At 41.7% G+C, this 57,622-nt stretch overlaps 6 protein-coding genes across 6 annotated transcripts; 2 read left to right on the top strand and 4 right to left on the bottom strand.

The window, feature by feature from the left end:
* Positions 1–3,511: 3,511 nt before the first annotated feature.
* On the bottom strand, positions 3,512–4,486 carry LOC144237880 (olfactory receptor-like protein OLF4). The gene has a single exon (XM_077771603.1). The coding sequence runs from the start codon at positions 4,484–4,486 to the stop codon at positions 3,512–3,514; it is 975 nt and encodes a 324-aa protein (XP_077627729.1).
* A 7,641-nt stretch (positions 4,487–12,127) lies between these two features.
* On the bottom strand, positions 12,128–13,066 carry LOC144237863 (olfactory receptor-like protein OLF4). The gene has a single exon (XM_077771590.1). The coding sequence runs from the start codon at positions 13,058–13,060 to the stop codon at positions 12,128–12,130; it is 933 nt and encodes a 310-aa protein (XP_077627716.1). The 5' UTR covers positions 13,061–13,066.
* A 7,383-nt stretch (positions 13,067–20,449) lies between these two features.
* Positions 20,450–23,586, top strand: LOC144237862 (olfactory receptor-like protein OLF4). Its single transcript, XM_077771589.1, has 2 exons — positions 20,450–20,478; positions 22,608–23,586. Exon 2 carries the CDS (start codon positions 22,618–22,620, stop codon positions 23,584–23,586), a length of 969 nt encoding a protein of 322 aa, XP_077627715.1. The 5' UTR covers positions 20,450–20,478; positions 22,608–22,617.
* Positions 23,587–24,080: 494 nt separating this feature from the next.
* Positions 24,081–32,008, bottom strand: LOC144237898 (olfactory receptor 7A17-like). Its single transcript, XM_077771618.1, has 4 exons — positions 32,005–32,008; positions 30,725–31,440; positions 26,309–26,373; positions 24,081–24,093 (listed from the first exon to the last, which is right to left on the bottom strand). The coding sequence occupies exons 1-4, from the start codon at positions 32,006–32,008 to the stop codon at positions 24,081–24,083; spliced, it is 798 nt and encodes a 265-aa protein (XP_077627744.1).
* A 287-nt stretch (positions 32,009–32,295) lies between these two features.
* Positions 32,296–33,288, bottom strand: LOC144237869 (olfactory receptor 7A17-like). Its single transcript, XM_077771596.1, has one exon. The coding sequence runs from the start codon at positions 33,286–33,288 to the stop codon at positions 32,296–32,298; it is 993 nt and encodes a 330-aa protein (XP_077627722.1).
* Positions 33,289–51,553: 18,265 nt separating this feature from the next.
* On the top strand, positions 51,554–52,570 carry LOC144237876 (olfactory receptor 7A17-like). Its single transcript, XM_077771601.1, has one exon. The coding sequence runs from the start codon at positions 51,554–51,556 to the stop codon at positions 52,568–52,570; it is 1,017 nt and encodes a 338-aa protein (XP_077627727.1).
* The last annotated feature ends 5,052 nt before the right edge of the window (positions 52,571–57,622 follow it).

Here is a 57,622-nt window from a genome sequence, read left to right as displayed (position 1 = left end):
TTTTCTTTTGTTGATGTGATGTATCACATTGATTGATTTATGAATATTGAACCAGCCTTGTAACCCAGGAATGAATCCCACTTGATCTTGGTGGATAATTCTTTTTATGTGCTGTTGGATTCATAAGAATATTTTTTAAGAAGTGGGTTTGCATGAGAGACTCTTGAATGCTGACAAAAACTGAGGACTGATGGACGTGGGGGGGAGGGGGGGATGGGCAGGGAGGAGGACACTTGTGGGGATGAGCACTGAGTGTTATGTGGAAACTAATTTGACAATAAACTATTTGTAAAAAAAAAAAAAGAAGTGGGTTTGTGTTTGTGTACATGTGTGTATGTGTATTTATTTGAAATTACAATGTGTACAAATAAGCAGCGGCAATATATATACATACAACTCTATGTTTGAACATTTTCTTTGGACACAACAAAACTAACTATAATTTAAATTTAAAAATAATAAAATAAAATATAACTTTCCTTCATCATGGTAAAGGGTATCTAGATTCTAAGGTCATATTATAAAGTCAGTCTACTTGTTATTTTCTTGTTCCATGAAGACTTCTTTGGAAGACACGTATTTGATGAAGACGTGAGTAAGGTAGTGAGTAAGATACACATTGTGGACAGCAAGGTGAAAGAGACCAGGGTTCTAATGAGGAGAATAAAACCCAGTGAATGGCTATAAGACACACTGATATATTAAAAGCCCACTATCCGGAAGGGCAGTTAAAATACTTATGTACAGGGGCGCCTGTGTGGCTCAGTCGGTTAAGTGTCTGACTTCAGCTCAGGTCATGATCTCGCGGTTCGTGGGTTCGAGCCCCCCATCGGCTCTGGGCTGACAGCCAGCTCAGAGCCTGGAGACTGTTTCAGATTCTGTGTCTCCCTCTTTGTCTCTGATCCTCCCCTGTTCACGCTGTCTCTCTCTCTCTCTCTCTCTCTCTCAGAAATAAATAAAACATTAAAAAATACAATGTAGAGACTCAAACCTGACCACAGACCCATGAGGAGCCCAGCAGAGGTCAGAAAAGTTTCCCAATATAATGCCATTTGATTGTAAAGGTATTATTGATGAAGAGAACAAAAAGCACGAGAAATGTTGCTAAAAGTCAATCTCCTAACAACTGCAGCTCACTGCTAAATATCTGAGAAATGCAGAGTATGACATTCCTCCAGGAACTCATGGCTGCCTTAATGCTCATGTTTTATTAGAGACTAAAAACAACATTATTCTTGACAAGAGCCAGACCTCCAAGGTTACTTTCAGCATACAGAAATTCTGTAGGCGTGTATGTTGTCTCTACCCTTCCCTTCCTCCACAAATTTAAAAATATATATAATCACTCACTTTTCACAATCCCAGTGGAGCACTCTCTGGCCATGAGTCCTGTCGCCATGCTATTAAAGCACATTTTTGCACAGTAAAACAACTCAAGAATTCTTTTGTGACCATTGTTCTCAGTGATCCCACATCATTTTAATATCCCATATGACAAGAAAAGCCTATTATACAGGAATAGCTGACTGACACAATCATCCAAGCAACCAACCAACCTGAACCAATTTGAACATGTTCTGCCTTTTACTAGTGGCATATGATTTGACAATTGAGAACAGTCATGACCATTCAGTGATTCAAGTTTATTTCCCATGACTTAATGAGCAAGTGACTATGTGAGGGCTCCCTTCTGGGTAATGGGGAGAGTTTGAAGGACATGTATGATTGTGCAGAAGAACTGGTGACCCAGAATGACACGCCTGCAGGACATGCAGCTCTCATGTGAAGCATCCTTTAGTCATGCAGATGGAAGAAATTTCAGAGCAGGACGGAAGCATGAAATATATGATGCTGATATTGTTCATTCACCATCCCTTAGCATTTGTGACAAATACTAAGAAAAGGAAGTTATTTCATGTAACAACGTAAAGAGTCATATTAGCAGCTAGCATTAGAAGTTTTCTAGCAGAAACAGGAAGAAAATAGTGATAAAACATAGAAGACACTGAGCAATCCTGCGCCTCAATGAATAAACCCTCTCAGTTGTGAACACCGTCTTCCAGGCTTCAATAAATAGATGGGTAACATTAACTGTGATGTTAAAAAAAAAAAAGAAAAAAGAAATACTTTGTGTGTAACAAAATGAGAGTTTTGAAAATTTGCTTCTTCATATTGATGGTTATGCTGATACTAAGAACATATCAGGTTGATTTATTTATTCAAATGTGTCTTTCTAAGTACACTCCATTGGGAGATATGTATTTGCCAATCAAGTGTTGCTAGTGGTTATGGTAGACTTTCTGGACCCTGAGCTGAATAGCAGAATAAAACCAGGAGACTGGTTATAAAGCACAATAGCATGTTTAGATTAAGTGCCTGAAATTAAGCTTTAGATTCCTGGGGCATCCATTTCAAAGACAACTGTGTTGAATAAACATATTGTCAGGTGTCTGACACAATTATAAAGGAAGTACTCGGCTACCCTCAGCCATAAAGCATCTCTTCACAAAGCTCTGGATCCCCTAGATACTGACACATAAGTGAATCAGCTTTTCCCCTTCAGCACATAAATTTTAGTCAATAAAATTCTCCAGGAATGTGTGAATCCACAAACACCTAGCCACTCTGGCCATGGATCCTAAAAAGCACAGATCCTTCAGTTGCACTCTCTCTGTCTCCCTTTCAATCTCTCTCTCCCCCCTCTGATACCTCTCTGAATTGACTTTGGGCATCCCATGTGCCCTCCAGCATATGTGAGTAATAAAACTTCTGTTTTTGAGTTCTCTGATAGGTGTTGCTGAGGTGTGTCTTGTGAGCACAATAATAACTCAAGGGCCTGTGCAGTCACAGCATCGGCTCTGGTCAGGGAAAGGTCTGTGGGCATGTCCAAAAGTACATGGATGCAGGTGAGTGCCTGGGCTTTCCTGACTAAGCATTGGTGTCATTAGCCTGAGACTTAAAAGGAACAATGTTAGAGTCCAATTCTCAGGAAGAGTAACTAAGGAAGTGATATAAAAAGGCTGACAGAATCAAGGTGGAAACTGTGATTTTGTATTCTCCTCAACAATAAAATTATGTGAAGGGCTTAGTGGCCATGTGTAGCTTTATTCCATATGAAGAAAATAACACGTGAGAATGCTCTTGGGAAACCTAGGGGAGTTTACTTGGATTGGTAGAAGTCATTTGAAATGAATTTAACTTTAAGAAATCCAACTAGTCCCACGTGAGATATAGACATTTCCAGACATTTGATTGCGATCGGGGAAAACACTGGGGACATGTGAAAATAGACAAAGGGGAAACTCTGTATATCAGACACAGCAGAAGCTTACTGAAGTGAGTTGTTTTTTAATGTAAAGAAAAGTTGATATCAAAAAGTGGAAATTTCAGGAAATAAACAGAAGGAGCAGATTCTACTTCCACAGTCTAATTAAAGAATAACTAATTCTTGGCTTTGAAGCTTTGAGCCTTGCAATCATGGGCAAGTCTTCAACTCTAGTATGATTGGCCCTCACATCAATAAAACTCCAATGATTCTTTTGAGAGCCAGGTTTAGGTCTTTGTTCCTTAAGCTGTAGATGAAGGGGTTCACCATGGGCGTGACCACTGTGTACATTGCTGAGGCTACAGCACTTGACTGTGAGCTTTGGGTAGCAGCAGAGCTAAGGTACACTCCTAGGCTTGTACAAAAAAATAAGGAGACAACTAAAAGGTGAGATGCACAGGTCGAAAATGCTTTATACTTGCCCTTTGCTGATGAGATCCGTATTATGGTGGAAACTATCTTAGAATAAGAGTAAAGGATCCCAGCAAGTGGACCTCCAGCCAGCAGCATAGCTGCAAAATACATCACCAAGTTATTGAGAAAGGTGTCAGAACAGGCAAGTTGGATCATCTGATTGAGTTCACAGAAAAAGTGGGGGATTTCCATGCCTGTACAGAAGGACAGCCGCAACACCATGGAGGTTTGTAACAAGGAATGCAAGACACTCGTGACCCAGGACACCAGAACCAGCCGCCCACAGAGCCGGGGATTCATGATGACCATGTAGTGCAGGGGGTGGCAGATGGCCACAAACCTGTCATAGGCCATCACGGCCAGGAGATAGATGTCCAACCCTGAAAAGATTATGAAGAAGTTCATCTGTGTGATGCAGTCCTCATAGGTTATGACTTTGCTCTGAGTCTGGATGTTCCACAGCATCTTGGGGACGGTGGTGGACGTGAAGCAGATGTCCACAAAGGACAGATTGGCGAGGAAGAAGTACATGGGCGTGTGGAGGTGGGAGGCAGAGCTGACAACCAGGATGATGAGCAGATTCCCAAGCACAGTGATCAGGTACATGGAGAGGAAAAGCCCAAATATGACGGGCTGCAGCTCTGGTCTCTCTGAAAATCCCAGAAGCAGAAATTCTGATATCTGTGTATCATTTCCTGGTCCCATGAGGTTGCCCTGACCACCAGGAAAGAGGACAGAAGACATCATTAATTTTCATATGAATGGTTTACATACAGAGGTGAAATGTTATTTTTTTTATATTGTGCAGTCAAGTAGTTAATTTCAGTATCTTGTCTCTTGTCCTAAAAAGTTTGTCCCTTTGAAGGGAGTCCCTTCTGTTTCATTTCAGGTTAGGTATTTTGGTTTCGTTCTCTGCATTACCCAACAGGGGTCATGCATTTTACTGTTTTACTAAGAATATCTTTTGCGCATTTGAGGAATATATACTGATTGTCAAACGTGTTCCAGGCATTGTGTAGACAATGAGCATGGGATACTGAAAACCAAACGCAACTCTAATCCAATGATGGAGAATGAATAGAAACAAATAAAAATAGTAATAAGACCTCAGAGGGTGTCAAAGTGCTATGAAGGGAACAAAAGTACATATAAAGAAGAATGTGGATATAAGTGTATATTGTAATCAGTATTTGGTCAAGACCAGTAACAGGTGACATTAGGTGAACATAGACCTTGGTGAAAGGAGGGCAGGAGCTGCAAGCATGTCTGGGGAAGTGTGTGCTGGCTGAGGGAATGGTCTCTGCTAAGACCCTGAGAATGATACTATTTTGAACTATTGGAGTCCAAAATAGGAAGCATTGTGTGAAGAGGAACAAGCAAGAGAGAGAACAGAGATGCTGTCAGTCAATTTCAAAGAAACAGGTGGCCTTCATTGCTGGCTCCTCTTCAAGAGAAAGTAGTCACTCACTCACACTATATACTGCTTATGTTTTAGAATTTGCTTGCAAAGTCTCCTGTAAATTGACATGGAGCCCTTCCTGAATACCATGTGTTGATTGAATGCTAGCTTCTGTATTATTAGAATCAACTTAGAATATATTAGATAAGGTACCGCTGCTCTGAAAATGGATCCTACTCCACAAGACTAACACACACACACACACACACACACACACACACACACACCATATCACCACTCCATGAACTGTGTTCTTACCATGAGTTCTCACCTCCAGCCCCAATAATTAAGCTCAGAGTGGCTATAAACCAATGTGGCCAGATCAGTTACCATTCCTCCCAAACGATGTAAAAACGGTACCTGAATTCCGATGATCAAGCTTCCCATGGACAAATAAAATGGACAAGTCAGACTGGCATGCTCATTTTCTGTCTTGTGTTTAAAGAAAAACCATGTGCTCATAGTCAGAGAAGGGTGGGGGGAGAAGCAAGAGAGTGAAATGAGATCAAAATGGTATAGAAGATCTGATGGTTCACATGGTCACTGAAACCTGAGGGCCTATGAAGAAGAAAGAGCCTCCCTGGTTCTGACAACATTCCAACTTTTGTTACCTCCTTGATGTCCATCAAAAATAATAAGGAGCAAAATTAAATTCTATCAGAAGACAAAATTAGTGGGATGCTAAGGGTGTTGATTGCCTTACAGAGTGAATGCTCCAAGAGAAAAGTGTGCTAAGGGAATAAACCAACACTTCAGCACAGGAAATATGCAAAGTACAGCAAAAGTTGAGTAGGTTATAATGAAGTAGTAGGAAACTTGTTTTTTTCTGTGCCTATTTCATATTTATGTGACCAGTTGAATATTCTGTGATCTTAGAGAACATGGGACGAGTCCCTTTCGCTTTTCAGCTGTGGCATCTTTTCTTTGTTTTTCTGGACTTTGTGTTGTGACCTCTATTTTGACAAGAGGAGTGAGCACACTCTGGTCATGTTTCTGGTCTGTTCAGACCTTGCTCTGCAAAATTCTGCAAACACTGTGACAGTCCTGGGCTCTAAATCACCATATTCATAAGATTTGTGCCTGAGGCCCTTACACCACACACTTATTTCACTCGTCTGTAACTACACCTTTATAAGGCAAGAACCAAAGGATCGAGGGCCTTCACTGACCTTGTTCACTGTAGGTTTTCAGAATGGCATGGTCAGGCAAGCAGATGACCACAGAAATCTCCAGGTTCTGGGCTAGGCTGGTGGCTTTCAGGTGATTTAGGTAAACACACCTGCTGTTGATTCTCTCTGACCCTTTCCTGAAGGACCTGCTGGGCTCTCGGAATCACATGGCTGGGCTCTCGGAGGGAGAGGTCTCCCTGTGGCTGTCTGAATTCCTCCTGGATGGTTATTGGTGGCAACTAAACTCTCTCCCCACAAAAGATGGCTGGAAGGAGGCTAGCATGAGTCATCCAGCTGAGCTTTGGACTCTAGAAGCAACAACAGGTCCCATCACCCCCAGTGACACAGGCAGAAGGACTGCACAGAGGAGATATTTATAGTTTCCTTTGTCTGTTCGTGAGACATGTTTCCCTCCTGCTTCTCCAGCCTACAGCACACAATTTCCCTGGGCAGCACTGGTGTGGACACAAAGAAAGATTTCCTGGAGATTCTGTGTTCCCAATAAACCAGGTTATAACCGCATGACCCCAGTGTTGAATACCCTACTTCATGACCTCTGTTGCTTCCAGAGTTCAAATATCCCAGCACCTAATCCCATCCCTGATTTCAACATTACCCTAAAGTCTAGGACTAAGCAATCAGTCTGGATTAGATCCTTTGGATCTCCAAAATGTTGGCTTATGGTGGAGACCTGAGCCAAAATCAAGAGTTGGATGCTTACAAGACTAAGCTACCCAGGTGCCCCACATATTCATTTAAATATGTTGTATATAGATATGGTTTCCTTTAGGGGATTCCTATGGCCGCTTTAGGGGATTCCTTCAGCCACATTGATGTAGTTTTTAAAGCTTCGTCTGTAAGAAATTATATACTTTATAATTTTCCTGAGATATTATAAATTGAGTGCTGACCATGTTTTGGGGACTATCTATGCAATGAGTATAGGGTGGTGAAGAACAAAAGTTCCTACAATCGTGGAGAAAAAAATATATAAGCAAATAAGAGAATTCTATAATTTTTCAGATGGTGAGGGGTGCTATGAAGGAAAACAAATAGGAATAAAAGAAGGAGCAAATAGGGCGTTCTATTTTAGTGGGTATTTAGGCAAATTCTGCAAACAAGGTGACATTGGAACACAGACCTTATAAAAAACAGATAGGTGGATGCAGGATTATGTGGAAAGCTTTTACCTGGGAAAGGGAATGGCCAGTACAAAGGCCCCAAGGGAAGTACTTGTTTCAAAAGTTCAAGTCAAAAAGCAAAGCCAGTGCTTCAAGGAGAATGAGCCTGAGGGAGACTGATGACAGATGCTGTCACACATGTGAGGAGCAAAGTGGCCTCTCTGGTACAACTGTGACCTCAAGGCACAAGGATGTCCTTGTCTACACTACCTCTCCCTCTGTATTCATCATGCTACCATGGCATCCCATGAGTTAACACAGATTGCTTCTTGGTGCTTTCTCTTGATTAAGTTCGGGCCCCTCTGTTGTGTCACCTTGGGATTTCAGAGTCCTGACCCCTTTTTTGAGGACTGTTCACCCTCTACAAATCACAGGATACCATGGCCTCCTGGCTTGTGTATTTCCCTGTCTTTATAGACTCCACCATCCCAGTTATGCTGGGAATGGATACAAGCCAAGTAGGCCAGATCAGCGATCTTTTCCCTGCCAAGTATATAAATGGTTCCCAGAAATGCCAATTCGTAAGCCTTCCGTGGACAAATGAATCTGAAGCTCCACACTGGAATGGCAACTTTCTGCTGTGATTTACACCAACATAAAAAAGTCTGTTCAGCAGACAGAGAGGGAGAGAGTGGGGGGAATGAAATGGATGAGGCAGAGCAATTATTTAATAAACTCGTGTGCTTCCTGAGAGACCATGAGGTAAAATAAACTGCCGTTGCTCTAATAGTAATTTAATGAAATGGAATATGAAAGATCAACGAAAGCGTGAGCATTCACTCTGTAAAATTGATACAGCCACTGAATAAATACATTACTTAATCAATCAAACAAATGAACATAGTGATGAGTTGTCCTGCACTAAGTTGAATTGGGTCTCAGGTGAAGACAAGTTAATGATCTTGGCTTCCATTCTCTCTGACTTATCATCCATGGGCTGTTGGACTCACCTGCCTGGGATGTCTGACAAGGTCTCTTTGTGAAGTTTGAATGCCTCTTTGGACTGCAGATGATAGGAATTAAAGCTCTGTTCTCAGCTGAGGCAGCAGGAAGGAGTAAAGCATGGGCCCCCAGCAAGAATTAGAACCTGGAAGAACAGAGAAAACCCATGTCCCTTCCTGTCCAAGGTCACACAGGTTGACAGACAGGAGACCAGTAGGAATTTTTAGCTCCCTGTATCTGCTCATTAGGCACATTTCCCTCTTGCCTCTAATCTCATATTCCCAAGTGGAAAACTGCTCTGGACATAAGTATTTTTTCCTAATGAATCTTGGTTCCCAAAAGACTAGGTCGGAGATCAAATGAATCCAGTTCTTCCTCCCCCCTCCCCTTTTCCCTGAACTTGTCCCCTTCCTGATGTGTAAATCTTCTACTACCTTATGTCGGCTCAGATATACTTTTCTTCAAGTCTAAGATGTAGAAACCCACCTGGCTTAGTTCTCTTTATCTTCCAAGCTTTGACTGTCTTAAGGACCCAGCTGTATCATTTCCAGTTGTCCAGGGACCCAGCTGTCTGTCTGTCTGTCTGTTTTTGAGAGATGGGAAGAGGAGGCATGATGGGGGAGAGGAGGGGAGGGAGAGAGGGACAAAGAGAATCTTTTTAAATGTGATTTATTTATTTTGAGAGAGTCAGAGAAAGAGGAGAGAGAGAATCCCAAGCAGAATCCACGCTCAGTGCAGAAGCAATCTGGGGATTCCATTCCGTAACCATGGGGTCCTGTCCTAAGCCTTAATCAAGAGACAGAAGATCAACTGACTGAGCCAATGAGGAGAACCAGTGTCTACTGCTCTTCTTAATAAAGCAGAGAAGTGACTTCTGATAATAAACCTTGGGTACTACCCAGATTGGCTTCAAGACACTTTCTGTCACTTGTTTCATAACAAGTTAAAAGCTGTCATTTGGTCATTTGTTAGAAAATGGCGGGTAAATATAACAGATGTTTTTAGATCTCTTTGTGTGAGCTTAACGTCTCATAGGGAGTTTTGATTTAATCTTTATAAACATCCCCGAGGAAGTATAGTTATGAACTCCATTCTACAATGTATAAACGGTGCTGGGCAGTGTCTGGTCTTCTGTCCAAATTTAGTATCTGAGTACGTGGTGTCCCTTGAGTTGCATTCTGTCAGGATGCTTCCAGCTCTCAAACTTGAGGCAGTGGTTCTCAGCCAGAAATGAATTCCCCCTGGGATGTCTGGCAAACTCTGAAGGGGGTGCTGCCAAACACTCACAACGGAAAGGAAAGCACCCCCAAAATACTGTTATCCTGCCACAAACATCAACCATATAAGGTGAGAAACCCAGCTAGACCAGTATCTCTCCAACTTCAATGTGCCTGTGAATCCACACAAATCCTACTACAAATGCAAAATTTTATCACACGCCCTAAGTGGCCCAGAGACTCTGCATTTTTGCGTGATATGGAAGTGCAGGTCTGGGTCTGTGGACCACTTTTTGTTTTGCAAGAAGATGATCCTGTGTTAGAGATGTGTGTAGGTAGTTTTAAGTCTCCTGCATCGAATATTGTCATCACGTGCATGTAATTTTGAAAGAATAGTTCCTTTAATAATTCGCTCATCCTTCAGGTGGTGTAAAATCTGTGTTTATTGCTTTGATAAGTGACCAAAATAATGCCTTTATGAAAAAGCCTTTACAGTAAATAGAATGAGACTGTCTCAAATATATCCACATCCTAATCTCCAGTACCTGTAATATGTTATTTCTTATAGCAAAGAAGGTTAATGTAGCCTACTGAACAGGGCTGCTAATCAGCCTGGGAGACTTTGAAGTTCATGCTCATTTGTGCAGAAGTACTGGGGACCCTGAACCACACGACTAGCAGGGCCTCCAGTTTCCTGTGTGAAGCATGCTCTGGTCATGCAGGTGGAAGAGATTTCAGAGCAGAAAAAAGGTATTATATAGATGGTGCTGATTCTGTTCATTCGCCATCCCGGAGGCTTTGTGACATATATTAGGAAGAGGACGTTATTTCACGTAACCGTGGAAAGAATCGTATGAACAGATCGCATTAGAAGTTTTCAAGCAGAAACTGGAAGATAATTCAGTGATAAAACATAGAAGACACTAAGCAACCCTGCACCTCAATGAATAAACTCCCTCAGTTGTGAACACCGTCTTCCTGCTTCAATAAATAGATGCATAGCATGAACTGTGGTTTAAAAAAAAAATGAGAGAAATATTTTGTGTGTAACAAAATGAGTGTTTTGAAATTTTGCCTTCTCATATTGATGGTAATGCTGACACTAAGAACATATCAGGTTTATCTATTTATTCAAATGTGTCTTTCTAAGTACATTCCACTGGGAGATACGTATTTGTTAATCAGGTTTTCCTGGTGGCTATTGTAGGCTTTCTGGACCCCGAGCTGAATAACAGAATAAAACCAAGAGACCACTTACAAAGCATAACGCATGTTTAGATCAAGTGACTGTAATGAAGCATTACTTTCTTAGGGATCTATTTCAAACACAACCATGTTGAATAAACATATTGTCAGATGTGTTACACAATTACCAGATAAGCTACCCCCAGTCGTGAAGTACCTCTTCAGAAAACCCTTTATATACTAGATACTGACACATCAGTGAATCAGCTTTTCCCCTTCAGCACACAAATTCTACTCAATAAAATTCTCCAGTAAAATGAATCCTCAAACACCTAGCCATCCTGGCCATGGGTCTTAATAAAGCCAGATCCCTCAGTGACTCTCTCTCTCTCTTCCTCTTGAACTCTCTCTCCCCTTCTGAGACCTCCCTGAATGGCTTTTGAACATCCCATATGCCCTCCTGCTTATATGAGTAATAAACCTTGTGTTTTTAAAGGTCTCTGACCAATGTTGCTGATATGTGTCTTGCAATCACAATGAGAACCCAAAGGCTGTTGCAGCCACAGCACAGGCTGAGGTCATGGAAAGATCTGTGGGAATGTCCGGAAGCACATGGGCGCAGATGAGGGCTTGGGATTTCTTAGCCAGAGCAAGGTGTCAATAGTCTGAGGCTTAAACGGAACAATGTTAGAGTCCACATCGTCAGGTAGAGTAGTAAAGGAAGTGAAGTAAAAGACTGACAGAATCAAGGTGGAAACTGTGGTTTTGTATTCTCCTATACAATAAAATTATGGAAATGGCTTACTGACCAAGTGTAGCTTTATTCCATATGAAGAATATAACACATGATAATGCTCTCAGGAAATCTAGGGGAAATTTACTTGGCATGGTATAAGTCATTTGGAATGAAATTAATTTTAAGAAATCCAACTAGTCCCCTGTAAGCTACAGAAGTTTTAGGCATTTTTTTGTCCAAGATTGGGGAAAACATTGCAGGCATGTGAAAATAGACAAAGGGGAAACTGTCTCTATTTCAGCCACAGCAGAAGCTTTAATGAAGCGAGTATTTAAATGTATAGAGAAGTTGATCAAACAAACTGAAATTCCAAGAAATAAATAGAAGGAGAAGGAGCAGATTCTGCTTCCACAGGCTGATTGAAGAATAGGAATTCCTGGCTCTGAGGATTTGAGCCCTGAAATCATAAGCATGTCTTCAGCCCTTGGATGGTTAGACCTCACATCACTGGCACCCCAATGATTCTTTTCAGAGCCCTCTTTATGTCTTTGTTCCTCAGGCTGTAGATGAAGGGGTTCAGCATGGGTGTGATCACCGTGTACATCACCGAGGCTGTTGCATCTGAGTGGGAGCTCTGGGTAGCAGCGGAGCTAAGGTACACTCCTAGGCTGGTACAATAAAATAAGGCGACAACCGAGAGGTGAGATGCACAGGTGGAAAATGCTTTATACTTGCCCTGAGCTGACGAGATCCTGATTATGGTGGAAACTATCTTAGAATACGAGTAAAGGATCCCAGCAAGCAGACCACACCCCAGCAGCATAGCTGCAAGATACATCACCAAGTTATTGAGAAAGGTGTCAGAACAGGCAAGTTGGATCATCTGATTGAGTTCACAGAAAAAGTGGGGGATTTCCACCTCTGTGCAGAAGGACAGACGCAACACCACTGAGGTTTGTAACAAGGAATGCAAGACACTCGTGACCCAGGACACCAGAACCAGCCGCCCACAGAGCCGGGGGTTCATGATGACCATGTAGTGTAGGGGGTGGCAGATGGCCACAAACCTGTCATAGGCCATCACAGCCAGGAGAAAGTTATCCATCCCTGAAAAGACTAAGAAAAAGTTCATCTGTGTGATGCAGTCCTCATAGGTTATGACTTTGCTCTGAGTCTGAATGTTTAGGAGCATCTTGGGGACGGTGGTGGAGGTGAAGCAGATGTCCACAAAGGACAGGTTGGAGAGGAAGAAGTACATGGGCGTGTGGAGGTGGGAGTCAGAGCCAACAGCCAGGATGATGAGCAGGTTCCCTAACACAGTGATCAGGAACATGGAGAGGAAGAGCCCAAATATGAGGGGCTGTAGTTCTGGTTCGTCTGAAAATCCCAGAAGAAGAAATTTTGGTACCTGTGTAATATTTCCTGGTTCCATGGAGTTGCACTGAACTCCAGAAGGAGGGAAAGGATACTATTAATTTTCACATGAACAGATTTCTCACATGGTTGAAATGCTACCATTTATATTGTCCAGTCGAGAAGTTCATTTCAGTATCTTGTCCTTTTGTGTCAAAAGGATTGTCCCTTTGCAGAGATTCCTTCCCGTTTCATCTCAGATTAGGTATTTTGGTCTCATTGTCACACTCCCCAGCAGAGGTCAAGAGTTTTCATGTTTTACCAGGACTATCTTTCCTGTATTGGAGGAATATGTACCGAGTGCCAAACATGTTCCAGGCATTGTCTAGGCAATGAGCACGGGATACTGAAAACCAAAAGCCACTATAGTCCAGTGATGGAGAATGGATGGAAACAAATAAAAATATTAATAAGACATCAGAGGGTGTCAAGTGCTATGAAGACAATAAAAGTAGATATAAAGGAGAGCGTGGATATGAGTGTAATTTTGTAATCGGTATTTGGTCAAGACCAGTAAACAAGGTGACATTTGAACAGAGACCTGCAGGGAGAAAGGGCAGGAGCCATGAGCATGTCTGGGGGGGTGTGTGCTGGCAGAGGAAATGGCCTCTGGAGAAGCCCTGGGGATGATACTACTTTGAGCTATTGGAGTCCAAAACAGGAAGCATGTGTGGGAAGGGGAATGGGCAGGAGAGAGATCAGGGATGGTGTCAGGCCATTTCAAAAGAATAAGTGACCTCGCTGCTGGTTCCCCTTCAAGAGAAAGGAGTCACTTAGCCACACTATGTACTGCTTGCATTTTAGCATCTACCTGCAGAGTCTCCTGTAAATTGACATGGGAGCCTCTTACAATATGTTGATTGAGTTCTGGCTTCTGTATTATAAGAATCACCTTGGAATATATTAGACTGCGTCCCCTGCTCTGAGGATGGATCTCATTCCACAAGGCACACACGCGTGCACGCGCGTGTATACACACACACACACACACACACTTCACATGAGTGCTCCCTGGGCTGTTTTTTTACTATGACTTCTCAGCCCCAGCCCCAACAATTAAGCTCGGAGTGGATGTAAGTAAACCTGCCCAGATCCATTATCATTCCAGCAAACAATGTTAAAATGGTACCTGAAATTCTGATGAGGAAGCTTCCCATGAACAAATAAGATTGACAAGTCAGATTGGCATGCTCATTTTCTTTCCTATATTTAAAGAAATACAAACAATCTGCTCAAAAACAGAGGGAGAGAGACAAAGACAGAGAGAGACAGACAGAGAGAGACACAGAGAGAGAGAGGAGTAAGAGAGTGAAATGAAATTGAAGGGGCACAGAAGATCTGATGTTTCACATGGTCTCTGAAACCTGAGGGCCTGTGAAGAAGAAAGAGCCTCCCTGGTTCTGACAACATTCCAACTCTTGTTACCTCCTTGATGTCCAGCACAAATAATAAGGAGCAAAATTAAATTCGATCAGGAGACAAAATTAGTGGGATCTTCAGGGTGTTGATCGCCTTACAGACTGAATGCTCCAAGAGAAAAGTGTGCTAAGGGAATAAATCAACACTTCAGCACAGGAAATATGCAAAGGCCAGCAAAAGTTGGGCAGGACATAATGGAGCAGTAAGAGACTTGCTTTTTCTGGCCCCATTTTGTATTTATGTAACCAATTGGATGTCCTGTGATCTTAGAGAAGGTGGACAAGTGCCCTTCACTTTTCAGATGAGGCATCTTTGTTTTTCCTGGAGTTTGTGTTGTCACCTCTTTTTCAACAAGAGTAGAGAGCACACTCTGGTCCTGTTTCTGGTTTGCACAACACCCAAAGGTCTGTTCAGACCTTGCTCTATGAAATTCTGCACACACCCTGGCAACCATCTGGCTCTAAGTCACCATCTTCATAAGATTTCTCCGTGAGGCTCTACACCACACACGCTTATTTCATTCTACCACGACTCCACCAGATAAGGCAAGTACCAATGGAGCAAGGCCTTCCCTGACCTTGTTCCCTGTAGGTTTTCAGAATGGCACGGTCAGGCAAGCAAGTGACCATAGAGATCTCTAGGTTCTGGGCTCGGCTGAGGGCTGGGTGGTGACCTCAGGTAAATACACCTGGTGTTGATTCTCTCTGAGCCTTTCCTGAAGGTTATGCGTGGCTCTCAGACTCACCTGGCTGGGAGCTCTGAAGGAGAGGTCTCCGTGTGGCAGTCTGAATTCCTTCCAGATGGTTATTGGTGGTGACTAAACTCTGTCCCCACACAAAATGACAGGAAGGAGGCTAACATGAGTCTCCCAGCCAAGCTTTGGACTCCGAATAAACAACCAGTTCCCATCAGCCCAAGGTGGCACAAGCAGAGGGACTGTGCACAGGACATATTTATATAGTTTCCTCTGTCTATTCATGAGCCACGCTTCCCTCCTGATCCTCTTTGGAGCACCATGATTTCCCTGGGGACACCGGTCTGGAGACTAAGGAAAGTTTTCTTGGAGATTCTGTGTTCCCGATAGACCAGGTTACAACCGAGTGATTCAGTGTCGATTACTCCCTTCCTCGTGAACTCTGCTGCTCTCAGGGTTCAGACTTCCCAGCACCTAATCCCAACCCTAATGTCAACGTTTCTCCAAAGTCTTGGACTGAGCAGTCTGTCTGGATTAGTCCCCTTGGATCTCCAAACTGTTGGCTGTGGTGGAGACACTACCCTGTTGTATACAGAATATTCCTGTTTTCTTTTTCAACAGGGAGGATAATGAAGTTCCTTTATATCAACCCTGAGCATTATATACCTTGACTTCATGACACATTTGCAAACACAGGAATTTCATACTACATCACAATTAAGAGCTGCCATTTATCCCTTCTTTGTAAAGAATTTTTAGGGGCGCTTGGGTGGCTTAGTCAGTTAAGCGTCCGACTTTCACTTAGGTCATGATCTCACGGTTCGTGGGTTCGAGCCCCGCGTCGGGCTCTGTGCTGACTGCCAGCTCAGAGCCTGGAGCCTGTTTCAGAGTCTGTGACTCCCTCTCTCTCTGACCCTCCCCTGCTCACGCTGTCTCTCTCTCTCTCTCTCCTAGAAATAAAAAAAAAAAAATTAAAAAAAAAGAATTTTCAAATTATATGAAATATATTGAGATTTTTTTTGCAGTATAATATGAGCTTGGAATAGAAAAGTAAACAGATTCTTCCATGTAGCTTTGAGAAGAAATCAAGTCTTGCAATCATTTTCATTTTAGACCAATGAGAACCACAGGATGTAAGAACATAAATGCATTTTAAAACATTAATGTAGTTATTTTACATTAGCATTAGGACTTGAATACAAATATTGTTCCAATGAAATTTTGTTAAGTATCTGAGATTAAGCTTCTCCCTTCATTCACTTAGTTTCCCCTGGGTAAAGGCGTTTTGCATTGTAATCGCATCTTTAAGTAGAAGTGGAAATAAAATCAATTTACAGATTTTCATCCTCTTTAGCTGGTAGAGAATTTCTCTGGGCATAAATGTAAACATGTTTCAGATTTTGACATCTATGAGGCATGATGACAGGAAAAGCAACTCATCATTTAAACATATGTCTATCATTTACTTTAAATCTTTGTGTCTACACATCTATATTCTTTTAAGTGCCTGTTAATTCAAACATTTATTCTTTTAATAGCTATACTCTTCAACTTTCTCTTAAGTTTGCTTTCAAGATAAAATAGGAGATTATACACGAGCTTGCATTTAATATGAATCAATATCGGGTGCCTGGATGGCTCAGTCGGTTAAGGATCTGACTCTTGATTTTGACTCAGGTCATGATCTGACGTTTTGTGAGTTCAATCCCCCATATCAGGCCCTGTGGTGACAGGAAGTTCTTGGTATTCTCTGTCTTTCCATCTCTCTCAGCCTCTCCCCACACTTCTCTCTCAAAAATAAATAAAATTTAGAAAAAATTTTAAATGAATAAGCAAATACACACACGAAAACAGAATGAGATCTATAAATACAGAGAAAAAAGTCATGGTTTGCCTGATGGGACGTGGGGGGATGGGCAGAATGGGTGAAGGGCAATGGGAGATATAGGTTTCCAGTTATGGAATGAGTGAGTCTTGGGGGAAAAAGGCACAGGGTATGGAAAATAGTCAGTGATATTGTTACGGGTTTGTATGATGACAGACGGCAGCTACATTTGTGGTGTGCACCACATAATGAAGAGAGAAATTGAATCACTATGGTGTTCACCTGAAACTACTCTAACCTTGTCACCAACTATACTCAGATAAGATTTTTTAAAAAGTGAGTTTGTGTTTATGTTCATAGGCATTTGTGTGTTTATTTGAAATAAACACACGCACTATATACATACAGCTTTGCCTCTGTACATATTCTTTGGACTCAACAAAACTAACTCTGATTGAAATTTAAAACATTTTTAAATAAAATAAAATTTTGCTTATCATATTAAAGGGCACCTAGATTCTAAGATCATATTCTAAAGTCAATCTATTTAATAAAGTTTGTTGTTCCATGAAGAATTCTCTGGGAGACACGTATTTTTTTTTTATATATTTTTATTTATTTCTAGGAGAGAAAGAGAGAGACAGCGTGAGCAGGGGAGGGTCAGAGAGAGAGGGAGTCACAGACTGAAACAGGCTCCAGGCTCTGAGCTGGCAGTCAGCACAGAGCCCGACGCGGGGCTCGAACCCACGAACCGCAAGATCATGACCTAAGCGAAAGTCGGACGCTTAACCGACTAAGCCACCCAGGCGCCCCTGGGAGACACGTATTTGGTGGACACTTGAATAAGATAGTGACTATGTACATTATGGACACAAGGTACTAAGAGACCAGGATCCTAATGAGGAGAATAAAACACAGTGAACAACTGTGAGACACATTAATATGTTAAGCGTCCACTATCAAGAAGGATACTGATATACAAAGGAACCTCAGACATATACATGTAAAAACATAGTCTTGGATTTTGGTCTACTTTAAAATCACACAAATTTGTCATAAAGTGTAGTTGTTTCCACAGGTGGAGTGTCAATCATGACGATTCATTTTGTTTGTTTCAAGTTTTTATTTAAACTGTAGTTCGTTAACATATAGTGAAATATTGGTATGGTTCTGCACTGACAGTGAGGAGCTTGCTTACGATTCTCTCTCTCCCTCTCTCTCTGTGCCTCACTGGTGCTCTCTCTCTCTCTCTATTTCAGAAGAAGGAGGAGGAGGAGGAGGAGGAGGAGACGAAGACGACGACACTGGAGATTGCAGGGCTGGGTCCCCAGGGCAAGTAAATGTTTTGAAGTTAAAGAGACCTAATCCAAGTGTGTTCATCCTTCTTAGACTGGAGAAATGTGTAACTCTGAGCTGAGAGGACATGCTAGAAGATTTACACAATAGGAAAGGGCCAAGTTCAGGGAAAAGGAGAAAAAAAAAAAAAAAGAACTGGATTCACTTGATCTCTAACCTAGTCTTTTGAGAACCGAGATTCATTAGGAAAAAAAAAAAATCCTTTATGTCCAGAGCAGTTTTCCACTTGGGAATCATGTGCCTAGAGGCTGGAGTAAGATGAGGGAAATGTGCCTAATGAGCAGATACAGGGAGCTGTAAATATCTCCTGGCTCCTGTCTGTCAGTCTGTGCGAACTTGAACAGGAAGGGGAGGGGTTTTTGTCTGTTCTGAGTCCTAATTCTGGCTGGGGGCTGATGCTTCACTCCTTCCTGCTGTCTCGGGTGAGGGCAGAACCTTAGTCCCTATTATCTACTGTCCTGGGAGGAATTCGGACTTCCATATGGAGACCGTCTGTCAGACACCCCAGCCAGGTGAGTCCAACAGCCCAGTGCACCATGGATGAGAGGGTCAGAGAGAATGGAAGCCAAGAACATTAATCCATCATCTCCTGAGAGCCAATTCAACTGAGCCCACAGCAAATGGTCACTGTGTTGATTTGTTTGCTTGATTAAGTAATTAATGTATCTATTCAGTGACTGTGCCAGTTTCACAGAATGCCTGCTACTAACACTTTCATTCATCTTTCATATTCTTTATCATTAAAGGGATGCTCTAAACACCTTAAAATACACAGGACATACTCCATCACTGGGCAGGTTCTGGTCAGGATGCCCATATGCAGAGACTTAGAAACCCTGCATTAAAAATATGAATATTTGTAATATAGCTGCTTTCAGGTTCTGTCTTCCACCTGTAGAACCCACTTTTCCACCAGCAAATTCAGAGTAACCCCAAGACTACCTGCTTAAAAGTTTCAACTACAGGGGCACCCAGGTGGCTCAGTCCGTTAAATGCATGACTTTGGCTGACAGCTCAGAGTCTGGATCCTGCTTCGGATTCTGCGTCTTCCTCTCTTTCTACCTTTACCCATTCGCACTCTGTCTCTCTCTCTCAAAAATAAATAAACTTAAAAAAATTTGTTTTTAAATATTTATTTATTTTTGAGAGGGAGACAGAGACAGACAGAGTGTGAGCAGAGGAGAGGCAGACACAGTATCTGAAACAGGCTCCAGGCTCTGAGCTGTCAGCACAGAGCCCGACGTGGGTCTTGAACCCACGAACCATGAGATCATGAGCTGAGCCGAAGTCGGACGCTTAACTGACTGAGCCACCCGGGCGCCCCCTAAATAAACATTTTTTAAAAAAGTTCCAACCACCCACAATATAACACTGCTCTAAGTTTTTCCTCCAGATTCCTGGGTGAAAAAGACATTTCCCCGTTGGTTTCTTAATCTATCTCTCAGTTTCAGCAAGCATCATGTATTTGATGATCATTTTGATTATATGGCCATATGTTATTCCCCCTCCTCTGCTTTTTTTTTTTTTTAGCATTTCAAAAGATTTCCTCAGATCATTGCTTCTCAGTTGACTTTTAAAATATTTTTTGACCATAATAACATTTAAAAATTTGATTTAAATATACCTATCTTCTTACTTCTGAGTTTCTTGCTTTATTTTAGTGTTTTTTTCCCACCTATAAGTGTTAGATGCAGTTTTCTTGATGTTCCTACTATATTGTATGGTTACACTTGCACTGAAGTCATTATCCCTCTGGTGTCGGTTATGTGTCTGAGGGAGGGGACCAATTTAATGTTCATCCAGATAGGTATCCATTTGTTCTAGCTGTTATTTAGCAATTCAACTTTTTCTAACTAAACTGAAATACGACCTTGCCATATAGTAAATGTCCTTATACATTGAGACCTAATTCCTAATTCATTCAACAAAAATAACCAAGCATCTGCCATGATCCAGAGTGTTGGTATTACTAAGGATTGCTATCTTTTTCTGTTCCAGTCTGCTTTATTTTTCATACAACTTTGCTTATGATGGTTGTTTTCAAGCTACTACTTTAACCTGGTTTCCTAATCCTTTCATTCTTTGCATTCTGTAATGTTTCGTATTCTTATATCTTTTTATTTATTTATTTTTTTATTTCTAGGAGAGAGAGAGAGAGATAGTGTGAGCAGGGGAGGGTCAGAGAGAGAGGGAGTCACAGACTGAAACAGGCTCCGAGCTGGCAGTCAGCACAGAGCCCGACTCAGGGCTCGAACCCACAAACCGCGAGATCATGACCTAAGCGGAAGTCGGATGCTTAAAGAGTAAGCCACCCAGGCGCCCCTTCTTATATCTTTTTATAGTAAACATATATTCAAATAAATTGGTTAAAAACAGAAATGAACAAAAAGGATAAAGTCCCTGCTCTTCTGGATGTTACAGTACGGCATTGAGGACAGAGAACAATAATATAAATACATGGACGGCATAATGTCCTCAGGCATAATCATAGGAAGCACGTTATTTGTTATAAAAATAATAGACTGTCATGATGTTGGCAGGATTTACAGAGCATTGTCTGGGGAATCTTTTGGACGCTGGATGAAATCCAGAATGAAGATTAGAAGGTGCCCATCAGGTTTGAGAAAGATCTTTACTCAAAGCCCAGGAATATCAGTGGAAAGATGTCACATAAGAAGAGAGAGAAAGGAGTTAACTCATCCCCTATCAGATCACATAGAAATAAGTCAGTCAAATATTGATGCAGGAGGTACAGAAAAATCTCTCCTATGCTTGATATAAAAATGCCCAACTTTTATTGCATTGTGTTTACTTCCTTTTGTGAAGTGTTGGTTTATCCCTTTTCGCATTTTTCTTGATGTATAATATAAATAATATATGTTAATATTTATATCTACTTATATTTTTAGCTAAAAATATAATAGTTTTGTTTAAATACACCATAAATGTATCACTATCTGTCTTTTAAGCAAGTTTATTTCACTCTCTGATTATTTTTGCTGGGCATCAGGGGATGTAATCAGGGGAGAAACAAGGGAGATTGTCCTTCCTCACAGTCTCTCAGGGACCACCTTGGCTTATGAGATCATTGCTCTCCCTATCTATTCCATTCCCTCTGTATCTCACTCTCTGTCACTTTGATTTATTGAACAGACTTTGTTATGTTTGTGTAAATCACAGCAGAAAATTGCCATTCCAATATGGAGCTCCAAGTTTATTTGTCCATGGGAGGCTTAAGAATGAGCATTTTGGGGAACCGTGTCTATGTTTTGCAGGGGAAAGATCGCTGATCTGGCCTATTTGGGTTGTATCCCTTCCCAGCATAACCAAGAGTGTGGCGGCTGTAAAGACAAGGAAATAAATACACAAGCCAGGAGGCCACAGTGTCCTGCATGTGTGTGACCTGTAGAGGGCGCCCTGTCTTCACAACAGGGGCCAGGACTCCTAAACGCCAAGGTGACACAATACTAGAACTCAGTCAAGAGAAGGCACCAAGAAGGGGATCTGTGTCAATTCATGGGGTGGCTTTGCAGCACGACGAATACAGAGGGGGAGATAGTGTGGATAAGGACGTCCCTATGCCCTGAGGTCACAGTTTTATCAGAAAGGCCACATCCCTCCTCACATGTGTGACAGAGTCGATTATCAGTCTCCCTCAGGCTCATTCCCTTGCAGCCCTTGCTTTACTTTTTGACTTCAACATTTGAAGCAAGTACCTTCCTCGAGGGCTTTGCTCTGGCCATTCCCTCTGCCAGACACACACTTCTCCTTTCATCCTGCATCTCTCTCTGTCTTAAATGACATCTGTGTTCCAATGCCACCTTGTGTACAGAATTTCCCTAAATACCCATGAAAATAGAACGCCCTATTTGCTCTCTGCTTTATCTCTGTTTCCCTTTTCTTCACAGCACCCCTCACCATCAAAAAATTGCATAATTATCTTATTTGCTTATATATTTTTTCTCCATCATTGAGGGACTTTTTTTTCATCAGCACCCTACACTCATTGCCTAGGTAGTGCCTGAAACTTGGTCAGCACTCAATTCATATTCCTGAATATTTGAAGCATTTCTCAATAAAACTATAAAATATGTGATTTCTTAGGAAAGAAGCTGATTGACCATTAAAAAAATCTATCAGATGAAAGGGGGCCATATCCATACACAACTTATTAAAAAGAATTTCTGGATGGCAAAATACAAAAAAGTAACATTTCAATTTTGTGAGTAATACAAATTTGTGTTATTTGATTTCCCTTTTTCCCGGAAGTCACCTCCACCACATGGAAGCACGCAATGAAACACAAATTTCAAATTTTCTTCTTCTGGGATTTTCAGAGGAGCCAGGACTGCAGCCCATCATATTTGGGCTTTTCCTCTCCATGTGCCTGATCACTGTGTTTGGAAACCTGCTCATCATCTTGGCCATCAGCACAGACCCCAGCCTCCACACGCCCATGTACTTCTTCCTCGCCAACCTGTCCTTTGTGGACATCTGCTTCACCTCCACCACCGTCCCGAAGATGCTGTGGAACATCCAGACTCAGAGCAAAGCCATAACCTACGCAGGCTGCATCACACAGATTTATTTTCTCATACTCTTTGCTGTCTTGGACATCTTTCTCCTGAGCGTGATGGCCTATGACCGCTTCGTGGCCATCTGTCACCCCCTGCACTACACAGTCATCATGAACCCCCGGCTCTGTGGGCTGCTGGTTCTCGTGTCCTGGATCATGAGTATCCTGAATTCCCTGTTACACAGTTTAATGATGTTGCGGCTTTCCTTCTGCACACACTTGCACATCCCCCACTTCTTTTGTGAACTTAATCAGATGCTCCAACTTGCCTGTTCTGACACCTTTCTTAATAACTTGGTGATGTATCTTGCAGCTGTCTTGCTGGCTGGTGGTTCCTTCATTGGGATCCTTTACTCTTATTCTAAGATAGTTTCCTCCATATGTGGGATTTCATCAGCTCAGGGCAAATATAAAGCATTTTCCACCTGTGCATCTCATCTGTCCATTGTCTCCTTATTTTATTGTACAATGCTTGGTGTGTATCTTAGCTCTGCTGCCACCCACAGCTCACAGTCAAGTGCAACAGCCTCGGTGATGTACACGGTGGTCACACCCATGCTGAACCCCTTCATCTACAGCCTGAGGAACAAAGACATGCAAGGGGCTCTGAAAGCATTCCTCGGGAAGGAGACCCTTCCATGGTCAATTGTCATAAGGTTGAAGAAGCGGCTATGACTGCAGAGGTCAAAGCTTCTGGGTCAGAAATTGTGATCTTTATTCAGACTTTAGAACTAGTATTCTTCTTTCTGTTTATTTCCTTGTCCTCAGTGTCTTTATGCCACGTATGTAACTCACTCTGTTAACTCTGCCCTCTCTGATATCCTACAAATTTCTCCTTTGTACTTCCCACTTTCTGAATTTTATTTCCAACCATGAGATCTGAAATATTTGGAAATGTTCATTTACCTTGAGGCAACATAGATTTTTTTTTAAAGAATAATCTTTCTCAAACAACTATGTCATACCAAATAATTTTTCTTTCATACATTTTTACTGCAAGAATTGACATGAGTTAGCCATCTGTATGTCTTAGGATTGATGAGTGGATTTGGGCAGGTGATGGGCGAAATGGGTGATGGGCATTAAGGAGGACACTTGTTGGGATGAGCACTGTGTATTGTATGTAAGTGATGAATCACTAAATTCCACTCCTGATACAATATTGCACTCTATGTTACCAAACTACAATTTAAATAAAAACTTGAAACAAACAAAAAGAATTGTCATGAGTAATACTCTGCCTATGGAAACAACTATACTTTATGACCAACTTATATGATTTGAAACTAGAGCAAAATCTGAGAGTACGATATTTTCATTTATATGTCAGATGTTCCTTTGTATATCAGTATTTTAACTGCTCTTCTTTTTTTAAAAAATACTTTATTGTCAACTTGGTTTCCATATAACACCCAGTGCTCATCCCCACAAGTGCCCTCCTCCATGCCCATCACCCCCTTCCCCTCCTCCCCACCCCATCTACCTTCAGTTTGTTCTCAGCATTAAAGAGTCTCTCATGGTTTGTCTCCCTCCCTCTCCCCCACTATTTACCTCCTTCTCCCCCACGGTCCTCCATTAGGTTCCTCCTAATTCTCCTATACGTGCAAACATATGGTATCTGTCCTTCTCTGCCTGACTTATTTCGCTCAGCATAACACCCTCAAGTTCCATCCATGTTGCTACGCATGGCCAGATTTCATTCTTTCTCATTGCCATGTAGTATTCGTATTCGAAGTATTTCGTAGTATTCGTAATTCGTAGTATTATCGTATAGATAAACCACATCTTCTAGACCATTTGTCTGTTGATGGACACTTAGGCTCTTTCCATGTTTTGGCTATTGTTGAGAGTGCTGTTATGAACATTGGAGTCCATGTGCCCCTATGCATCAGCTCTCCTATATCCCTTGGGTAAATTCCTAGCAGTGCTATTGCTGGGTCATAGGGGAGTTCTATTGTTATTTATTTATTATTTTTTTTACAAATCNTCTCCATCCCCTTACCTTTAATCTGAAGGTGTCCTCCAGTCTACAATGCGTTTCTTGTAGACAGCAACTAGATGGATTTTGTTTTTTTTATCCATTCTGCTACCGTATGTCTTTTGATTGGAACATTCAGCCCATTTACATTCAGTGTTATTATTAAAATATATGTGTTTAGAGTCATTGTGTTCTTTGTTGGATTCATGCTTGTGGTGGTGTCTCTGGTATCTTGCATTCCTTGCAAATTTCCCTCAGATAGTCCCCCTCAGGGTTTCTTGTAGGGCTGGCTTAGTGGTGACAAATTCTTTCAATTTTTGTTTATTTGGAAAGACTTTTATCTCTCCTTCTCTTCTGAATGACAGGCTTGCTGGATAGNTAGATAGGTCTGTCACCACTCTGATAGGTTTCCCTTTGTATGTTAGGGCCCTTTTCTCCCTAGCTGCTTTCAAAATTCTCTCTTTGTCCTTATATTTTGCCAGTTTCACTATGATATGTCGTGCAGAAGATCAATTCAAGTTACATCTGAGGGGCGCTCTCTGTGACTCTTGAATTTCAACATCTACTTCCCTCCCCAAGTTGGGGAAGTTTTCTGCTATAATTTGTTCCAGGACTCCTTCAGCACCTTTTCTTGTCTCTTCCTCTTCTGGGATTCCTATGATATGGATATTGTTCCGTTTGATTGTACCGCTGAGCTTTCGAACTCTTCTTTCATGTTCCTGGATCAGTTTATCTCTCTTTTTCTCAGTTTATTCTTTTTCTATAATTGTGTCTTCTAAATCACTTATTCTCCTCTCTGCCTCTTCAATCCGTGCATTGGACGCCTCCAGTTTATTGTGTATCTCATTTATAGCATTTTTAAATTCATCATAACTATTTTTCACTCCATAGTGTTTGTAGCCATAGTTTCTCTGATGTCTTTCATGGTTTTTTTCAAGCCCAGTGATTACTTTTATGATTATAATTCTAAATTCTTGTTCAGTTATGTTGCTTATATCTGTTTTGAGCAGTTCTTTAGCTGTTATTTCTTCTTGGAATTTCTTTGGAGAAGAGTTCTTCTGTTTTGTCATTTTGGTTAGCTTTCTATCTCTTCTTAATTAATCAATTAATTTAAAAGCTTGTTGTATACTCTGCCCCTGCGAGTTCTGCTGTATCAAAGAGGGCTCCTTGACTGTTCAGTGCCTGTCTGTTCAGGAAGTGTTCTTTGAATGCTGTCTCTTGGTTTCTCTTGTTGAGCATTTGGTTATTTTGTTTCCCTACTCTAGCGGTATTTGGGACTCTCCACCATGTGTAGTTTGGCTTGTTTCTTGAAGCAGCCCTGGAAAAAGAAAACAGACAACCACAGAGGGAACAAAGTTACACAGACACACAGAGAAAACCAATAAACACGCAAACCCAGGCTCAGGTAAAAACAACAACAAAACAGCTCTTTGGCGAGGATGGTTGTGGTTTGGTGTAGGCAGGTCTAACCTCCACTGTGTCCGCTGACTGCTCCCTGAGGCCCTGCCTTGGTGGTTGTGAGAAGAATGGCGTCGCCCCAGTCCCTTCTCAACCAAGCATTGCACATCTCTCCTTTGGGTCCAATCTCCCTATGCTGAGGATGTAGCCAAGATGGGCTGAGCTCTATGCCCCATGTCCCACCTCGTTTCCAGGTCCCAGTCCTGGGCTTTGTTTATACCACTCTAAACAGTTCCACCGGTCGCTGCTTCCCTGCTGCTGGGATTTGAGTGGGGGGGTGGGGGAAGTGTCACAGCTTCAGATCCACCAGAGTCAAGCAGAGATACAACCTGGGATCCGAGGCCTCAGCGCCCGCCCACGTCCCCCCCCACCCCCACCCGCGTGCTTGCAGGGAACATAGCAGCTTCAGGTCCTGCCACCTGGCCACCAGGCCGCCACCGCCAGAGATGGTGCTGGAGCCCTGCGGTGCAGTTTTTTCTGGCGTCTTCTGGGATCGGGTGCACCTAGTTCAAAGTCAGCAGCCCAGTCAGAACTAAAAACCACTCTTTCCAAGCTGAGGTTTTTGTCTTCTCCAGGGATGGTTCTATGAGCAATCTCAGCTTCTCTTTCCTTTCCCCGGGACTCGCTGCAGCTCATCACTCACCGCGGCTGCACGCAAGCCCGGTTCCCTCCCCTCCCTCCATATCTCCAGGTCCCGACCCGCTTTTATCTTCTCCAGTTTGCCCTCACACACTTGCCTTCCAAGTATACTTTGTCTCTTTCTCTTCCTAACCTCCTGCGGCTCAGGGTCCGATGGCCTAAGGCTGTCTCTGTTTGAGAGATGGGTGCGAGCGCAATGCACAGAGCTCCTTACTTCTCCGCCATCCTGCAGTTCTCTGATTCTGCAGTTCTATACATTACTCTGCTCATCATGGGTAATTTAATCCCCATCACCTATTTCATCCATCCCCCACTCACCTCCCTTCTGGGAACCATAACTTTGTTCTCCATATTTAAGAGTCTTTTTTGGGGGCGCCTGGGTGGCTTAGTCGGTTAAGCGTCCGACTTTCACTCATGTCATGATCTCGCGGTTCGTGGGTTCGAGCCCCGCGTCGGGCTGTGTGCTGACTGCCAGCTCAGAGCCTGGAGCCTGTTTCAGTCTGTGACTCCCTCTCTCTCTGACCCTCCCCTGCTCACGCTGTCTCTCTCTCTCTCTCCTAGAAATAAATAAAAACATTTTAAAAAATAAATAAATAAATAAAAAGAGTCTTTTTTGTGTGGCTCTTTTTTTTCTCTATTTATCTGTTTTGTTTCTTAAATTCCACATACGAGTGAAATCATATGGTATTTTTCTTTCTCTGACTTATTTCACTTAGCTTTATACCTTCTAGGTCCATCCACGTTGTTTGATAGAAATGTTTACCTCAAAATAAGAGCTTTTGCACAGCAAAGGAAACCACCATCAAAACAAAAAGACAACCAACCTACTGAATGGGAGAAGGTATTTGCAAATGATGTGTCCAATAAGGGATAAATATCCAAAATCTATGAAGAACTTATACATTACACAAGTGAACACCAAAAAAATAATAATATTTCAATTAAAAAATAGCCACATGACATGAACAGACCTTTCTCCAAAGAAGAAATACAGACGGCCAACAGATGCGTAAAAATATGCTCAACATCACTCATCAGCAGAAAAACGCAAATCAAAACCAAAGCGAGATATCACCTCACACCTGTCAGAATGGCTAAAATAAAAAACACAGGCAACAGTAAGTGTTGGTAAGGATGTGGGGATAAAGAATCCTACACACTGTTGGTAGGAAGGCAAACTGGTGCAGGTTGTGGAAAACAGTACAGACATTCCTCAAAAAATTAAAGATAGAACTACCATATGATCCAGTAATCTCACTCCTGGGTATTAACCCAAAGAAAATGCATCCTCATAGTTATGGTCATCTCTGACACTAAGAATATCTTAGGTCTATCTCGTTATTTAAGTTTGTCTTTCTAAGTACACTCCACGGGGAGATCTATATTTGATAATCAATTTTTGCCGGTGGTTATGGTAGGCATTCTAGACACCCAGGTGAACAATGGAATAAAACAAGAAGAGTTATAAAGCACAGTGGCATGTTTGTAGAGGAAGTGCCTGCAATTAAGCTTTCGATTTCTGAGGCATCGATTTCAAGGGCAACCGTGTGGTATAATAACATTATTGTCAGGTGTGTGATACAATCACCAGACAAGTACTCAGGCTTCCCCAGCCCGAAGCTCGTCTTCAGAAAGCCCTGGATAACCTACATACTGATACATGAGTGACCCCGCTTTTCCATTTCTGTGCCAGAATTAAACTCTTAGGTTTTAAATGTGTCAATAAAGAGGAGACCTGCAGCCCCGTAACCACTCTGACCAGAGACCCCAGTAAAGGTAGGGTCCCCATTGTGGCCTTTCTCTCTCTCTCCTTCTGAATCTCTGTACTGCCCCTCCAGACATCTCCACCTGTTCCTTCCAGAGCCTATGAGTAATAAATCTTGTTTTTTAGAGTTCTCAGATGGGTGTCGCTGAGGTATGTCTTGGAATCATAAGAACCCAAGGGCCAGTGCAGTCACAGCACAGGCTCTGGTCAGGGAAACATCCGTGAGAATGTTCATGTGCACTCGGGCGCAGGTGATTGGCAGGCCTTCCTAGCTTAGACATCGATGTCAATAGCCTGAGGCTTCAGTGGAACACTGTTAGAGTCCACATCCTCAGCAAGAGTAGTTAAGGTAATGATATCATAAGATTGACAGACTCCCGGTGAACACCATGGTTTTTTGTATTCTCCTGGAGGGTAGAGTTATGTAATGGGCTTAGTGGCCAAGTGTAGTTTCCTTCCATATGAGGAATGCAACTCATGATTACTCTTTTGGGAAATCTAGGGGAAATTTATTTTGCATGATAGAAGTCATTTGAAATGAAGATGGAAACCAGCTCGACAATAAACTATTTTTAAAAAATAAATAAATAACCAATATGGTAAAAAAAAAAATAACGAAATCTTGCCATTTGCAACAATGTGGGTGGAGCTAGAGAGCATTATGCTAAGTGAAATATGTCAGTGAGAGAGAGAGAGAGACAAATACTATATGATTTCACTCATATGTGGAATTTAAGAAACAAAATAGAAGAACATAGGGGAATGGGGGGAAGTGAGAGAGGGAAGCAAACCATAAGAGACTCTTAACAATAGAAAACAAACTGAGGGTTGATGGGGGAAAGTGGATGGGTGATGGGGATTAAGCAAGGCACGTGTGATGAACATTGAGTGTTGTATGGATGTGATGAATCACTGAATTCTGCTCCTGAAACCAATTTTACCATATATGTTATCTAACTAGAATTTAAATAAAAATTTGAAATAAAAAAAATAAATGAAGATACTTTTAAGAAATCCAACTTCTGAAAAGTAAAATAAGATAGAAACAAGAGGGAGGCAAACCATAAGAGACGCTTACTGATAGAGAACAAAGTGAGGGTTGCTAAAGGGAGGAGGGGAGTGGGGGGATGGGCTACATGTGTGCTGGGCAGAGGACACTTGTGCCGAGTGCTAGGTGTTGTATGTAAGTGATGATCACTAAAGTCTATTCCTGAAGGTTTATTCCAAATAAAACCTTGGAAAGAAAAAAAAGAAAGAAATCCAACTTTCCCGTTTTTTTGTGTGTGGTTTTTTTTTGTTTTTTTTTAGGATATACTGCCAATTTATCTTTTTTTTTTTAATAGTTTATTGTCAAATTAGTTTCCACATAACACTCAGTGCTCATCCCCACAAGTGTCCTCCTCCATGCCCATCCCCCCCCCCACGTCCATCAGTCCTCAGTTTTTGTCAGCATTCAAGAGTCTCTCATGGTTTGCTTCTCTCCCTTTCCCCCACCATTTCCGCCCTTCTTCTCCCCCTTGTTCCTCCGTCAAGTTCCTCCTAATCCTCCTATACGTGCAAACATATGGTATTTGTCCTTCTCTGCCTGACTTATTTCACTCAGCATAACATCCTCAAGGTCCATCCATGTTGCTACACATGGCCAGATGTCATTGACCCAACTTTCCCGTTTTAAGTTACAGAAGTTTCTAGGCATTTGTGTACCAAGGATGGGGAAAACATTGGGGACATATGAAAATGGACAAGGGAGACACGGTATATCAGACAGATCAGAAGTTTAATAAAGTGAGTTACTTAAATGTATAGAGAAGTTGAAACCAAAGAAATGGAAATTCCAGGAAAATAATAGAAGGAGCAGATTCTACTTCCACAGCCTGATAAAGGAATAGCAGCTCCTGTCTCTGAGGCTCTGAGCCCTCCAGTCATGGGCATGTCTTTAGCCCCAGGACAATTGGACCTTATGTCACTGACACCCCGACAATTCTTTTCAGAGCTCTCTTCATGTCTTTGTTCCTCAGGCTGTAGATGAAGGGGTTCAGCATGGGCGTGACCACCGTGTACATCACCGAGGCTGTTGCACTTGAGTGGGAGCTCTGGGTAGCAGCGGAGCTAAGGTACACTCCTAGGACCGTACAATAAAATAAGGAGACAACCGAGAGGTGAGACGCACAGGTGGAAAATGCTTTATACTTGCCCTGCGCTGACGAGATCCTGCATATGGAGGAAACTATCTTACAGTAAGAGTAAATGATCCCAGTCAGAGAAGCACCACCCAACAGTCCAGCTGCAAAATGCATCAGCACGTCATTAAGAAAGGTGTCAGAACAGGCAAGTCGGACCACTTGATTGATTTCACAGAAAAAGTGGGAGATTTCTGCCTCTCTACAGAAGGACAGCCACAACACCATTAGGGTTTGTACTAAGGAATTCAGGCTGCTCACCATCCAGGATAAAAGAACCAGCAGCCCACAGAAGGTGGGTTTCATGATGATCGTGTAGTGCAAGGGGTGGCAGATGGCCACGAAGCGGTCATAGGCCATCACAGTCAGGAGAAACATGTCTAATCCAGCACAGAGTATGAAAAAATACACCTGTGTGATGCAGCCTGCGTAGGTTATGACCTTGCTCTGCGTCTGGATGTTCCACAGCATCTTGGGGACGGTGGTGGAGGTGAANCAGGCCTTCCTAGCTTAGACATCGATGTCAATAGCCTGAGGCTTCAGTGGAACACTGTTAGAGTCCACATCCTCAGCAAGAGTAGTTAAGGTAATGATATCATAAGATTGACAGACTCCCGGTGAACACCATGGTTTTGTATTCTCCTGGACGGTAGATTATGTAATGGGCTTAGTGGCCAAGTGTAGTTTCCTTCCATATGAGGAATGCAACTCATGATTACTCTTTTGGGAAATCTAGGGGAAATTTATTTTGCATGATAGAAGTCATTTGAAATGAAGATATTTCTAAGAAATCCAACTTCTGAAAAGTAAAATAAGATAGAAACAAGAGGGAGGTAAACCATAAGAGACACTTAATGATAGAGAACAAAGTGAGGGTTGCTGGAGGGAGGTGAGTGGGGGGATGGGCTACATGTGTGCTGGGCATGAAGGAGGGCACTTGTGCTGAGTGCTAGGTGTTGTATGTAAGTGGTGATCACTAAAGTCTATTCTTGATCAATACTACACTATATGTTAACTGACATGAATTTAAATAAAATCTTGGAAAGGAAAAAAAAAAAAGAAACCCAACTTGCCCATTGTATGATACAGAAATTTCTAGGCATTTGTGTACCAAGAATGGGGAAAACATTGGGGACATATGAAAATGGACAAGGGAGAAACAGTATATCAGACAGATCAGAAGCTTAATAAAGTGAGTTACTTAAATGTATAGAGAAGTTGAAATCAAATAAATGGAAATTGCAGGAAATAAATAGAAGGAGCAGATTCTACTTCCACAGTCTGATAAGGAATAGCAGTTCCTGTCTCTGAGGCTCTGAGCCCTCCAGTCACGGGCACATCTTTAGTCCCAGGAAGATTGGGCCTTATGTCACTGGAACCCCAACGATTCTTTTCAGAGCTCTCTTTATGTCTTTGTTCCTCAGGCTGTAGATGAAGGGGTTCAGCATGGGCGTGACCACCGTGTACATCACCGAGGCTGTTGCACTTGAGTGGGAGCTCTGGGTAGCAGCGGAGCTAAGGTACACTCCTAGGACCGTACAATAAAATAAGGAGACAACCGAGAGGTGAGACGCACAGGTGGAAAATGCTTTATACTTGCCCTGCGCTGACGAGATCCTGCATATGGAGGAAACTATCTTACAGTAAGAGTAAATGATCCCAGTCAGAGAAGCACCACCCAACAGTCCAGCTGCAAAATGCATCAGCACGTCATTAAGAAAGGTGTCAGAACAGGCAAGTTGGACCACTTGATTGATTTCACAGAAAAAGTGGGAGATTTCTGCCTCTCTACAGAAGGACAGCCACAACACCATTAGGGTTTGTACTAAGGAATTCAGGCTGCTCACCATCCAGGATAAAAGAACCAGCAGCCCACAGAAGGTGGGTTTCATGATGATCGTGTAGTGCAAGGGGTGGCAGATGGCCACGAAGCGGTCATAGGCCATCACAGTCAGGAGAAACATGTCTAATCCAGCACAGAGTATGAAAAAATACACCTGTGTGATGCAGCCTGCGTAGGTTATGACCTTGCTCTGCGTCTGGATGTTCCACAGCATCTTGGGGACGGTGGTGGAGGTGAAGCAGATGTCCACAAAGGACAGGTTGGCGAGGAAGAAGTACATGGGCGTGTGGAGGTGGGAGGCAGAGGCCACGGCTAAGATGATGAGCAGGTTTCCAAACACAGCGATCAGGTACATGGAGAGGAAAAGCCCAAAGATGAGGGGCTGTAATTCTGGTTCCTCTGAAAATCCCAGAAGAAGAAATTCTGAAATGTGTGTATCATTTCCTGGTTCCATGTGCTGGAGGGGATGCCAGGGGGAAGGAATGACATGAATTATTTTCTCAATAATGAACATTACAAATATTATTGAAATTCTACCATTTTCATTTTGCATTCAAAAAGTCAGTATCCATGGTTTTTGTATGGAAACTGTCACCCCTTAGGACCCCCCCCCTGCCATGCCAACTCTGAAGAGGATTTCACTTCACACACTTAATTTCTTCCCAAGTGCTCATGTATTCTATACTTTTAATGAGAAATTCTGTCGTATGTCATATGTCATATGTCATAAAATTTGAGAAATAACCAGAGTTCTGACCAACCTTCACACAAAGTGTATAAATGTCAAGAAACAAAAGCCTGTAGGGTTCAGTGATGGAAAAAAGAAGATAAGCAAATGAAAGATCAGATAAAATATCAGGAAGTGACAGATGCTATGGAGAAAAACAAAGCCTGTGTAAAGGAAAGAGTGGATGGAGGTGTTATTTTTTTCTGTTTTTCGGGGACACCAGCACACATTTAAACAGAGGATTTAAACAATATCCTCTGGGAAGGAGTGTGCTCATCAGAGGGAACAACCAGCTCAGAGGTTCTGAAAGAAGACATGATTTTCTTAAATTAATTTTTTAAATTTGAGGGTGGTTGAAACACCATGTTACACTAGTTTGCGGTGGACAACACAATGATTGAACAAGTTTAAACATCGCTCCCCGCTCACCACGCATGGAGCCGCCATCTGTCACCACACAACACGGGGACAGGGTCACTGACTGTATTCCCTCTGCTGTGCCTTATACTCCTGTGAGTCATCATTCCTTACCATGGAAGGAATTCCCTCACTGGAAGCCGGTACCTCCCCCTCCCCTTCACCATTCTGAGTTTTGTTGGTTTGCTTATTGTTTTAAAAATCAAGGCTCTAAAGAAAGCCGGTGTGTCCCGGGACAGGAGCAAGAGGAAGGCTGATGAGAGGCGGTGGCAGGGAGTGTTGGGGAACAAGGTGGCCTCCTGACGACACTGGTGAAATCAGAACATGAGGAATCCCTCCTTCACATGTGTGTCTTGCACTTTATTAGTTTTGTTTCCAAGGAATCTTTGAATATGAATGGACCCTTTCTTACCTTCATAGGTTGGGTGGTAATCTGACACCTGTATTTTAAGGGTCATGTGTTAGAGCGATGGGTATCAGGACCTCTGCCTTGAGAACCACTTTGTCATACACACACACACACACACACACACACACACACTATAGCCTCCTATGGTTATTCTCACCTACAGCCAAATAATTACACAATGATACAAGGCGGGCTGTCGACATCGCATTGTCTTCCTCTAAAGATGTAAACATGGGTCCTATTTCCATGAGCGTGTAAACTTGGGTCTCCATTTCCATATGATCGTTTCATGTCCGGTGCTTAAAGAAAACTAAACCATCAGTTCCATAAACCGAGAGCAAGAAAACTGGGGAGAAAGATGTAATGAGCTCAGGTGGCCCCAGCGATGGGGATGAGAAAGTGCCCCTGGTCCTGGCAACACCCCAACCCCAGATGCAACTCCTTGATGCCCAGCATAATAAAGCAGCAAAAAAGCAATTTATCCTAAAGTATGAAGGTCTTCATGTTATCAAGACATCCCACCAGAATAACAAGCAAGGGAAGACACTCACAATTCACAAAAGGGAATACACAGAGTACAACAAAAATGAGGTATTTAAAGATTATTTGCTAAAAATCACTTTTTCTAAATAATATATAATGCAAATTTGTATAATTAGGAACTCGGGTTTTGGATTTTGGATCTACACAGATTTGCTATTCGAACTTGAAAAAAAAACAAATTTATACCTTTTTTTTCTTTTTCTTTACATTCTAGTCACTTAACATACAGTACAATATTGGTTTCAGGAGCAGAGTTTGTGATTCATCACTTACAACACCCAGTGCTCCTCACAGGAAGTGCCCTCCTTCATCCCCAGCACCCATCTAGCCCATCCCCCACCGCCTGCCTCCATCAACCCTTATTTTGCTGTCTGTCCTTATGAGTCTCTTGTGGCTTGTTTCCCTCTCTTCTCTTCCCCCACCTCCCCAACCAAACTATTGTCAATGCCAATATCCTTCCCCAAATAGTAGGGCTAGAGGTATCTGTCCTGCTCAGGCGGTTGACAGATTTAGTTAACATGCCATAAAGACCTTAGCATGGTTCCCTCTGTTGATAATGGGTGCTTCTCGCTGGTGAGGAAATTTGGCTGAGTTTTCTTTGTCCTCTCAAATGTCCTCATCACTTCCCCACCTCTGGAACCCCAAATCCACAGCCTTATTTCAGTTCCTTGTCCTGTCTCCACCTATTATGGGCTGGGGCCCCTCCAGCCAATATTCTCATCAACACCGAGAGGTCTTTTTCTTAACCTTTTTTTAAAAAAGTATTTATTTATTCTTGAGAGAGAGAAAGAGAGAGACATGAGCAGGGGAGGAACAGAAAGAAGGAGGGAAAATCTGAAGCAGGCTCCAGGCTCTGAGCTGTCAGAACAGAGCCCGATGCAGGGTTAGAATTCACAAGCTGTGAGATCATGACCTGAGCTGAAGTCTGACACTCAACATAGTGAACCATCCAGGTGGCCCAGCCCGAGAGGTCTTTCTAGATCACAGGTGCGCTACTGCCCACCTCCCCAGATTAACCTCTTCCCAATGACTCCCCTCTGAAGGATGAACCCCAAATTCCATACCTTCCAACACTTGGCTTGCCTCCCCTGACCTGCTCACCAGCTTCACACTCACACCGCCTCACCCACATCCACCTCACAGACATTGAACCTGAGTTGTACCTTCACCTGAAGCCCCCATCTCAGGGCTCAGGGCCTCTACACACCTGCTTCCCTCTGCTTGGAGTCTCCCACTGGCCTATCTGGAACTTTTCACCTCCTCTCTACCTTGAAAATCCCATCACCTCTTTCAGATTCTTCATGAACCTTTCTGGGTGTGGTTTCTGTTAATATTGTCACAGAAAAAGGACTTTCTCTTGCAATAAGTTAGATGTAAGGGTCACCACTGTGTAATTTTTATTTAATTCCATATGCGTTTCCCTGCTAGACTGTGGGTGCCCTGGGGCGTGTTATGCTCACCCCCGCCCTTTATGCCCAGACATAGCTTGGCTGGGGACACTAGGAATAAATACAGATTGCATGTGGGAATGGGAGGCTCTGTGCTCACAGAAGTTGCCAGTGATGAGAGAGAATAGAAACAGGGAGCTACTAGCACAGGAACAGAGGACACGAGACAGGAATGTTTTCCATATTCTTAGAACGGGACCATGTGCGGGGTCAGGCTGGGGTCTGCAAGAATAAACTAGAATAGAAGAAATGAGGCACAACAGAAATTACCAGAGCGCATCGCACGTGCTCAGGCTGCAAACCCAGTCATTTCCTGGTTCTCCCTGGGGAGCCCTGTGCAAGTGCACAGACATGCTTCTGTCCGTGTTTGCCCCTGCAGCGTGCTGGGTCACGTGTAACAGGCATGTTTTGCTCTGGGATAAAGTCAAAAATTTTCTCATCCGTGGCAGTCAATGCCGGGAGAGGTTTAAAGGAAGTCAGCTCCTGCTAGTGAGGGAAAAGCACTCTGAAGAAAGAGCCCGTTCCACCAAGCAGGCTGCGGAGAGAGCGGGCGCCGGGGTGGGCGCCGTGACCCCTCCAGACGCAGGGGCCGCACCCTCANCTGCTCACTCTCTCTCTCTCTCTCTCTCTCTCTCCTAGAAGTAAATAAAAATATTTAAAAAATAAAAATAAATAAAAAAATAAAAATAAAAAGAGTGCAGAGAGCGGAATCTAAAATTATAATTTCCTTTTCTCTGAACATAAGTGGAGTCCAATATGCTTCTGAAAAAGCTATAAGTTGAATACAAGAGAAATTCATGTCTCCACAGGATGGCAGAAGCATGATTGCCGGCTTAGAGATCTAATCACAAGCAGTAAAAGGTAGTAAGGAATCACAGACAGAAAGTAAGGTGGCCATACATACAAAAGGGAATTTATTTTTACAAAGCACTTAAAAAACAATGGGTGAGAGACAAAATATGATGAATTGACTGATTTGACCGCTCAAAATTTATAAACTCTCACACCACCCAACAAATACATCTATCCATGTATGCAAGAATTAAGCAGCAAATAAATAGCAAACTTGGCTTAAAATTTTGCAATTATCTGTTTTGTTTGTTTCACATTTATATTTAAATTCTAGTCCAGTAACTTCTAGTGTGATATTGGTTTCAGGAGTAAAATTATTCATCTGAAAGAATGCAATCAAAAAGAAGAAAATGATTCAGCAAGGATAACAACCAAAAGCAAGAATATGAATGCTCAGACCCCAGGAAACAGGGCAAAGAATTTTGGCAGATAAATTGCTGCAGAGAAAGTAAATGGCTAATAAACCCCCAAATTTATTCTGTCTCTAGGTAATGAAATAATTTTCAAATAAAGCCCTCTAGCATATGCCTGTTGTGTTTTAAGTAAATTTTTTCAATGAATACCTAATGGAGAGAAGATTCTGTGAAATGTATGTTTTCAGAACTGCAGTTGCAAGCTAGTAACTCCTTCCATTGGCCTGGATCTTTCTAATGGATACAGAATATGATCCAAAATACCCCATCTTGGGGTGCCTGGGTGGTGGCTCACTCTGTTGCGCGTCTGACCTCGGCTCAGGTCATGATCTCACAGTTCGTGGGTTTGAGCCCTGCGTCGAGTTCTGTGCTGACAGCTCAGAGCCTGGAGCCTGCTTTGGATTCTGTGTCTCCTTCTCTCTCTGACCCTCTCCTGCTCACGCTGTCTCTCTCTCTCTCAGAAATAAATGAAAAAAAATTTAAGAACTTCCCTGTCTTAAAAAATATTGTTTAAATTCCCTCACTGCACTGTACACCCCTTCATACTAAATAGCGTGTTTTTTTTTTTCATATTTCCTTTTGTTGCAAAACTCCTTGCAAGTGTTCAGGTTTTCCTGGAAGACGGCCCCCCCGCCCCATTCCTTCATTAGTCTCATCCAGCTGGACTTATTCCCACCACCGAGCTGTCAACAGTAATCCTTGCATCACTAATTTCAAAAGACATTTTCTTTTTTTAAATTTATTAAATAAATTGATTACGAATGAATGAGTTCACCACACCAACAAACAGAATGATCTCTCAGCTCTGGGACAGGATGGTTGAGCTCTCAGGCGACCTCAGGTAAAAGCTTTCAGTGTCCCTTCTTCCTGAACCTTCCCTGAATTACCTGCAGAGCTCTGAGACTCACGTGATTGAGGTCTCTGAGAGGAAGGTCTACCACGTGGAAGTCAGAATCCCTCCCTGTTGGGTGATGATGGAGAGCAAGCTCTATTTCCAGACAGCGGGAAGGAGCGTGAGGAACCCAAATGCAAAAATCACGTCTCCTGCGACTTTCGGTAGAACATGTTCAGGGTCTGCAGCAGCGGAGATGTTCACAGTCTCTTATGTTTGCCGTATCTGTTCCCTATAACTGCTCATTAGACACTTTTCCCATTAGTACTCCAGCCCCTGAGCCCATCTCCCCATGGGAACGCATCTGGACAGAATGGAATTTGTTCCTGTAGATTCTCTGTTCCCAGGAGATCAGATTAGAATTCAGGTGTATCCGGGGTGCCTGGGTGGCTCACTCAGTTATGCCTCTGGCTTTGGCTCAGGTCATGATCTCAGGATTGCTGGGTTCAAGCCCCGCATTGGGCTCTGTGCTGACAGCTCAGAGCCTGGAACCTGCTCAAATTCTGTGTCTCCCTCTCTCTCTGTCCCTCCCACCACTCATGCTCTGTCTTGTCTCTCAAAAATAAATAAAATCTTAAAAATGGTTTTTTTTTTAATGTTTTTTTTTCTATGAGAGAGAGAGAGAGCGTGAGCAGGGGAGGGTCAGAGAGAGAGGGAGTCACAGACTGAAACAGGCTCCAGGCTCTGAGCTGGCAGTCAGCACAGAGCCCGATGCGGGGCTCGAACCCACGAACCGCGAGATCATGACCTAAGCAAAAGTCGGACGCTTAACCGACTAAGCCACCCAGGCGCCTCTTAAAAATGGTTTTTTAAGGAATTCAGGTGTATGCAATTTTTACTACTCCTCCTTGAACTTTCCTGACTTCCAGATCTCTAATATTGAAACTTTTCACAACCCTGAGTGAAAATTTCTTCCAAATAGAAGACTCAGGAACCTGAGTCTCTGAAACTGAGTTGTGGGGAAACACAACTCCTGCTAGCTCTAGAAAATTCCTATTCCTCCTTCAACAAGCAAAGGTGGGTTCCTTTGCTATAAAACCATAGGTACAAAAATCCTTGGATTCATAATTCTTTTGACAAATCAATTAGGAGTTTTGTATTTTTAAGTTGACATTTATAAAATGTTTGGTAATTCAAGCTATATGACAAAGCTGTAGTCATCAAGGCAGTATGATACTGGAAAAAACAAAAATAAAACCAAAATCAGACACATAGATGAATGGAACAGGATAGAAAACCCAGAAATGTACCCGGAATGATATGGTCAAATCTTTGACAAAGGAGGTAAGACTATCCAATGGACAAAAGGCGGTCTATTCATGGTGTTGAAAATTGATCAGCAGCATGAAAAATGAAAAGGGACCACTCTCTTACACCATACACAAAAATAAATTCAAAATGGATGAAAGACCTAAATGTGAGACAGGAAGTAACTCAAATACCTAGAGGAGAACACAGCAAAATATCTCTTTGACCTTGGCCATAGCAACTTCTTATTAGACATGTTGCCTGGAGGAAAGGGAAATAACAATAACAAAACAAAACATGAACTAGTGCGATCTTATCAAAGTAAAAAGATTCTGCTCAGTGAAATAAACAATCAAGAAAACTAAGGGGCTGCCTCAGGAATGTAGAAGATATTTGCAACTGACATATGGAATAAATATTCCATTGTGTGTATGTGTGTGTATGTGCATGTGTGTGTGTGTGTGTGTGTGTGTACCAAATTTTCCTTATCCACGTAGAACAAGTGACCTTAATGTTTCAGTTTTTGTACCTCAGCGCCTAGAAGTCAGTATGGTTCAGGACTTGGGAGGTGCTCTACCAGCTGTTGGAGTTGAGCAAATCTAAAGTGCTCTTATTTTCTTACTCTTAGATTTCTTATTCTACATAAAGTGATATTTCAACACCAAGTGTCCTTATCTGAGAGAATATAAATGAATAAGATCCCAGGCTGAATTTCATTTCCCTTGAACAGTGTTATCATATAAATATCTGGATTAGATTTTTATTGTGGTTGTAACAAATTCCATGCTGCTGGTTTAGAACAACTAAATTTATGTTCTGATAGTTCTGGAAGTCAGAATTCCGAAGTAAGTCCCCCTGGGCTAAAATCACTCTGTCCGAAGAGAAGAGTTCGTTCTGGAGGTCTGGAGAACTAAAGTCGCCTGTATTCCCTGGCTCATGATCCCTCCCTTTATCTTCCAGATTTGGAGGCCCCTTGTGATCTATTGAGCCCACCTGGATAATCAGAACAAGTTTATCTTCAGGTCAGCTGACTAGCAATGTTAATACCATTTGCAACCTTAATTCTCCCTTGCCATGACACAAGACATATTCAAAGAGTCTGTAGATTAAGATGTGGAAATATTTGGGGGACCTTATTCTGCCTACTGAAAGTCTTTTTCAGGAATATATTTCAGGTCAACTCAGGGGTCTTCAGATTAAAGAATCAAACACAGACTTTATTTCAGACTCTAGGGTGAGTCCTCGGACTTTTCTTTCAAAATTACACATGAAGAGGATCACATGGCTCATTTATTAACATTAGCCCAAAGCATTTATAGCTTGGTAAAGTAAGTGCTCAACTCAATTAATTCAATATCAACTCAAGGTTAAGGCAAAGTGCAAGCTGGAGGACAGGCAAGTTCATGAGAATGGGTAATACAAAACCGGATTCACCAGACTTCTAATCTAATCTCCCAGGAATAGAGTATCACCAGGAAACTTTTCCTTTCTGTCCACTCCATGGGCCCAAGGGGAAATTGGAAACAGTGACTAATGAGCAGACACAGGGAGCTGTAAATATCTCCTCCACTGCAGAACCTCAACATGTGAAACCTTGGATCGGCCAGGACATGGTTGTTGCTTTGGGGCTCCGAAGTCTGGTGGCAGGGGAACCAATGCTTCTCTCCTTCCTGCTGTGCTGCCTTGGAACAGAGCTTCGGTCTCCATGATCAGCCATCCAAGGAAGAATTCAGACCTCCACACGGAGACTTTCATCTTCTAGACCCCATCTAGTCTGAGAGCTCAGCAGTTATTTCAGGCATGGTTCTGAGAAAATGGAACTTGAGAACTTTTACCTGAGGTCATCTGAGACTAGGTAGACTCATTTATAATTAACTTACATAATATGTTCAAAAGAGGAGCATCCATTGGACTCAGCAATCCAGGGATCATTGTTGACAATGAGTGGTGAGAACGGAAGTTCAGTTGGATGAGCCTGAGGAAGGAATAGGGGGGCATAAAGCGGTTCCAGTGAAATTAGAAGATGTCCAAGGAGTTTTACAGCTAAAGGGGTAAGAAAATAGACTACTAGGCTTGGAGGCATGTGCCTTTTGCTTTTTACGCAATGGTGGTTTGGAGCATGTTCCCTTTGCACATTTTTCTAGGGGGACATTCAATCAATAAAAGGTCTTGACATCATAAAAAAAATACCCCTCCTTTCTTGTTTAGATACATTTTTTTCCAGCTTTGTTAAGTATTCTGGTCATCAAAGGCATGTAACTGAGGCTGGAATGCTGCCAGAACCAGGGAAGCTTTCTCTTCATCACTGTCTCTACGGGACAGCCTGAGCTTATTAGATTGTTTTTCCCCCGTGTTCATTTCTTGCCTTTATGCTCATCCCCTGCTCTTGTGCTCTATAAGTAACTAAACAAACAAACAAACTTTTTACAATGGTAAAATGCAAAATATTCTGAATTAAAGGAATCATACAAAAACCGAGTCCATATTGCCCAAGTCCACTTAAATATAATTCAAGAAAATGCACAAAAGCCTTAAAGCTTTGTTACATAATCGTAACAATTTTAAACAACCTTAAGTCTCTGTTTCCTTAGTACTGATAGTGATGTGGGGTAATAAGCCTGATTCAGGCAGATGTTGTTAGGAATAAACAGTGTTTGGAAATACTTGGTGAGTCCAAGAGTCTTTCATGGGTAGCGAGTGGATGCACATATATGTGTGTGTGCATTTGTACATTACTTCATACAAATACACTCTTATAGATGTATGTATGACACAGATGAAATAATCCCATCTTTGATGTTGAAAGAAAATTTGGAGAGGATAGAAATCAAAACAGTGAATGAATTACTATTGAATTGTAAAAGTGTAGAAATTTAGACTCTAAGGCTCAAAGTACAATGGATGAACTTTATTTTAGTAATAAAGTACTTTTGAAATCTTGTTTTCAATGTTTATTTATTTACTTTGAGACAGAGAGAGAGAGAGAGAGAGGTGAAAGGGGAATGAGCAGAAGGAGAGGTAAAGAGAATCACAAGAAGGCTTTGCACTGTCAGACCAGAGCTTGATGTGGGGCCTGATCCCACGACCATCCAATCATTATGTTAGCCAAAATCAAGAACCGGGAGCTTAACTGACTGGCTACTGAAGCACCCCAAATTCCTTTTTTTTTTAATATTAATGTGCAAAAGTCTCAAAACCAGAACTTATTCAGCTTAACAATAACCCACAACCCTCGGACCAACTTCAAAACCAGAACTTATGTTTAAATCTAAAGTGCCTGGTTGGTTCAGTTGGTAGAGCATGCAACTTTTTTTTGGAAAGATATTAGCTTTAAGGAATTTCCGTACCCAACATTGGCCTTAAACTCACAAACCTGGGATCAAGATTCCTGTCCTCCATGGACTGAGCCAGCCAAGAGCTGCAAGCATGTGACACTTGATCTCAGGGTCATGAATTCAATCCCTATGTTAGGTGTATTTATTTAAAATAGATGATGGATGGACGGATGGATAGATAGATAGATAGATAGATAGATAGATAGATAGATAGATAGATAGATAGATAGAGTCACATTTATATTTTATCACTGGGGAGTTCACTTTTTCCATTCCTTTTAAGAAATGGAGCAGAAGCTCCGAAATGTCTTTATTTTTTTCCTTCCAGGTGAGGTTGGATTTCAACACAGAATCCCCTTACCCAGAGAAAATAAATGACTTAATGGAGAGACTAAAATTCCCTTTCCTCCAAAACAATTTCATTGGATGAATGTCTATATTACATTCCTATTTCTGTTTAACAAGAAACAAATTTATGCTCTTAGAGTTTAAAAGTCAGAAGCCTGAACTAAGTCTCCATGGGCTAAAGTCAAGATATCTGCTGGGCCTGATTCCTTCACAGACGCTCCAGGAGAGACTCTGTTTTCTTTCCCGTTGTAGTTCTAGTGATAACAAGCATTCCTTGCCTCGTTGGCCTTTCTGCATCTTCAAAGCCAGCAACGTAGCATCCTCATATCTCTCTCTGATCCAACTATTCTGCCTTCTTCTCCTACATTCGGAGGACCATGGTGATTATGTTAGTTCCACCTGCATAATCTTGGCCAACCTTAGCCGAAGACAGCTCATTAGTAGCCTTGTTCCACTTGCTACTTTAATCTCCCCCCTTACTATAAAAAATAACACATTGCAATTTTTTTGGGTTTAGAATGTGGACGACATCAGAAGGCTCTTATTCTGACTACTAGAAAGCCTTTCCCAAAAGTATTTTATTTTGTGTCACTCAAGGACCCTTATGTAAAAGAAACAAACACAGAATTTATCACCGCCCCTAGAATGGCTGGATCCACTTCTCATTCAAAAATTTATGCAAACAGAACTTATTTTGTGAAGAAGACCTACGACCACATGCACCTTGTTCTATTACTGGACCACAGCCTTGCTATTCGAAGAGTGGTCCACGGACCAGGACCTGCAGCATCAACATTGCTCAGGAGCTTTTTAGACACACCAATCTCCTGGCCCACCAGCACCCGCAACGTCATAATTTGCATTTAAACTAGAATCCTAGGTGATTCATGTGCACCTTGAAGTTGGAGAAGTGCTGGTCTAGAGTAGGTTTTGGCACATTCTCAGTTTGGCCTTTGAGGCAGGAGAATTGTTTTGTTGGGAGCTGTCCAGCTCACTGCAGGTGTTTAGCAGCATCCCCCAGACTTGCCAACTATGCCCAGGGAAAGAAAATCACTCTGGGTGGGAACCACAGGCACAGGGTTTGAAATCTGGGAACATCTTGACGGGACCTAATGAGCACTCATCTGTTTCTGCAATGATAACTTTGAGAAGACCACTAAATTCTTCAAGCCCCATTTCTCCATGGGCAAGGGAGTTCACAATAGTACCTCCTTACAGAATAGACTTTTATAAAAATTAAATCAGGCAATTCCTAGGGCTGCTGAACTCAGATGTTAGTGCATAAAAAGATGTAAATAGATCTCTGACAATGAACAAACGTTTTATAATGGCACTTTAAGTAATGGCTCTGAACTTGGAATATAAGAGTGAAATCCCTAATTGCTTTGGCAAAATTGTCATGAAGCCCACGAGTGTAGAGCCCAAGGTTTTATATCAAAGGAATAAACTTCACATTTTTGTCGAAAAAGAGAAAAGTTACTTTCTAAAGATATCAGAGGCTGTGTCTTCAACCCAAGTCAATGCTTTGAAGAGCCCAATGGACCTGGTCAAAACTGATTTCTCAGTCTAAACCAGGAGAAAACGGTCATTCAGGATTGGGATAAGGTGCTGGGAGTTTAGATCTCAGAAAGGCAGAAGAAGTAATAGAAAAAGAAGGAAAAAAAAAAACTGGCTTCAGCTGCCTTATCACCCAGTCTCCTAGGAGCAGAAATTCAACAGGAAAAAATTCCTTTCTGTCTACACTGGTGTCCCGTAGGGAAATCAGGTGCCTAAAGGTGGGAGAAACAAGAGGGAAATGCGCCTAATGAGCAGAATTGAGAGGCTGTAAATACCTCCTTCGCTGCAGTATCACAGTGTGTACAACCTCAGGCTGGACAAGACACGGTTGTTTCTTTTGCAGTCTTAAGTCTGGATGGGGCACTGAGGTTTGACCCATCCTTGCTCTCACATCTGGGGACAGAGCTTCATCCTCTACCATCTACCAACAAGATAGGTATTTTGATGTGCATGTAGAGACCTTCCTCTCAGAGACCCCAGCTAGATGAGTTTTACAGCCCAGTAAGTACTGCAGGAGAAGATCAAGAGAATGGAAGTCAAGAACATTTACCTGAGGTCACCTGAGAGCCAATCTAGCCTAGCCCAGAGCAGAGAGTTTGCTGTGGTTGTTGGCTGGCATGATTAATAAAATGACTGAGTGATGTATTTATGATGCTATAAATAGAAGTAAATATTGAACTCAGAAATACAAGGTTCAAAGTTAACAACTAAATGATAATAATGGAAACTCAATTAGAGGGGGGATGGGAAGCATAAAAGTAGAACCTGAGACCAAGGAACTTTGCATTAACCAGAGTAGAAAAGTCAAGTACTAGCTGTAGAGGTATATGTACTGAAGTGAGGATACATCTTTTCATTTTTAAGATGGAACGTATTAGACTACATTTCCATACTGATGAGAGAAATCCAGATGAAAGAATGGTCGCAAGTACATCCTTGCAAGATCATTCCATGAAACATACATAGCATAGTACCTTCTCTCTCTTGAGTATCCAAATGAAATTTTTTAGGGGCACCTGATGAATCAGCCAGTTGAGTGTCCGAATCTTGATTTCAGCTCGAGTCATGATATCAGGGTTCATGAGATTGAGCCCCACATTAGCTTTGCTCTGACAGCACAGAGCCTGCTTTGGATTCTCTCATTCTCTCTCTGTCCTTCCCTCACTCATGCTCCCTCTCTGTCAAAATAAATAAATAAACAGAAAAAAACCCTAAAAATTTTAAATGTATTATGTGAAAAGGGGTATGCTAATGAGCTCCCTTAACAATTAGCTCATTGCCTGTGAATCTGAATATATTCTGCATTAGCTAGAACATACATGACTTTCTACAGTGAAAGTTGCCTGTGGGAGTCCTTGCTGTTTGCATAGTGAGGTTGGAATGGTTTTATTTCTGCTTTTTTATTCCTTTTTTTTTTTAAAGAATTCACCTTTATTTGATGCATTTAGCTACTTGCCATTTTTGTTTATTTTTTAAAGGCATGTGTAGATGTATTTGTGTAGAATGTGTGAGATGTTGTAAATTTTGTGTGGTAAAGTCTATGACTTAGTTACACTCCCTCCACAGCTTTTTCTATTTTTATTGATTTATATTTTCCTGAAAGAATTGATCTGTCAACTTTATAGTCTTTCTTTGTGAAGACCTACTTTTCGCAAAATTAACATCAATGTTCTTCTGCACACTTATTGCTCATAAGTCACCCTTCTACATATTTCCGACTAGTTTTCACATCTCTGTATCCCTTATTTGTTCCTTTTGGCCTTTTATTATTGGATCTATTTCTAAAATAGGAATTCCAACATCGTAAGTCATTCTTTTTGATGTTTGACTAAGAATCACCTTTCCCTTCCATAAGCATACTTTGTCCATCTATCTTTATGTGAGATGAAATTAAAACCTTAGATGTCACTTGCTCTCCACATGAAAAGGCTTTTTCATATTCTTTTTTTCCCAGAATCCTTAGCAATCTAAATTAGATTTGAACCCATGAAACTATCATTAAATTATTATTCTTTTAAATCTTTTTGTTCAAAAGTTGCTTTGGGTGTTCCATTTTGTTTCATGCAGTGGGTTTGTTTTTAAATTTTTTAAAAATCTTTTTTAATGTCTTTTTATTTATTTCTGAGAAAGAGAGACAGAGTGAGCACGGGAGGGTCAGAGAGAGAGAGAGGTTAGACACAGAATCTGAAGCAGGCTCCAGGTTCCGAGCTGTCAGCACAGAGCCCGACGCAGGGCTCGAACCCGAGAACCGTGAGACCATGACCTGAGCCGAAGTCAGACACTTAACCGACTGAGCCACCCAGGTGCCCCACATGCAGTGGTTCTTTGAACCACTCTGCTTAACCTAAGTGCATTTTCAATTTTCACTGTTTCTCTTTCTTAAAAGTCTTCATTACTTTAAATTTTTTTCTGTGTTATGCACACATACATATTCACACACTTTCAATTCAAATGTATAAAAAGACACCAATGCATATTGTAAGCACTCTTTATGTTCTGACACAATTGTCCTTTCTAGCTTTTCTCTGCCAGTCCTTCTGACTCAGTAGTACCTTACCCATGTCTGTCTAGGAAAGTAGTATAATGCTGATTCATTAGTTCTTTTTCTTTTAAAGATTTTATTTTTAAGTAATATCTACCCCCAATGTGGGGCTTGAGCTCACAACTTCAAGATCAAGAGTCTCACGCCCTGCCGACTGAGCCAGCCAGTGATTCATTATTTCAAGGTCTGTATGATATATCATGGTGTGGCTGTGCCATTTACACTTTAGATGGTCTTTCATATTTTTCTCATTAAATTACGATTGTGTCAATGCTACAAAATATTTTTAAATACTTAAAACTCTTATGCAACGATTGGATATTCTTTCCTGCTTTGTCAAAGATCAGTTGGCTGTATACTTTTGGGTCCACTTCTGAGTTCTCAATTCTGTTCCATTGGTCTATGTGTCTGTTTTTGTGCCAATACCATACTGTCTTGATGACGACAGCTTTGTAGTAGAGGCTAAAGTCTGGGATGGTGATACCTCCCGTTTTGGTTTTATTTTTCAGTATTACTTTGGCTATCAGGCAGAGAAGGACAAATATCATATGTTTGCACGTATAGGAGGATTGGGAGGAACTTGACCGAGGAACAAGGGGGAGAAGAAGGGCGGAAATGGTGGGGGAAAGGGAGAGAGGCAAACCATGAGAGACTTTTGAATGCTGACAAAAACTGAGGACNAAAAAAAAAAAAAAAAAAAAAAAAAAAAAAACAAAACAAAACAAAAAAAAAAACTCTTATGCAACGAAAGGTGCTTTTGTCCCCCAGGGGATAATGAGCAATGTTCGGAGACATTTTTTGGCCGTCACACTGGAGAAGGGTGCATGGAGGCCAGGGATGCTCTAAACATCCTATAATACAAAGGACACCTCCCATCACAGAGAAGGATCTGGCCCAGAATGTCCATATAGTAGAGACTGAGAAATCCTACAGAGTTAGAGAATATCTGTATTTTTGTTTAAAGTTGTTGTTTTATTTTCCAAAAATCTCTACACCCAACATGGGTCTTGAACTTACAACCCCAAGCTCAAGAGTCATGTGCTCTACCAACTGAGGCAGCCAGGCACCCCAAGAATATCTGTATTTTTAATATTTGTAACTGTCTTCACAGCCTCCTGAGATGTTATGATGCTTTGCAATTCTGACAGCAAAATTAGAAAGTTTTTGTTATTTGTTTAAAAATTAGAACCCTGTTAAATGTGATAGCCCTTTGAGTGATTTCTCAGGGTGAAGCATGTGAAAGAGATTTCTTGTTGATTTTTGAAACTATTAGTGAGCTCAAGTAAAGAGTCATTTGTTCATGTTCATTTGTGTGTTATTATTATAAGCCCACATAGTATATGCTCTATTTATCTATAATTATCAGCATTTCAAATAATTGTAAATCACACTTCACCATTGATTTTTAGTTAGGTATTTCAGACCATAAAATAGTTTTAAAATTTATTCATTGAAATACATCTAACTTTTTGTTTCTGAGTTTTTTTTTTTGCCTTAATTATGATGGTTTGCCCACCTGTAGATTTTATATGTAGCTTTCTAGATGTGCATCTAAAATGCAATGGTTATTCTTACACTGAGAGTTTACTCTTTTGGAGTTTTTGTGGGATGTGTGAAGTAAGGAATCACCACACTTCATTCCAATAGAAAATCATTTATACCAGCTTTCACTCAACAATCCAGTCTTTACAACTACATTTAAATGCAGCTCCGTCATGCATTAAAAGTGCATATCTGGGGTGCCTGGGTGGCTTAGTCGGTTAAGCGTCCGACTTTCGCTCAGGTCATGATCTTGCGGTTGGTGGGTTCGAGCCCTGCGTCGGGCTCTGTGCTGACTGCCAGCTCAGAGCCTGGAGCCTGTTTCAGTCTGTGACTCCCTCTCTCTGACCCTCCCCTGCTCACACTGTCTCTCTCTCTCTCTCCTAGAAATAAATAAAACAATAAAAAAAAATTTTTTAAAGTGCATATCTAATTAGACCTAATTCCTGATTCATTCAACAAATACCAAAAGTGCAGCTGCTATGTGCCAGAAATTTCTAAGAACTTTATATGTTATGCTCTTTTATTTCCAGGTCTCAGGGAACTTTATTATTCTTCCATGTTGATTTAGTTGACTTACTGCTTCCATAGATCATGTTTCAGTTAGTTCTCAAAACTCCAATTATGTTTAATACTGTTGTACTGAAACTGCTCTCTTTAACCTGGTGTTATTTCCTTTATCACTCTTTGTATTTCATAATGTCTCATGTTCTTGAACTTACTTCCGTATAAGTGCACACACATCCACATGCTTCTGTAAAGAAGAAGATGAGGTTCCTGCTCCTTTGGGAATTACATCATAATGACAGACAAGAGTGCAGTGGAATAAATGTGGGTATGAAATAATGTCCTCAGATAAGTCACATACAGATTATTCAGAGTAAGAGGATAGATCGTCACGGGGAATGTAAGATTTTATAGAGTCTGGGGAGGACTTTGCGTGTTGGATAAGGAACTGAATCATTACTACTTGTGCTCATCAGACGTGTCAAGAAAGTGACTAAAACCCAAAGCATAAGAACAACAAATACACACACAAAAAAGATGTCACATAAGAAGAGTGATAAAGGGGCTTGCCTCATCTTCTATTGGGCCACATGAAAATTGATCAGTCTAATCAATATGGAATAATAGACACATGAAAATCAAGTCTTCTGCTCTCTGCTCTCTGGTAATAAAAATGCCCAAATTGTGAGAAGCATTGGTCCATTCCTTTGTGAGGTTCATTCAGTATGTAAGATGTTTCACACCATAAAGATGTCAGTACTTTTGTCCTTTGGACAAATTTATTTTTGTTCTTTCATTATTTTTGCTGGGTACAAATGGGATGTCACCAGGATTGGATGCCACCAGCACTACTTTTTCTCTCTCTCTAGTCATTAAACATAATTTTTTATGTTTCATTGTATACAGGTCAGAAAGTGACCATTCCAAAATGAAGCCCCCAGATTATTTGTGCTTGGGAAGCTACGAATAGGACTTTCTGGGTACTATTTCTACAAGCTTTCTGGGAAGGGTAAGATGATGTGTACGCATTCATATCCTAAACAGTGTGTTGAGGCAGCCTGGGGGAGATGAGGACATAGAAGTAACACACACCAGGAGGACATGATGCATTGTGGGCTCTGTGTGTGTGTGTGTGTGTGTGTGTGTGTGTGTGTGTGCGCGCGTGCGCGCGCGCGCGCACACGCACCCACGCGCAATGAAACCAGGTCTCCAAGCGGGGGTACATGGGCTCCTCTTTTCCATGGTGAACCTATAATACACAGGCCAGACTCAATCAACAGATGATACTGAGAAGAGACGTTCAATTGGCAGGACATTACTAGAACCAGGTTAATAAAGTGCAAGGGGTACATAGTCTGGATGAGGAACTGCTTGTGTCTTGAACTTTAAGCAGCTGTGAGGCCACATGGTTTTACAAAATTCGCAGCCAATACCTTTGGTCCAATCTCCTTAACACAGTGGCTTTCTTCTGAGCCTTGATTTTTCTGAATAAAAGCACATCCTCAAGGCCTTTGGCCTGGCCGACCTTCTGCCAGTTTCCAGGTAGTTTTCTGTCTTCTTTCAGGTCTCTCTTCAAATGTCACCTTCTTAGCCAATCTTGACTAAATACCCAACACAACACACCATCCATTCTCTTCTTTTATGTGCTTTCACTTTCTTCATAACCTCTGCCTCCATCTCGGGATTATTTAATTTTTATATATGCATATATTCTATCACCATCACTGAATATTAGGTAATTTTTCCGTTCAGCACCCTTTACTTTAGGACGTGGAAATGCTGAAAACATGGTCAATGCTCTATATATTCCTCAAACACATGAAATAATTTCTTATTAAAAATGTATAAGACCTAGCCTATTGGAGAACATCTGATGTTGGGATGAAAATTCCTAAGCAGAGAGGAGATAGGAATCCCCTCAAAGGACTCAGATCCACTCACAAAATATTGGAATACCTTTCTTGACTGGAAAATGCAAACTAGCATTTCAACAGTGTGAGTCATGTCTATTTCTGTGAAAATTAGTCATGTTATTTTCCCCTTTATTGGCAGTGACCTCCACCACATGAACCCAGGAAACAATACAGGAATTTCAGAGTTTCTTCTTATGGGGTTTTCAGAAGAACCAGAACTACAGCCCCTCATATTTGGGCTCTTCCTCTCCATGTACCTGATCACTGTCTTTGGGAACCTGCTCATCATCCTGGCCGTCAGCTCTGCCTCCCACCTCCACACGCCCATGTACTTCTTCCTCACCAACCTATCCCTTGTGGATATCTGCTTCACCTCCGCCACCGTCCCGAAGATGCTGTGGAACATCCAGACGCAGAGCAAGGTCATAACCTATGCAGGCTGCATCACACAGATGTATTTTTTCATATTCTGTGCCGGATTAGAAATCTTTCTCCTGACTGTGATGGCTTATGACCGCTTTGTGGCCATCTGCCACCCCCTGCACTACACAGTCATCATGAACCCCTGGCTCTGTGGGCTGCTGGTCCTGGTGTCCTGGATCCTGAGTGCCCTGAATTCCTTGTTGCAAAGCTTAATGGTGGTGCCGCTGTCCTTCTGCACAGCCTTAGAAATCCCCCACTTTTTCTGTGAACTCAATCAAATGATCCAACTTGCCTGTTCTGACACCTTTCTCAATAACATGGTGATGTATTTTGTAGCTATGCTGCTCGGTGGTGGTGCTTTCATTGGAATACTTTACTCTTATTCTAAAATAGTTTCCTCCATACGTGGGATCTCGTCAGCGCAGGGCAAGTATAAAGCATTTTCCACCTGTGCGTCTCACCTCTTGGTTGTCTCCTTATTTTATTGTACGGGCCTAGGAGTGTACCTTAGCTCCGCTGCTACCCAGAGCTCCCACTCAAGTGCAACAGCCTCAGTGATGTACACGGTGATCACACCCATGCTGAACCCCTTCATCTACAGTCTGAGGAACAAAGACATAAAGAAATCTCTGACAAGACTCTGTGGGATGACAGCTACAAAAGGGCCACTTGTCCTGGGCTGAGGAAGTGCCCATGATTGCAGGGCCCAGAGCCTGAGCCAAATGTTGAGATTTTTGATCAGATTTTGGAAGCGAAATACGCCTCTTCTATTTTTTTCCTGGAATTTCTTGTTTTTAATTTCAGCTTCTCTGTACAATTTATTTAAGTCACTTTATCAAGCGTTTTGATATCTCTTGTATCCAAGAGATTTTCCCCTTGTCATTTTCCTACTCTCCCAAGGTTATCCCTCCTCTTGGATTAAAATGTTTGAAAATTCTCACGTATTTTAAAGGACTACATGCATATGTTAAGAATAATTTCTTCTCATATAAAATATATCATAGGGAGTATTTTTTTCTTTTTCTTTTTTTAATGTTTTATTTATTTCTGAGAGAGAGGGAGAGACAGCGTGAGCAGGGAAGGGTCAGAGAGAGAGGGAGACACAGAATCGGAAACACGCTCCAGGCTCTGAGCTGTAAGCACAGAGCCCGACGCGGGGCTCGAATCCACGAACTGTGAGATCATGACCTGAGCCAAAGTCGGACACATAACCGACTGAGCCACCCAGGCGCCCCAGGGAGTATTTTTTTCTTTTGTTTGACCGCATTCATGACTTATACTAACTAGTCTTATGGAAAGTTTAATCTTGGCTACCACAGCTATTGATGTAAGGTTAAAACAGATAAAGATCTGAGACCACTGTGGTTCACTCTTGTGAACAGCATTCCTTTCTACATCACTACATTAACTGTTCTTCCTGATAAAGCAGACTTTTATGTAGCAGATTGTTATAGCTGATAATGGGTATCTTTCTATACATTAAGTACCTGTTCTGTTACACAGCTTGTGTCTGCCATGCTTACCATAGTCACTGGCAAAATCATAATAATAAATGGATGCATCCAAGTGGCATCTGCAAAGAAACATAAACATGGAAAAAAATAGATTGATATCATATGACCTTTTAGGTCAACTTGACTTTAAGTATGATGGAGCAAAATGTTAAATTACACATTTATTACTATGCAAAATATTTCCTTCTCGGGCACTTCATCTCCTCATTGAATTATGGAATATCAGCATCCATGTGTAAAGTGTATTCATGAAGATTAAAGGCTTGTGGCATGTTTTGGTCATTAAATTATTTTCTGGTTTCAGTTTGAAAATTTCCAGTGCTACTTGTGAATATGATTTCTTCCATTTCTCTAAATGAAATATCGCCCACTGTTCTAAATTTTGCCATAACCACTAAAGGGCCAGCAAATGAACAATATCAGTATCATCCACGATACATCCTCCTCTTAATCACTGGATGATTCACCAGCAAGTGTGGATTCCTGTCCAGGTATGTGAATCAGAGTCACAAGCTTTGTGCAAACGTACGTGACCTTCCAGGCTTTCCATGTTATCTCAAAGGAGCTCAGTGGAGTCATTTGTTAATACAGTTATCTGAAAGAAACTTGAAGAACAGAGTAATCATGAATGCTACCTTCAATTATGCTACCTACAAATGCCTAGAATAAAAAAAATCAGATGACAAATGGCCTCAGTTCTGCCTAATTTGATTATTATATCAGGCAGCTATTGATGTGTACAAAGCATCCTAAAATAAAATAGCTTAATACATACCTTTATTATTGAATGGGATTGTAAGATAAGGAGTTGTTCTGATCTCTGCTGGGCTCCTCATGAGTCCAGACTCAGGTGCTAATCTCTACACTGTGTTTCTAAGGCTCATCCATGAGGTATGTGATTCTAGTGTCTTTCTGTCTTGAACCAATTTATGTCATTTTACTTCTTTTCTATATTTAGGCTAATCTTCTAGTCTACAAAAAATGAGTTTATCAAATGTGAATTGCCTTAATTTAATTGCACTATTTTAATATTTACATGTGAACCTTTGCTTTTTCACAGCTAATAGAGAAATCTCCCACTCCATTAGGTGGGACTCAGCTAACTGTGCTCCATCTGACCCTGAGTCAGGCACCATTAGCATTTTTAAATTCTAACTAATTTATTGGAACATTAGTACATGCAATAAACTGTACATATGGAGTAGGGGAGAGGGGAAGGGGGTGATGGGCATGGAGGAGGGCACTTGTGGGATTGAGCCCTGGGTATTATATGGAAACCAACTTGACAATAAACTATTTAAAAAATAAAATAAAAGTAACAAGACAAAAAAAGAAGAATTGGTATATTTATACAATGGAATACTACATGGCAATGAGAAAGAATGAAATCTGGCCATGTGTAGCAACATGGATGGAACTAGAGGGTGTTATGCTGAGCGAAATAAATCAGGCAGAGAAGGACAGATACCATATGTTTGCACATATAGGTGGATTAGGAGGAAGTTAACAGAGGACAAAGCAGGAGAAGAAGGGGAAAAATAGTTGAGGAGAGGGAGGAAGACAAACCATGAGAGACTCTTGAATAATGAGAACAAAGTGACAGCAGATGGGCTGGGGGGGAGGGGAAGGGGGGGTGATGGGCACGGAGGAGGGCACTTGTTGGGATGAGCACTGGGTGTTATATGGAAACCAACTTGACAATAAACTATTTAAGAAAAAAAAAAGAAAATCCTGTAGACTAAGGGCACCTGGGTGGCTCAGTTGGTTAAGAGTCCGACTTTGGCTCAGATCATGATCTCATGGTTCATGAGTTTGAGCCCTGCATCAAGCTGTATACTGACATCTCAGACCCTGGAGTGGGCTTTGGATTCTGTGTCTCCCTCTTTCTCTACCTCTCCCCAACTCATGATCTGTCTCTCAAAATAAATAAACATTGAAAAATTTTTTTAAGAAAATCCTGTAGATTCAGTCCTTCAGAGCACACTCACAGTGATGAGTAATGTGTAGAATTGTTGAATCCCTATGTTGTACTGCACTATATTGTTCTGTATGTTGATTTTATACCCTGCACCAATAAACTTTATTGAATTGAAAATTACACTTATGGTAGATGATTTACAGAGATGGCCCCAATTGACCACTTATCTCTGTTTCCATGTACTTTGAAATGTGACTGTGAGGCTCTCCCCATTGAGAGGTGGAGTCTATTTCTCCACCGTTAAATCTGGACGGAATGTAGTATTTTATTTGTCTTGGCTAACAGTGTATGGTGAAAATGAGAGTGTGCCTCAAGGGTTCCTGGTGTGTTTCTGCTGCGTTCTTGGAATCCTGCCTCTGCCATGGAAACAAGTCCAAGCTAGCCTGCTGTAAGAAGAGAAACCATGTGGAGCAGAGCCTTGTTGCTCTAACGAAGGCCAACCTAGATCAGCCTATCACCAGCAAGCCCCCAAATGTGAAAGCACAACCAAGATGAACAGAGCTCTTCCAGTTGACCCACTGCTGACCATCGCCTCATGAGGAGACCAACAAAAACCAGAAGACTTCCCTAACAAAGACTTCCGTGTGATGGGTGGAGCTAGAATGTATTATTAGCTGACCGAAACAAGTCAATCAGAAAAAGAGTAAGATGATATGATTTCACTCATGTGTGGAATTTAAGAAACAAAACAGATGAACATAAGGTAGGGAGAAGAGAGGGAAACAAACCAGAAGAGACTCTTAATGATAGAGAACAAACTACAGCTTGACAGAGAGAGGTGGGTGGGAGATGGGCTAGATGGGTGATAGCACTGGCTATATAAGTGATGAATCACTGAATTCTACTTCTGAATCAATAATAAACAACATATTAACTAAATAAAACATAAATTTAAAACATTTTTAAAGCATTATCTTAAATCATTTACTTTTGGCATAGCTTGTGATGCAGCAGTAGCTTACTGATACAATAATCAACGTAAATAGAACTGAGAATTTTAAGAATGATCTACTGCTTCTTTTTTTTTGGCATTTGTTATGATATTTGAAGGGAGCATTCATAATGACCTGGTTATTCACATTTATTTTAGGAAACTGTACTAAAAAGTTAGTACCACTGAGTTTCTCTTTCAGGTAACAGGTAGAGATTGGAAAGACCTGTATGTTTTTGTTGTTGTTGTTTTATTTTATTTTATTTTATTTTATTAAATGGTTTATTGTCAAGTTGGTTTCCATATAACACCCAGCGCTCATCCCAACAGTGCCCTCCTCCATGCCCACCCCCTTACCCTTCTCCCCCACCCCAATCAGCCCTCAGTTTGTTCTCAGTATTCAAGAGTCTCTCATGGTTTGCCTCCCTCCCTTTCCCCAACTTTTTTTCCCTTCCACTCCCCCATGGTCCTCTGTTAAGTTCCTTCTAATCCTCCTAAATGTGCAAACATATGGTAGCTGTCCTTCTCTGCCTGACTTATTTTGCTCAGCATAACACCCTCAAGTTCCATCCATGTTGCTACACATGGTCAGATTTCATTCTTTCTCATTGCCATGTAGTATTCCATTGTATAGATAAACCACATCTCCTTGATCCATTTGTCAGTTGATGGACACTTAGGCTCTTTCCATGTTTTGGCTATTGTGGACAGTGCTGCTATGAACATTGGTCCACGTGCCCCTGTGCATCAACACTCCTGTATCCCTTGGGTAAATTCCTAGCAGTGCTAGTGCTGGGTCATAGGGGAGTTCTACTGTTAATTTTTTGAGGAACCGCCACACTGTTTTCCAGAGGGGCTGCACCAGTTTGCATTCCCACCAACAGTGTAGGAGGGTGCCTGTTTCTCCACATCCTCGCCAGGATCTAGAGTCTCCTGATTTGTTCATTTTAGCCACTCTGACCGGCATGATGTGGTATCTCAGTGTGGTTTTGATTTGTATTTCCCTGATGAGGAGGGATGCTGACCATCATTTCATGTGTCTGTTGGCCATCTGATGTCCTCTTTAGAGAAATGTCTTTCATGTCTTCTGCCCATTTCTTCACTGGATTATTTGTTTTCCAGGTGTGGAGTTTGGTGAGCTCCTTATATATTTTGGATACTAGCCCTTTATCTGATATGTCATTTGCAACCATCTTTTCCCATTCCATCAGTTGACTATTAGTTTTATGGATTGTTTCCTTTGCCATGCAGAAGCTTTTTATCTTGATTAGGTCCCAATAGTTCATTTTTGCTCTTGATTCCCTTGCCTTTG

This window comes from Crocuta crocuta, unplaced genomic scaffold (genome assembly GCF_008692635.1).
Source record: "Crocuta crocuta isolate KB4526 unplaced genomic scaffold, BGI_CrCroc_1.0 scaffold755, whole genome shotgun sequence".
Taxonomy (NCBI): domain Eukaryota; kingdom Metazoa; phylum Chordata; class Mammalia; order Carnivora; family Hyaenidae; genus Crocuta; species Crocuta crocuta.
This window is presented reverse-complemented; position numbering and strand designations above follow the sequence as displayed.

Coding starts and splice junctions, on each gene's coding strand:
- LOC144237880 (XM_077771603.1), bottom strand. CDS start 4,486: ATGATGTCTTCTGTCCTCTTTCCTGGTGGTCAGGGCAACCTCATGGGA.
- LOC144237863 (XM_077771590.1), bottom strand. CDS start 13,060: ATGGAACCAGGAAATATTACACAGGTACCAAAATTTCTTCTTCTGGGA.
- LOC144237862 (XM_077771589.1), top strand. CDS start 22,618: ATGGAAGCACGCAATGAAACACAAATTTCAAATTTTCTTCTTCTGGGA.
- LOC144237869 (XM_077771596.1), bottom strand. CDS start 33,288: ATGTTCATTATTGAGAAAATAATTCATGTCATTCCTTCCCCCTGGCAT.
- LOC144237876 (XM_077771601.1), top strand. CDS start 51,554: ATGTCTATTTCTGTGAAAATTAGTCATGTTATTTTCCCCTTTATTGGC.